The 72,089-nt window shown below is 43.4% G+C and overlaps 1 protein-coding gene across 1 annotated transcript; it reads left to right on the top strand.

Annotated features, from left to right (window-relative positions):
- The first annotated feature begins 23,151 nt into the window (after window positions 1-23,151).
- LOC121008748 (uromodulin-like) lies at window positions 23,152-48,000 on the top strand. Its single transcript, XM_040441444.1, has 14 exons — window positions 23,152-23,299; window positions 24,187-24,425; window positions 24,820-24,942; window positions 27,796-27,973; window positions 28,783-28,920; window positions 30,417-30,431; window positions 30,688-31,473; window positions 31,553-31,657; window positions 33,583-33,791; window positions 38,395-38,552; window positions 39,900-40,145; window positions 41,542-41,704; window positions 43,387-43,468; window positions 47,939-48,000. The coding sequence occupies exons 1-14, from the start codon at window positions 23,185-23,187 to the stop codon at window positions 47,998-48,000; spliced, it is 2,619 nt and encodes an 872-aa protein (XP_040297378.1). The 5' UTR covers window positions 23,152-23,184.
- Window positions 48,001-72,089: the final 24,089 nt, after the last annotated feature.

The following is a 72,089-nucleotide window of genomic DNA, read 5'->3' as shown; positions in this document are numbered from 1 at the left end:
TTTTACAACTGAAAGTGAAAAATGTAATTTTTTTGCAAAAAAAATCGTTAAATTTCGAATAACAAAAAAAGTTAAAATGTCAGCAGCAATGAAATACTACCAAATGAAAGCTCTATTAGTGAGAAGAAAAGGAGGTAAAATTCATTTGGGTGGTAAGTTGCATGACCGAGCAATAAATGGTGAAAGTAGTGTAGGTCAGAAGTGTAAAAAGTGGTCTGGTCATTAAGGGTGTTTAAGCTAGGGGAGCTGAAGTGGTTAATGAGGAGTTTGGCAAACTATGGAAACTGGCTCTTTCAGAATCTTCACTCATGAAATTGATAGTGAAATATAAATAAATACAATTAAGCTAATGGACACAGGTACAACTATCACATGTATACGGAAGACATTAAAAAAATATGCGCCATGTTATATTTAAAGGGAGTCTGTCACCACAATATGGCCATATACAGTGCTTACATTGTCCTATAGCACACCTATGCATAAATGTAATGGTACCTTTGTTATTTTCTTTAGACTTGCAGAAGCTGGAAAAACAAAGTTTAATTTCTATGCAAATGAGCACTCGCAAGTGCCCAGGGGCAGCGTTCACTGTGTTGGAGCCCAGGCTGCTCTGCCTTTTTTCATTGTTTCCCCGCCCCAGCCTCTGCCTATGCCCGCCCTGCTATTCCCTTGCGTCATCCTTCGGTCCAGCCGATATCCTGCGCCTGTGCACTGCCTCGGCGGGCTGAAGCATTGCGCACTGCGATGCCCATTGTGGGCACGGCATCGCTTTAACTACTGCGCCGGCAAACACCACATTGCCGCTGATTTTGCGCCGTTTGCCGGCGCATGCGCATTAGTTAAGGCGATGCCTTGCAAACAATGGGCATCGCAGTGTGCATGCCCCGACTCGGCGAGGAAGTGCGCAGGCGCAGGATCTCGGCTGGACGAGGTGAAGTATGACTCAAGGGAATAGGAGGGCGGGCATAGGCAGAGGCTGGGGCGGGGAAACAATGAAAATGGGCAGAGCAGCCTGGGCTCCAACACAGTGAACGCCGCCCCTGGGCACTTGCAAGTGCTCATTTGCAGTTATGGTCAGTTCGCAGTGTTCACCAGCAAACACATGCTGGCTGCCATCTTTAGTAAGGTAGACTCACCCATCCGGCGATGCACAGGTAAGCCCTTACCTATGCCGGGAGCCGGTCCGAAATCAAACGCAGTCACCGGGAGCAGGCAGTTCCCAGAACAGCCCGATGAAGGCCCCCGGCGGCTGTTCTCGGAACTGCCTGCTCCCTGTGACTGCGTTTGATTTCAGACCGGCTGACGGCACAGGCGCAGGTAAGGGTTTACCTGTACATCGCCGGACGGGTGAGTCTACTTTACTAAAGATGGCAGCCCGCATGTGTTCGCTGGCGAACAGTGCGAATTGACTATCACTGCTCATTTGCATATAAATCAAAGTTCGTTTTTCCAACTTCTGCAAGTGTAAAGAAAAAGACAAAGGTACCATTACATTCATGCATAGGTGTGCTATAGGACAATGTAAGCACTGTATATAGCCATATGGTGGTGACAGACTCAGTTTAACCCCTTAAGGACTCAGCCCTATTTCACCTTAAGGACTTGGCCATTTTTTGGTGCTCATAACTTTAAAACGCTTTGACTTACCCAGGCCGTTCTGAGATTGTTTTTTCGTCACATATTGTACTTCATGACACTGCTAAAATTGGGTCAAAAAAGTTAATTTTTTTGCATAAAAAAATACAATTTTTACCAAAATTTTTGAAAAATTAGCAAATTTCAAAGTTTCAGTTTCTCTACTTCTGTAATACATAGTAATACCCCCAAAAATTGTGATGACTTTACATTTCCCATATGTCTACTTCATGTTTGTAGCATTTTGGGAATGATATTTTATTTTTTGGGAATGTTACAAGGCTTAGAAGTTTAGAAGCAAATTTTGAAATTTCTCAGAAATCTTGAAGTCATATTGTGAGGCTTAGATAATAGAAACCTCCCAAAAATGACCCCATTCTAGAAACTACACCTCTCAAGGTATTCAAAACAGTTTTTTCAAACTGTATTAACCCTTTAGGTCTTCCACAAGAGTTAATGGCAGATTGAGAAACAATTTTGAAATTTCTATTTTTTGGAAAATTTTCCAATATAATCAATTTTTTCCAGGAGTAAAACAAGGGTTAACTGCCAAACAAAACTCAAAATGGGTTGCCCTGATTCTGCAGTTTGCAAAAACACCCCATATGTGGTCGTAAACTGCTGTTTGGCCAAACGGGAGCACGTAGAAAGAGGGGAACACCATATGGGGTTTGGAAGGCAGATTTTGCAGGACTGGTTTTGTTTATACCATGTCCCATTTGAAGCCCCCTGTTGCACCCCTAGAATAGAAATTTCAAAAAAGTGACTCCATCTAAGAAAGTACACCCCTCAAGGTATTCAAAACTGGGTTTACAAACTTTGTTAACCCTTTAGGTGTTCCACAAGAGTTATTGGCAGATGGAGAAACAATTTAGAAATTTCTATTTTTTGGAAAATTTTCCAATATAATCAATTTTTTCCAGGAGTAAAACAAGGGTTAACTGCCAAACAAAACTCAAAATGGGTTGCCCTGATTCTGTAGTTTGCAGAAACACCCCATAAGTGGTCGTAAACTACTATTTGGCTAAACGGCAGGACATAGAAGAAGGGGAACGTCATATGGTTTTTGGAAGGCAGATTTTGCTGGACTGGTTTATTTACACCATGTACCCTTTCAAGCCCCCTGATGCACCCCTAGAGTAGAAACTCCATAAAAGTGACCCCATCTAGGAAACTATGGGATAAGGTGGTTGTTGTTTTGGGACTATTTTAGGGGTAAATATGATTTTTGGTTGCTCTATATTACTCTTTTTTGAGGCAATGTAACAAAAAAATAATTCCAAAATTGTTTCTACATTCGCTATTTAGTTTTGTGGAACACCTAAAGGGTTAACATAGTTTGTAAAGTAACTTTTGAATACCTTGAGGGGTGTAGTTTCTTAGATGGGGTCACTTTTTTGGAATTTCTAGTCTAGGCTACATCAGGGGGGCTTCTAATGGGACATGGTGTCAAAAAAAAAACTGTCCAGCAAAATCTGCCTTCCAGAAACCGTATGGAGTTCCCTTCGTTCTATGCCCTGCCGTGCGGCTATATAGCCATTTACGACCACATATGGGGTGTTTCTGCAAACTACAGAATCAGGGCCATAAATATTGAGTTTTGTTTGGCTTTTAACCCTTTCTTTATTACCGGCAAAAAGGATTCAAATGGAAATTTTGCCCAAAAATGGGTGTTTTGGCACAGTTTTTATTTTATATTTTTAACACCGTTCATACGAGGCGTTTGGTCAAAAGTTATTTTTATAGCGACGACTTTTACGCACGCGTCGATGCCCAATATGTATGGCTCTCAGACTTTGGAGACACTAAGCAGGCATCCTAAAAACTGCGGCCCTCCAGATGTTGTAAAACTACAATTCCCACCATGCCCTGCTGATGGCTGTAGGTTGTCTGGGCATGCTGGGAGTTATAGTTTTACAACATCTGGAGGGCCGCAGTTTGAGGATGCCTGCTCTAAAACTAATATTTTTTTGGGGGAAAAAAATTGTTTCCGTGTCTCCAAAGTCTGAGAGCCATAGTTTTTTATGTTCTCTAGTGGACTATTGGGGATTATAAAAATGTAGTACTCCATGGAAGTGTGATACTCCCTGAAGCAATCGATAACGCAGAGGCCCGGATGATCGGGGCACGTGTCACACTGAGTGGTGGTGTCCTTCCGTATCCCCCTCTTGTGACACACTCTGCATCTTTTTTGGGTTCGTCCCTTCTTTCCAGTATGGGGGACCACACCTGGAAAGTGTTGGCCAGGGACGATCCGGGCGCCTCCAATTCCCAAGGTACTCCGGCCTGCTCTTTCCCGGTCCGAAAAGATCAGGTCTTTGAGGACTGCCTCATAGAATTGGAGGAATGTCCCTGTGCTGCCAGCGCTTCGGGATAGTACAAAAGAGTTGTACATGGCAACCTGTACCAAGTAGACCGCAACTTTTTTGTACCATGCCCGGGTTTTGCGCATGGCATTATATGGCTTGAGGACTTGATCAGAGAGATCAACTCCTCCCATATACCGATTGTAGTCGACGATACAATCGGGCTTGAGGACCGTTGCCGCGGTACCTCGCACAGGGACAGGGGTGGTGCTGTTACCGTGGATTGTGGGCAGCATAAGGACATCCCTCTTGTCCTTATACCTGGCCAGCAACAGGTTTCCACTGGTAAGTGCACGGGTCTCACCCCTGGGGATAGGTACCTGGAGGGGGTGGGCAGGGAGGCCGCGTTGATTTTTCCGCACGGTCCCACAAGCGAACGTGGATCTGGCGGCAAGGGACCTGAACAAGGGAATGCTGGTATAAAAGTTGTCCACGTACAATTGGTAACCGTTATCCAGCAGTGGGTACATAAGGTCCCACACGAGTTTCCTGCTAACACCCAGAGTGGGGGGACATTCTGGGGGTTGAATACGGGAATCTCGCCCCTCGTACACACGAAATTTGTAAGTGTACCCTGAGCTACTCTCACAAATTTTGTATAGCTTCACGCCATACCTCGCCCGCTTTGTGGGAATATATTGGCGGAAACTGAGTCTCCCCTTGAACGCAACGAGAGACTCATCAACCGCGACCTCCCTTCCAGGTACGTAGGCCTGTTCAAATTTGGCCCCAAAGTGATCGATGACCGGCCGTATCTTATACAGCCGGTCATAGGCAGGATCACCTCGGGGTGAACATGCTGCATTATCGGAATAATGCAGACATTTCTGGTTGGCCTCAAACCGGGGACGTGTCATGGCCATACTGTACAGTGGGGTCTGGTATAGGACGTCCCCACTCCAGTATTGCCTGACACTGGGTTTTTGGACTAGACCCATATGCAGCACGAGGCCCCAAAATGTCCTCATCTCGGCTGCACTGACCGGCGTCCAGCCACCGGGTCTAGCCAAAAATGAGCCCGGGTTTTGAGCGACGAACTGTTGGGCGTACAGATTCGTCTGCTCCACCATCAGATTCACCAGTGGGTTACTGAAAAAAAAACTAAAATAGTCAATTTCAGTAAACCCCACTGTGGGAATCTGGATTCCAGGATTGCCAGCAAAATCCAGAATCTCAGGCTCAAAGTCCACAAAGTCCAGCTAAGTTCATCGGCAGGGGGCTCCGGTGGACTTATTTGGTGGGCCGGGAAACCAGTACGAACCCCAGGGCGGCTCGTACTAGGGTGGGCCACAGGATCCCTAGCATGTGGGGCCCCTGGCTCCGCCTGGCGGCGTCTCCGCCGCCTTGGTGGCTCATCGTCATCCGATGATGATGAGGAGGATGCGGATGATAAAAGGAACGTGGGGTCATCCTCATCCTCACTGGGGCTCTCGGAGTCGGAGGCAATCTGGGCGTATGCCTCCTCGGCCGAGAACATCCGGCGGGCCATGGGTGTGTGTGCGTGTATGTGTGCGTGTGTGGCAAACTTTATTATATGTGCGTGTGTGGGGGGGCAACGGGTGTTCGCGTACTAAAGGAAAAAAAAGGGGCAAGTGTTAGAAAAAAAAAAAAGTTCAAAGTTGCTGATCAGCGGTACAACGCTGATCAGCTGTGGGGCGGTGGGGCGGGCGATGCGCTAACAGTGGCCGGACAAAAAAAGTGGCGGACAGTCAGCTCACGCAGAAAAAAAAAAAAAAGTGGTGGTAAGGGGGCTGGTGGTGAGGGGGGGGGGGGCTGTTGGTGGTGGGGGGCAAGTGGCAGGGGGGGGGTCTGGGGTCTGGTAGATGGATCAAAAAAAGTTTTGAAATAAAAGTACTTTTTTTTCTTTCTAACTTTTCCCTTCTTTCCCTGCCTAACGGTGCCTCTCCCTCACTGACCCTAACCTACCTGGGTGGCGATGGGTGCAGGAGGGTGATGGATGGCGATTAGGGGGACGCAGGAGCTGGTGCTGCACGGTCAGGGTGCTGGACAGGAAGAGGAGGGAAGAGAGGAGCGCAGGAAGTTTAAATCTCGCGCCTTTCTCCCCTGCACCAATCAGCACCCTGGACAGCGGCATTCAGCACCAGAGCCAGCGCCGCCTCTCCAAATCCTCGGACTGCGATAGGTGGTGTATAATTACGCCACCGATCGCAGTCTTTTTCCGGTTCATCGGGTCACAGGACACCCGAATGGACCGGAAACGCAGAAAACCGCAGGTCTGAATTGACCTGCGGTTTTCTGCGATCGTCGATACGGCGGGGTCAAATGACCCCCCCTGCATTGTTACGGGATGCCGGCTGAATGCTTTCAGCCGAAATCCCGTTCCGATTAACCCCCGCGGCGCCGGAATAGCAAATTAAAGCCATGACGTACCGGTACGTCATGGGTCCTTAAGGATTCGGAACCCATGCCGTACCGGTACGTCCTAAGTCCTTAAGGGGTTAAACCACTTATAAAATATACATAAAAAATATATATATATATAAAAATACAAAAATATGACAAAACTGGAGGACAGTAAAATACAAACCAAATTATCTAAATTCACACAAGATATGCAGGACTATGCTACTAACATGATTTACAGTCCTGATGAAAAGTTTAATACCACTTGAAAAATAGCAAAAAATCATATTTAGCATGGCTGGATCTTAACAAGGTTCCAAGTAGAGCTTCAACATGCAACAAGAAGAAATGGGAGTGAGACAAAAAAAAATTTGAGCATTCAATTTAATGAAAACAACGAATAAACTGAAACAGGCAGTTTTTCAGCTGATCAAAAGTTTAGGACCACACCTCCAAAAAAAAAAACTAAACCCCCCCAAAACAGAAATCCAACTTCCAAACATGAACTCAGTAATGAGTAGCTCCGCCGTTATTGTTTATCACTTCAAAAATTAGTTTTGGCATGCTTGATGCAAGCGTTTCCATGAGGTGTTTCTGGAACTGTTGTCCATTTTTGTAAACGTCCCTTGCCATCCATCCCCAAAGGTTCTCAATTGGATTTAGATCAGGGGAACATGCAGGATGGGCCAAAAGAGTGATGCTATTCTCCTGGAAGAAGTCCCTTGTCCTGCGGGCATTGTGTACTTTAGAGTTGTCCTGTTGAAAAACCCAGTCGTTACCACACAGACGAGGGCCCTCCGTCATGAGGAATGCTCTCTGCAACATCTGGACATAGCCAGCGGCCGTTTGACGCCCCTGCACTTCCGGAAGCTCCATTGTTCCACTGAAGGAAAAAGCACCCCAGACCATTATGGCGCCCCCTCCACTGTGGAGCGTAGAAAACATCTCAGTTGGGATCTGCTTGTCATGCTAGTAACGTTGGAAACCATCAGGACCATCAAGGTTAAACTTCTCATCAGAGAATAAAACTTTCTTCCACCTTTGAATGTCCCATGTTCGGTGCCCTCTTGCAAAGTCCAAACGAGCAGTTCTGTGGCGTTCAAGGAGACGAGGTCTTTGAAGACGTTTTTTGTTTTTGAAGCCCTTCAATCTCAGATGTCGTCTGATGGTTATTGGGCTGCAGTCAGCACCAGTAAGGGCCTTAATTTGGGTCGAGGATCGTCCAGTGTCTTGACGGACAGCCAATTGGATCCTCCGGCTCAGTGCTGAGGACATTTTTTTGGGTCTTCCACTTGACTTTTTTGTTCCATAACCCTCAGGATCATTTAAGAAATGCAGAGAAGAACGTCGTGAAGCGGGAGGCCGGTAAGAGACGACCGACTACTGGGAGGCGGGCGAGTGGCGCATCGAGAGTCTGGTAAGAGACATCCACTTTCAGCTCCGGACGGAATAATATACATTATATAGCCGTCTGGCTGATACACCTAGCGCAGCTCAACTGAGCAGCAAGGTTGAACTGATTGTATGGGGATATCGGAACACAACCGGAATAAGATACACAAAGCTGTATGGACTGCTCTCATTCATTGATTGTACTAGTGCACCTTATATGAGAATTGCATCATCACGCTATGTATTGAATAGCCCCTCCAGAGATATATAGTGCTGCAAATTTAAGGACTAACTTTCCTTGATCCTAAGGAGGAGTTGTATATAAGTGGATCATTCTATATTTTAGCATTGTATTTTATGATCATATGAAGTGTTTTATGCTTGGGTAATATTTTACTATTTTAATCATTTATTTTAGGGCACTACTATTATATATTTTTTGCAGACCACGGAAAGGAGCAACAGATGCGGACAGCACACAGAGTGCCGTCCACATCTTTTGAGGTCCCATTGAAGTGAATGGGTCCGCATCCGAGCTTCAAAAACTGTGGCTCGGATGCGGACCAAAACAATAGTCGTGAGCATGAGGCCTAACATAGTGGGTGTTGGTCATATGGTGAAGAATTGACCTGTAGGTGAATTTATATGAGACAGAAGTTGCAGCAGTGAGGATGATACTTGTAAAATAGTTTAAACTAAAGACAAAACATCGATCGCACATCCACATGCATTGATATTTTGCTTCCCAGCATAATTAATAAACTGTACATGAGTCACTTAGTATACTTTTTGATCAAAAGGCATGAGCCCACTCACCATGTCATGGTGGACTCTTTCGAGTGAGTCCCAACACTAAGTTGGCACAGCACCACATGGTGAACATTGCTGTTGCGGCATCGGACCCACAAGTGGCGCGACCCAACCACTCAAGAACACTGTTGTGTTCTGGCACTGGGCCCCACCAACCCACAGCACTAGAGCAACAAAAAAGTCATGCAACACTAACATGTGAACAGATCTCAAAAAGTTCCGCTTTTCATGTAGTCTCGAAAACTAAACTGAGACCAAGTAGGCATTATCCCTTGTGCAGTCTACAGCTAATTGTAAAATACCTAAGATGGAAGAATAACAAGGGGTAAAACAGTTGTAAAATAGAAAGTAAACTCATAAAAGACAGATTAAAGAATGGACTACTCCAAGGGTCTAATAAATAGAGCCAAAATGTGCATCATACTATGTGGGGGGCACTAAGCGGTCATAATTACTGTTAGAGGGGCACTATGGGACTGTTGTTACTGTGTGGGGTGCATTAAGGGGCTGAGGTAAATGAGCGCTTCTATTGTGGAAGCGCTCATCCCTCTATATTGAAATGTATCGCCATCCTTAGGACGACGATACATTTGAATGCTGCAGCGGGGCACAGGAGAGACGTCTCCCTGCCCTGCTGTTCCTTCTGACAGGCTTCAGGCCTACTGTGTGTAGCCTATCAGAGGCCAGTGTAGATGGTGCGATGACATCATCATGCCGCCTGAGCCGGGCAGAATACAGCGCAGGACACAGGCCGGAAGAGGCTTGCACCACATCCTGTCAGCCGCATAGAGGTAAGTTTTTTTGTTTATTATTTTTCATTTGACACCATTTTCGTTGGCCAATATGGGGAAGGGAGGAGAGGAGCACTATGGAGGCATCTACTGGGGGCACTATATACTGACACACATTATGGGGGGCACTATGGGGAAGGGAGGAGAGGAGCACTATGGAGGCACTATATACTGACACACATTATGGGGGGCACTATGGGGAAGGGAGGAGAGGAGCACTATGGAGGCACTATATACTGACACACATTATGGGGGGCACTATGGGGAAGGGGGGAGAGGAGCACTGTAGGGGCACCTACTCTATACATTTTAACAAAGTTTGGTGGTACGCATACTTCAGCACTTCGATGTCCTGCTCCATGAATTTTCATGGTTTTCTGTAGTTACAATGATAACATGTACAGCTAAGGAGAGACCTAGATCTTGTGGCAAAGGTGCCATCCTATGACATTACCCTTAAAATGACTAAGGCTTGTCAATGAAGAGTGCATGGCTGTATGCTTGATTTTATGTACCTGTTTAGCCCAATACTTAATGTGCAGTATATAATATCCTACTACTTGACTAAGGGGGTACTCAGATGGTGTGGTTAAAACGGCATCAAAACACATTGGGGAATAAAGCATTCATTTTTGTCTCTATTTTTTATATGGATTTTTTTTTAAACCATAACCACATTAAAAGTGTTGCAAAAATACAAGTGGTTTTTACCAAATGCAACTTTGACATAACCTCGGATACTTATTAGGACGGGTTCACATTTGTGTTATGGAATTCCGTTATAACAGAGTTATAACGGAATATAACGTTTGGTTCCTTTATACATGGCGAATAAAAAATACTCCTGACAGGAGTATTTAGATATTTAGGATACTAAAACTGAGATACTGATACAGATACTTGCTATATACTGCATACACAATGACGAGCAAAAGGGTAACAATGTTTGGAACTTTTGACTTTCAGGCTCCTCATCTCACCATCCACTACAGCTTCGAACGTGAGACAACCATCATTTTATCATCAATTATTATTATCAGACAATCATCTTGGCTATCTCATGCATAAATTGGACTTGCAACTATTCAGCATATGACTAGTTATGCAGATTCTTGTCATGTAACTGCATTGTTACTGTTTTGCTCCTAAAATTCTAAATTTTAATTTTTATAATTTTGTTAGTATTTTGTAAATCTAACTTTGGCTTTTAACACTGCCTGAATCCTTCTGGGCATGCTCTCAATTGGATTCAAGCATGTCTAGATCGAAATCTGTCCCCAGGTCTCTTCTACACGTTCCCAATATTGGTCTTCTACACGACCAATACTGGTCGACTCACTTGGGTACGAATACAGCTTTTTCTTCAACTCTACCCACAAGTGTATAATTGGGTTGAGGTCTCGGGACTGTGGGGGCCCCCTGTAGTTAAGCCACTGTGAGTACCCATTTGTTAACCCATCCCTTTTGATGGATTTTACTGGGGTCATGCAATGATCTTGGCGGTAACAAAAGATTGAAGTATAACAGGGCAGCCCTTGAACTGATTGGGTCGCAGCGCAACTCGCAAATTGCCATAAAAACCCTAGAATTGCAAAAATATCCAACACTGCTTTCTTTTTCCATTTTTTTGGTTGCAGCTGCAGCAACGTACTAGTCGCGCAGCGACCCCATTTAGTTCACTGATTGTGCTGCGTGTACTGCTACACAGAAATCTTTGGTCATACAAGATAACTGTGTAGCCCTAGCCTTTGGCCTCTTTCCCACATCAGGTCTCCACAGACAGCACACGTGCTCATTGACTTTACAGACCATTACACCACAGAAGCATGCCCTCTTTTGTTCTATTGTGGATTCCTCAAGCACATTATGGTCTATGGTTCTGTGAAAACAACAGAGACATCATGAATGCCATCCATGTTTGGTCTGTCGTTTTCACGGGCAATTGGTAGGAGATGCTCTGAAAACTAACGGGCACATTTATTAAGACCGGAGTTTTAAGCGCCAGTCTTAATAACCACTATAGCTGGAAGTGGTTCAGCCGAAGTTATGAAGAGGCGCAGGCCTTTTCATGACTTCGGCGTATCCTCCACCAGTTCTAAATGTAAGACAGCTTCTTTGCTATCTTACATTTAGACCATTTTCTACGCCAAAAACAGGCATAGAAAATGATAAATGAGACGGGCCTGCCCCCTCCTGCTTATTTAGGCCTGACATGAGCAGGGCGAAGTCGCATAGTGCAGCGCAACTAGCTGTTGCGCAGCAATCTGTGCCTGAAATACACCTAATATAAGCATAATTCAGCTTAATAAATGACCCCCTAATTTTCAGCCTAGCAGTGTACATGGAATATGGAAGACACAGACCAAACACAGATCCTTCATTGACATTTTCACGGATGGACTATTGACCATCTTATCACAGAAGTCATCATGGACGTGTGAATAAAGCCTTATTGCGAGACTCCCACAATAGGTCGGGTTGATTACACTGGTGTAGAAAATGGTTTGGTTAATGTATTACTGGAAAGAAATATCAGCCTGGAGTCCCATCCTCGGCTAAGTTGAGGGCACCAAACAATTATAGAAAGACCATTGACATATTTCTAATGTTTGCCTTTTTAAAATTATTTGCTTCATTTAATTAGCAAGTCATTCAGATTGTTCAAAGGTTTTGGTTCCTGGTTTAAATGGACTGGCAATCACGCTGTCATAGATACTAAGAGCTGAATACAGACAAGGTATTTGGCAGCTGTTCATAACATAGCACAAAGCTACATAAGATACGATTTACCAATATTGTATTGGTTAAATAAATAGCACTGTATGATGTGGATTAGGGTATATGCCAGGGATGGCCAACCAGAGGCTCTCCAGCTGTTGCAAAACTACAACTCCCAACATGCCCAGACAGTGGGGAAGGGGCAGCTGTGTTGGGGGGAAAGATGGCTAGAAGGTTGGAGAAGTGTTTAAACTAGGGACTGGGGGAGGGTAATTACGTTATAGGATGGGAAGATAGTGCAGATAGAGATCGGGGGCAAGGTAATGGGACTGGGGGAGGAATAGAAGGAGGGACTAGAACAGTTCAGAAGGAAAGGTGTAGGGCACAAAATATACAGACACCTCTTAATTGTGTGTATACTAATGCCAGAAGCCTGACTAATAAAACTGGGGAACTGGAATTAGTGATGTGTGAGGAGGACTATGACATAGTGGGAATAACTGAGACATGGCTGGATGATAGCTATGACTGGGCAGTTAATGTACAAGGTTACAGTCTGTTTAGAAAGGATCGTCAAAACCGGAGAGGGAGAGGGGTCTGCCTTTATGTAAAGTCCTGTCTAAAGCCCACAGTTCGAGAAGATATAAGTGAGGAACATAAACATGTGGAGTCACTGTGGGTAGAAATACATGGAGGCAAAAATAATAATAAATTACTAATAGGAGTTTATTATAAACCACCTAATATACCAGAGTCCACAGAAAATCCACTACTAAACGAGATAGATGAGGCAGCAAATCATAATGAGGTGGTTATTATGGGGGACTTCAACTACCCAGATATAGACTGGGAAACTGAAAGCTGTACATCTCATAAAGGAAACAGGTTCTTGGCAATAACCGAAGACAATTACCTTCCCAACTGGTTCAGAACCCAACTAGAGGGACAGCCATACTGGACTTAGTATTAACCTATAGACCTGACAGAACAATAGATGTGCATGTTGGGGGACACCCGGCAAATAGTGACCATAAAGTATTAACCTTCCAATTATCCTTCAAATGAGCGTTTCTACAGGGAGGAACAAAAATACCAAACTTCAAAAAAATTAAGGAACAAGAAGAAACCAATGTGGATAAATAGAACTGTAAAGAAAGTAATAAATGACAAAAAGAAAGCATTTAAATCAGTAAAACAGGAGGGTAGCGAGGAAGCAGTGAAAAACTAAGGAAAAAATTTGAATATGTAAAAAACAAATAAAAGCCGCCAAACTAGAGACCGAGAGATCAATTGCCAAAGAGAGTAAAACTAACCCTAAAATGTGACAGCCCCTTAGTGACAGCCCCTTAGTGACCGCCGTAAAAAGATGTATGGGTGGTCACTAAGGGGTTAATACACCGCAACAATTACTGTATGACAATGTAAATTCACCCCAGAATGGCTAATAACACATACTTATTTTTCCTATTAATAAACCCCAACAATGGCTGTATGACAATGTAAATTCACCGCAGAATGGCTAATAACACATACTTATTTTTCCTATTAATAAACCGCAACAATGGCTGTATAACAACGTCAATTTTCCGCAGAATGGCTAATAAGAAGTACTTATTTTTCCTATTAATACACTGCAACAATGGCTGTATGACAATGTAAATTCACCACAGAACTGCTAATAACATGTACTTATTTTTCCTATTAATATATCCCAACAATGGCTGTATAACAATGTCGGGTCACCGCAGAACGGGTAATAAGACGTATTTATTTTTCCTATTAATACACCGCAACAATGGCTGTATGACAATATAAATTCACAGCAGAACGGCCCATAAGGCGCACCTACGTTTTAGAGGACAATGAGAAAAAAATATGTTCAATTAGTCCTCAGGTCAGACCACCAATCAGAACCCCAATGTTAATCAGACGTCAGCTAACAGCCCCAATCAGACCCCCAATGTTAATTAGACCCCAACAAGACCTCAGATCAGACCTCCAATCAGACCCCCAGCAGTCCCTATTGCCTCATATCAACCCCCAGTAGCCCCCATTGCCTCAGATCATCCCCCAGCAGCCCCATATTGTCTCAAATCATCCCCCAGCAGCCCCATATTGCCCCAGATAATCCCCCAGCAGCCCCATATTGCCTCAGATTACCCCCCAGCAGCCCTATATTGCGATCCGCGATCTTCTTCTTCCTGCTGTCGGCTGTGCTGTGAACTGGTGCGCACAGCGTGAGGTCACAGAGCGCCCTCACGCTGTGCACAGCCACTGCACAGCCGACAACCGAGGACAAGGAAGCGGTGAGTACAGAGCCTTCACCGCTTCCTGGTTGTCCAGTACTAACGAGCGCTTCCATAATTTTTCCTATTAATATACCGCAACAATGGCTGTATGACAATATAAATTCACTGCAGAACGGCTAATAACACGTACATATTTTTCCTATTAATACACCCCAACAATGGCTGTATAACAATGTTGGTTCACCGCAGAACGGCTAATAAGACGTACTTAGTTTTCCTATTAATACACTGCAGCAATGGCTGTATGACAATGTCAGTTCACTGCAAAACGGCTAATAACAGGCACTTATTTTTCCTATTAATACACCGCAGCAATGGCTGTATGACAATGTAATTTTACCACAGAACGGCTGATAACATGTACTTATTTTTCCTATTAATACACCCCATAAATGGCGGTATCACACAGCACTTGCACCCCAAAAACAAGCAAGGTTTGCTGGAACTACTGAGTTATCATATAGTAAAACCTAAAAGCAGCAGTATAACAGCAATTTGGATTCCCAGTTAGTGCAGCAAGGTGTAATAGAATGGCTCCTATTACCCAGGCTGTACACTCTCCTATTGGACCCTGCTCTCTGCCTACAGTGTAGATATTGCCTCCATATCCTTTCCCTGCACTTCTAATGATCTTTCCCTGAACTTGTAAATCGTTTTTTTGCAGAATAAAGTCTTTCCTAACACTGTCCCTAGTGCCTGTCACATCTCTCCCTGCACTAAGTACACTGGAAAATGGCAGCAACCAAGATGGCTGAGGCTATTTATAGGGCTGTGACATCACAGGGGCTGGCTGGCTGCTGATTGGCTGCATGCATGGCATTGTGGTTGATCCCTCATTCCCAGAGTTCTTAGCTCCATGTTCTAACATGTGCAGCAGCCATTTTAGGGTACTTGTGGCAGAGGATTCGGCAATCTGGACGCAAACGGATGCATTTGTGAGACAGATCCGTATCCACCTCACAAATGCATTGCAATACCAGATCCATCTTTCCGGTTGTCATCGGAACTCAATACCGGAAAACAAAAACGCTAATGTGAAAGTACGCTTAGGAAATAATGCGATTCGTTACCACGAAGTGCGAGGAAATTCGACTTCGGTGCAAATCTAATTTTTGCGGAAATTTGGATCGAATTCCACTTCGTCAACTTTGATTCGCTCATCTCTATATATAATATTTAATTGCTGTTTCTCATAAACCTCTCCCACAGATCTCCTTCCTATGTCCACATCCATCTTTAAGGAATCAAACACCTGGAGCACTTCATACACATTATACTGCTCTTGGTGGGTTTGGCTAACAATACACTACTGTTTATGGGGGCCTATCTGCCATCAATTTATTAAAACTAAGCCTGTACCTTCTGTGACAGAGAGTTACTGTAACCACCACATGTGTTGCCTCAATCCAAAGTAAAAACATGTCCTTGTTGAATCTATGAGTTTGCACCATCCTCATCTTGGCCCACAAGGGCCAATAAAACGCATACGGATTGACCCCTTTACAATTATATGTAATGTCCATAACATAGAGCCCCTCAGGACAATATCCTAATGCCTGTACGTTCAGACTACCTCTTGGTGCTAGCATATGTAGGCTATAATTAATATTTATTTTAATATTTATTTATAAAAAAGCAATGAACAAGATAGACTCATCGCTGCAGCTACTGGACAATGACAGCTTGTCTATGACACTGTATGTAGAATATGTCGGATACAATCCAATAAAATCAACCAAAGAAATTCCAAACATGGGTGTGTCTGAAATCAGCATTTCAGCTCTTTAATCCTCAAAATAAAATTAGCACATGACAATAACTAGATGAGAGTTATTAGAGCAATTTTGGGATTATATTATTTTGTGTTATTAGAGAGGTCCTAGTGTTATGTAAATTTTTTATCTCACTTTTGGTTGTCATCACTGATGACTTTTATATCCAAAGTTGGAAAAATAAGAAAAGCGTTGGCTGAAAGAGAATAGCAAGACTGAAGCACTGTTCATATTTGCTTTGGGGCCTTGGTCTCAAAGTTCATCAGATTTGTGGGAACAGATCTCTATCCTGACAACTCATTGTGCACACTTTTCACTCTGGCAGGCAGGTTGGCTGGTCTTTGTGTTGTGGTCCTGGCTTCTCCACAGGTCTTTAGCTACTATTAAGGTGCAGGAGCCAGGAAGTTCAAGTTACCCCTGCTGCAGACTACACCTCGCCACTGTAGTTCTGAGATGCTCTGTGGCCCTTTGTATGTGTCATAGCGTGGGCATGGTAGTGGTGGTAGTGTCATGGCGTGGGCATGTATGACTGCCAATGGAACTGGTTCTCTTGTATTTATTGATGATGTGACTGCTGACAAAAGCAGCAGGATGAATTCTGAAGTGTTTTGGGCAATATTATCTGCTCATATTCAGCCAAATGCTTCAGAACTCATTGGACGGCGCTTCACAGTGCAGATGGACAATGACCCAAAGCATACTGCAAAAGTAACCACAGAGTTTTTTAAGGGAAAGAAGTGGAATGTTATGCAATGGCCAAGTCAATCACCTGACCTGAATCCGATTGAGCATGCATTTCACTTGCTGAAGACAAAACTGAAGGGAAAATTCCCCAAGAACAAGCAGGAACTGAAGACAGTTGCAGTAGAGGCCTGGCAGAGCATCACCAGGGATGATACCCAGCGTCTGGTGATGTCTATGCGTTCCAGACTTCAGGCTGTAATTGACTGCAAAGGATTTGCAACCAAGTATTAAAAAGTGAGAGTTTGATTTATGATTATTATTCTGTCCCATTACTTTTGGTCCCTTAACAAGTGGTAGGCACATATGCAAACTGTTGTAATTCCTACACCGTTCACCTGATTTGAATGTAAATACCCTCAAATTAAAGCTGACAGTCTGCAGGTAAAGCACATCTTGTTCGTTTCAATTTAAATCCAATGTGGTGGTGTATAGAGCCAAAAATTTTAGAATTGTGTCGATGTCCCAATATTTATGGACCTGACTGTACTTGGAATTGTGGCTGTCTCAATTTTGGTTGGGCACTCTTGAGTAATCTATTACTCCCACGGGCTGATTTTGATTAGTTTAGTATAAAGCTAAGGCTTGTTCTCCCTTTATTCATTAAAGGTCTGCTGGTGCCAGAAAAGTTAGCATACAGAGTGGGTTTAGTGAATATGTTGGAACCTGCCTTCTTTAAATTCTTAGGATGTCAGCTGACACCATAAAAGGTAGCATTTAGTTAAGGTTCCCATCCCAAAGAGGTCATCTTGCCGTGGTGGATGGTCACAATTGATTTTGATCCAAATGTTTTTGCTGCATACCTCATATTCATTTATATAGTTTATATATTTGGTGATCATGTATTTTGTGTATGCAGTGTGCTATTCCATTGTGTTTGTTATTGTACATGTTAATGTCATTCAATGGGCTAAACTGCTACTATGTATAACAAAACATACAATACTATTCATTGCCAGAACCAAACTTACTACATAGATATGATCATAGATCATAGAATCAAGCTCAGTCCTACATGGAATAATTAAAACACAAGTTGCTTGGGATTTGCAACTCTTCCAAAAAATGCCACCCATGCTGGAAATTTCTGCAACAGTTGCAAATAGCAGGCGAACTGCAAATTTTTCCCTATAGGAAATAATAAACGTTACAACCAACTGACCAAAGGCATTTAGTTGGGCTACTTTCACACCTGCGTTAGGTGCGGATCCGTCTGGTATCTGCACAGACGGATCCGCACCTATAATGCAAACGCTTAGATCCGTTCAGAACGGATCCGTTTGCATTACCATGAACAAAAAAATAAATAAAATATATATATATATATTTTTTATTTTTTTTGTTCATGATAATGCAAACGGATCAGTTTTGACTTTACATTGAAAGTCAATGGGGGACGGATCAGTTTGAAAATTGAGCCATACTGTCTCAACTTCAAACGGATCCGTCCCCATTGACTTACATTGTAAGTCTGGACGGATCCGTTTGCCTCCGCACGGCCAGGCGGACACCCGAACGCTGCAAGCTGCGTTCAGGTGTCTGCCTGCTGAGTGGAGCGGAGGACAAACGGAGCCAGACTGATGCATTCTGAGCGGATCTGCATCCACTCAGAATGCATTAGGGCTGTACGAATGCGTTCGGGCCGCTTGTGAGACCCTTCAAACGGAACTCACAAGCGGAGCCCCGAACGCTAGTGTGAAAGTAGCCTAAACTGTGTAGCCCTAGTCCAAGGTTTTGTTCAAATCATTTTTGGAATGTGCTTACAGCGTACACATCTGAAACAACCTAATATATACGGTACTTAAGTGTGCAGATAGACTTCAATAGCCACATGTACAGTATGCCAATATGGAATATGTATACATAAACCTTTTCCTGCAACACTGAAAGCTGTTGCCAATCACACTTTTCAATGAAAGTGGATCCTGCAAATAATATATACTCCAGATAAAAAAATACAATAGCTGAAATTCACTGGTATGTTAATATACAAACACATATGATCTCATCCTTCGATGGTTATTGGCTAGACTCTATGTAAAATCTATAAACTTGAAACAGTGCCGGCTTCTAGGGCAGTCCCGCGTACACCATCATCCTGCTGCACGTACCCCTTGCGGTACTTGTACCGCAGGTTGAGAAACACCGGTTTAGAGAGCAATTGTAACAAGCCTCCCACCATGAGGCTTTGTAACTCTTACACTGCTGACTCTTAAGGGCTCATGTACACAATTATATTTTTATTCAGTGCGCTATCCTTTTTTTTAAATAGGTAGCACATTGACCCATTTATTTCTATGGAGCTTTTCATGCATCCAGGGGCGTAGCTATAGGGGAAGCAGCTCAGAAGGAGCCCACCTAGAAGGAGGACTAAAAGATTTTATTGTCAGGGCCCCCTCAACCACATTATACATTATATACAATGACACTATAGGAAATGGACAGAGGGGCTGCCTGGCCTCCTCTGAGATTGCAGTATTGACTAGCCTCAGGTATAGGGTTTGCACAGGAGTCGGGAGTTGCGAAGAAGTTGCTGCGAGAGGGGGCCAGTTCAAAAATTTGCTATGGGTTAGTTACGCCACTGCATGCATACTATTTTTTAAGGATCCCTATGCCCAATCCACAAATCCCAGTGCAGATCCCATTCTTGTCTTGTATTTTCGGGATGATGATACCCCTATCTATTGATAGGAGTGAGGCAAAAAGTGAATGCACATGGTATCCATTTTTTACGGATAGCAAATTGGATACAGCCGTGTACATAAGGCCTAATAATGAGCATAGAGGTCCAAATACGACTGTATTCCTCATAGTATCCATAAAAACACTTTGCTTTCCAGCTGCAGACTGACACTAAGATGTGTTTAACAAACTTTCTTCAATGTCTTTTCTTGTTCACAATTTATACTGTTCTGCCATATCTATTTCAGAGTGAAAAAAATGTTTTAATGAGGCTTAGTGGTAATTCAACATCTTAATTTACTCACCGATCTGAAGCTACTTTAGTATGTAATGAGTAATAAACATGACCTTTCAGGACACTTGAATGAGCTGTTACATGATTAGTAAACCTACCATAAATAGGATTTGTTGTAGTTGACCAAATAATTGTTTGGCAAATTATGTGATTAGAAACAATGGGACAAGGAAGTGGGTATTCAGAAAGGTGTGCCAAATTGTCTGCTCCAATCGGTACAATGTATGGAGTAAATATTTCCTTGTACTGAATTTGCACTATATATATAGGGGGTGTTCTGGAATATGTGCATACTCCTTGCACAGACAGAAGTCAGGTATTTTCACGCATTAAGCATCTCAAATTCATTGTGGCGTGGACATCACTGAGGCTCAGGACATTTCACCATGAATCTCCAGTGTTTGATCATGTTGCTCTTGTGCAATTTGAGCTTTTCCGCTATCAAAACTTTGAGTAAGTATCATTAAAATTCATAGAAATTAATTTGACCAATTCTTGCAGTATTTAATGCCATCTTATGTGGCCATATTATTTGGGCAACTTTCATGTGCACATGCTAAGAGCAAGCCAAGACCTGGACCATGTGCATGGATCTATTTAGACCTTCATACTATCAGAATATTTATATTATTGGGTAATATTACTTTTCATAGAAATTGGGAGGATTGGACAGTTGTGGCACCAGTAGTCAAAATCAGACTGAGGATCCTTGGGCCATTGTCCATCTATATGGAGCCTTGGCATGTCCACGTTAGGCATTGAAAATATCAACAAAGTCTAAGAGTTCCTTGTCAGTCATGTCATAAGAAATCAATCTTGGTGGCAAGTATTTGGCTCAAAAGTCAGGTTCAAATTAGGTCATTTTCTGAAAGAACTTCACGGTCCTGTTGAAAGAGAGGCCATCAGAGCCTGGGCCCACCAGAAATCCTCTGTCACCAAACATAACCACATTGGCAGCTTTGTGGGCATCTGAGGGAGTCTGAGAAACATGGATGTGTTGTATGAACGATATATCTCTCAACATGTAAAGACATTTGTAAATCAGTTTTAGACATAACTTTAAAGGGGCACTTCCATCAGGAAAGTTTTTTTTTAAATCAGCATTTTTTTTAAAGACTTTGGGCTGTTTTTATTTTTCATTTTGGCAAAACTATGCCATTGAAAATTAAATACAAAATATTGTCCTTGTGTAACGGTTAACACAGAGAGCTAAGACTCCAATATAGATAGGTAATCTGTTTATGGTAGCCAGGATTTGTTTGACTGAATAGATGGTGTTCATAATTTTTGGTGAATTAAGGTACCCAACTATCAGTATGTCAATGTTAAAATCTTACAATATCTGGGCCTAAAAGGAACTCGCCATCGGTACACTAGAAACCAGATGCTAGAACATCATTTCTAGTTGACACTTTACATACAACTTCATTTGACTAATTCATGTGGCAAGCAGGAGATCAAATATCTGAACATATAAAATGTATGTTGATATCATGTTCACACGTAAACATCATGTTTTGTTTCTGCAGATTCAACCACTTTAAATAAGGAATGCATATCCCATACAGGTATGTCAAATAGGCAGATCCATATATTATCAATATAGTAACCAATCAATAACATATAGACAATGACAATGTATATTAACATATCTAGACATATGGCAGCTATGGATGTAGGGTCCTAAGTTTTTGAAGGTTTGAGTATTTCTAAATTTAAAGGCTATGTAAACTTTTGGAGGCATTTTTTTAAAATTATTACTGCATTGTACTCATTTTGAGCTAAAAATTATTTTTTCAATTGGTATTTATTAAAAATGTTGAACCCCTGTCTCTGTGCAGCCTTGAGTATCTCTAGTAGCAGGCTCTGAATGTTCACTCTGTTCCATTTACACAGCTAGACAAACCATTAACCCTTTGAGACAGAACAGCGTATTATTTTTTAATAAAGACTAATTAAAAAAAATATTTTTTGCCCAAAATGAGTAAACTGCAATCACAAAAAAATGCTCCCAGAAGGTGTACATAGCCTTTAAGTTCATTAAAAAGAATGTGGAATGCTCCACAGCAATGTCTATGAAAAGTCTATGGCCCTGATTTATCATATCTTCACTCTAGAATTCTGGCGTCCAAAAGTCATAAAAACAGGGCTTTTGCAACTTCTTGCACTTGTATGTGCAAAATTTCAGCCATTGTGCAAAATTTAGCGACTTTTTTGCACTCGCTTGCTGGAAATTTTGCGACTTTGCATTTTTACATCACTCAATCCAGTTTTGTAATGTGAGTGGTAAGGTGTTTGTGGTTAACTATGTTAATGAGTTTCACTCCAGATTTTTCATTGAGAATTTTTTTAAAAGTCGCAAAAAAAGTAGCAATCTTACTCCAGGAGGAGGGTGGAGTAGGAAAACGGGAGGAGCTTCACTAGACAAATATGTAAGGCTTCTTCCACACTGGCGTTAGGCTTTTCCGGCAGTCTGATCGGGCAGGGGAACAGCCTGCCGGACCCGCACTATAGTTTGCGCAGATGTGCTACCGGAAGTCCGCCCGGCCCCATTCACTTGTCTGGTTTTTGTCTGGCCGCCTCTCGGCGTGTTTGACGTATTGTGGCCGGATCTCCGGCCGGTCCCCATTATAGTTAATGGGGCCGGAGCGCAATTCCGGAAGCACACTTGTGCAAACGGTAGTGTGGATCCGGCAGGCTGTGTGTGGCATACAGCACAACTGCTGCAGATAAACTTCTTTAAGAAACTGAACTTTCTTGTCAATAACTGCCATGAATACCCAACTTCTCCTCTGTGATGTTCTGCAGCAGTTCATTGGTTGTTGTATATGGTACGTTGCACAGCTGCTGTAGAACATCTTTGCAGGGGGAAGGTAGGGGGTGTAAGTGTCTAATTTCTATTGATTGTTTGATATGAAAACCCTTGAGAGACATGTAAGGGATTGGCCAGGGAGGGTGATGCATGGGTGAAAATAGAATGTACTGTATATTGCCGTTCATTAAACTATCCCCAGCTTTGCCAAAAGTCTTGACTAAATCAATCTCTTACCATTCGGTGTCAACAGCTCACATGCAGATCTGTGTTTCCATGGTTACAGACTACAAACCCTGTGTAGTCTGATTCTGCAGCCATGCATTCTTATATTTGCCCCTACTTCATGCTTATGTACATTTAGTAGGTTACAAAGATGTAATAGAGAGAGGTATGACTGGATGATCTGATTAAGAGGGATTATCTCTTTTATGCTTCTTTTTTTTATCACAGAGTCCTCTTCTCTGACATATGTGGTGGACGTAAGTGGTTCTATGAGCGATGATCTGACCCAGCTAAAAATGGTCAATGGTTGGCTTCTTGATAGAGTTTCAGCACGATTTCCATGTGGAGTTTGCACGTATACAATGGTGGAGTTTAATGATCCAAGTAATATATCTGATTTTAACTATTACATTTTTTTCTTTTCTTTTACTACAGTAGCATACATACTGTATCTGTGAAGTGAAATATACAGTACCCTGATATTTACATATGTCCTAGCCATAAGATATCACTTATGTGTCACAGCGATGACATTATTACACTTCTGATAACACTCATACCTGAAACGTATGCATCAGACAGGGGCTAACAGGGGCTAAAAGACCCACAGGATTTGTCTACTATATCCCTATTAGGGCATTTGATGCAATAGGGTGCCCCAATCTGAGGATATTTATTGCCTATTGAAGTAAAAAACTTTTTTTTAAAGTTTTTCCACTACAGCTTTCCCCTTTACTGCATCTGCAATCTGTTACTTAACCCCTTCTCAGTAAATCTGCTAGAGTGCTGCTGTGAATGCTCAGTCTATAAGCCTTATCTCTGAACTCTTGACAGCTCATAAACACCCAAGCTATATTCTTATCAAACTGAATATGAGCTGATAGTAAAGTACAGATCGAGCAGTCAAAGCAGCTCTCTGTTGGATTCATCGAGAAAGGGGAAGTAACAGTTTTCAGATGCACTGAAAGTGAATGTTGTAGAGGAAAAACCGTTGAAAATCTTTAAAGGGGTTTTCTGGAACTTCTGTATTCATGGACTATCCTCAGTGATCAGCTGTTTGAAGCTGCAGAGGTGCTCCAATGAGCTCAGCGGCCTCCTCGCTGTCCTTGGTATTGCTTAGTGTTCCCCTAAGAAAGGACTTTAGGGTACTATGAAATAACAATAAAAATAATTACCCCTAAAGGTCTCCATAGCCTTTAAGATAATTAAAATATATCATATGTTAGAACTTTACATCGAAATTAAACATTGGCTATATTTCTATGTTTCAGTGATTGGACCAACCAAAAACACTAGCTCACGAAGCGAGTTTGGATATTTCTTTGATAATCTATATGCAAGTGGAGGAGGTGACTGTCCGGAACTGGCCATGGAAGGTCTTGAATTGGGCCTGGAAGCTTCACCTGACCGTTCGGTCATCATGGTCCTAACAGATGCATCTGCAAAAGACTACAACAATCAAACTTTAATAAATAACATATATTCACTTATATCATCCAAGAACTCCCAGGTAACAAGACAAACCCAAATGTAACCCGTCCGCTCTCCTAACCTGTCTGCTCTAGAAAATAATTGAATTCCACATGAAATAGCAATTTTCTTTTCTTAGAACTTTGCCTTGTGCTGTACCTATGTTATTTCTCCTAGAAATTTATTAATAAATTGACAACTGGGTGTTACCAGATTAGGGCTTGTCTTTATACATTCTGAAATAGCCCAGTCATAGCTGACTATGTAGGGACACACCCCTTTGATAAGGGGAATGGTAACAGTGGTAAATTCAATCCTAAATGTCAAGGAGGAATAACAGAGGAACACCAGAGTTCCAAGAAAACAAGCTTGAGAATTGTGTGTGCTTTCTTCCATTATATTTCTCAGTAACAACCACTATCTCTCATTTGCAGGTTTTCTTTTTGATCACTGGTCTGTGTGGAGGCTTAGATGACCCCCAGTTTTTAATCTACAGAGATATTGCCAGCAAGAGCTTTGGCCATGTGTTTAACATCAAACTTTCAGAAATGAGCAAGGTAAATAAGTACAAGACCTTTTTGGGTACGGCTCCAAGGAGCAGCTTCTGGGAGGCTGAGAAAAAGCAGCGATTAAAGGGATTATCCAACCCCTATAATGACCCCCCCCAATGCCCGGGCCCCTCGTATACATTATACTTACCTGTTCCCCTGCACCTGCATCGCTCTGGATCCCTGCACGGCCGCCGCTGCATCTGCTTGTCGCTCAGATAAAAACATCTGGCGACGGGGGAGCAGCCAATACCAGGCCACGACGGGGACAAGCCTCCCTAGGGTCACCCGCGATGCTAGGTAGGCTTGTCCCCTTTGTGGCCTGCTATTGGCTGCTCCCCCTGTCGCTCGGATCAAAACAGCGGCGGCCGTGCAGGGATCTGGAGCGTTGCGGGTGCCAGGGAGCAGGTAAGTATATTTTGTACGAGGGGCCCGGGCATTGGGGTGGTCCTTATAGGGGTTGGATAAGCCTTTTAAGTCAGCCATTAATTATGATTTTGAAAACTACAATGAAAATCATATTGGCACGTTGTGGCTGCCCGGAAACCGCTCTGTGAGCCCTTACCCTTATTAACATTTACAAAGTATATAAATTAAAAGGGTTGTCCCACAAACGTAAAACTTTTTTTTATACTTGCATACCTAGAGGTCTTTCTTCCCTTTCTGTGTGTGGGAAGCAGCTCATCAAGCACCTGCATCTCCCAGGATGCACTGCAATAAGCTCTTGTGAACACCATCCTCCCCTGCGTAGCAGGGGGTGCTACCAGAGAGAAAAATGTAATCCACCTAAAAATTTTTTTTTTATTGAATATATATTGCAATAATACTTAATTAAAAAAGCATCTGTCAGCATGAACAACCCTATTAAACTAGGCATATTGTCGGATGGGGTTGATCCTGCTGATTAAAACAATACCTTATTTATTTTTGTAGGTTGCAACATTGTAGAGATACACAGATTTTTACCTTTAGCAAAGCAGGCAGTTGGAGCACCAAGGGACAGGCTGTAGTGCTTTGAGCACTGCTACAACTTTGTCCCTAGTGTTCATTATACTCCCACCTCCTCTTTAAATGACAGGGCTTATAACCCTATCTAATGGTGCCTGCACTGTGTGTGAAGCTGCTGGTTTGTCAGTCCAACTGGAAGCGGATGTCCTGGCTGGAAAGGTAAGTATTCTCCCTGCACAGTGCTCGCTCCCAGCTGCAGAGGCTTCACTGCCACATTGCTAGGGGAATTCATGATTTTGATAAAACTCACTTATACCAATGAATCCCTATAATATATTAACGCTGGACCAGCAGTGATTATTTGTGAGTCACCGTGCAGACACAAGAAGACAGAGTTATTAGCCCTGTCAATCAAAGAGGAGGGAGGTGGGAGTGTAATGAGCACTAGGGGCAAAGTTGTAGCAGTGCTCAAAGCGCTACAGCCTGTACTTTGGTGCTCCAACTGCCTCATTTGCTAAAAATAAAAATCTTTAGATCTACATTGTTTAATCACCAGGATCAACCCTACCAGGCAATATGCTTAGTTTAATAGGATTAAAAATTCTCACTGCTATAACTACTTTTTTCATATTTATTTCATGTTTATTTTAATAATAAAACTTGTATACATAATTGAATAGGCGACAATTTCAATATCTCTCCTGTATGTAATAAGGAGCTACACTAAGATCCATTAATTTCCCTAGTTCATATCCTTCAGTATATTACTCATTAAAACATTACACCTCATTGTCAGGTAGTGAGAGTGCCAGCTTGGATTTAGACAGCCACCAGCTAGAGCACTCGCTTAGTCCCGGTTTTGATATCTGGTGAGATACTACTGCTTTATATTTTTTTAAAGTGTATTTTTTGTGTTCAATTATTGGTATGTGGTAAAGAAGAGAACTGGGTGATATAGTACATAACATACACATAATGCTAAGCTTCATGTCAATTTAAAGATTTAGCAAATGATTTAAGTCTTACACCACTATGCCAAATTAGCCATCATAATGACACATTTGCATCCTGATCTTTGCAGTATAACAATACTGTAATTTACTCTAACAAATTATGAGGGCATACTCTCTTTTGAGGTGTGTCATTCACAGTGTACTCATACTGGATCATACTGTAGGAACAGGGGTGTAGCTAAAGGCTCATGGGCCCTGGTGCAAGAGTTCAGCTTGCCCCCCCCCCCCTTCACTCAGCGCTGGTGCACCTAGCTTTTCTGCTACCCAAGGCAAATATTGAAATGGCCGCCCCCCCCCCCCCCTTCCCTACAGTCCTACTGTTAAAGGGGTTTTTCTCTTTTTACTACTGATGACCTATCCTCAGGATAGGTCATCAATATCAGATCAGCCGGTGTCCTCCGGCACCCCCGACGATCAGCTATTTGAAGAGAGGGCAGCGCTCATATGAGAGCTGCTTTCTCTGTTCTGTTCACCTGCTCGCCGTAGCATCTGCAGTGATGAGCAGGTAAACAGAGCAGAGAAGGCAGCGCTCATAAGCTGGCCATACACTTTAGATTAATTTCCACCAGAACCACAAATTTAAGCAGGATTTGATGACCAGTCAAATGCGTATAAGGTCCTTCTAAATTTTCTCCAATGGCAAATGTCAGGGGGAAGGATGTGGCAGTTGGAAATGTCCAATCCTTTTGTTCTTACGGGATATAAGCCGCCACCGGTGGAGAAATAGCTGTTGGCTAAACAAGGGTCCAACGTGTGCTTCAATCACTGTAAATAAGGACGATCTCAATGCGTTCTCCTAGGGATCATTTTGCTGTTTCCTTATATTTTTGACACCCTGCAGACAGCATATAGTACAGATACAACTTAACTATTCTCTTACTGATTCTCCTGTTGTTCACAGGTATTTAATTACTTGGACTTTACGCTTTCAAGGCCGATAAATACTTCAGTGCGACTCTTCTCCGCAGAATACATTAATGGCAGTAATTCTGGCAAATTTATAGTTGCTGCTGTAGTCACTAAAATCATAGTGATGACCGATGGAGTCCTTTCTACACTCTCAATACTTGGTCCAAATGGTAAGTGCTTATATTAACAGATGATTAGTATATCCCAAAAACCAACAATACAGTATGGAGCGCAAATGCTCTACTGCTGCTCACATCAAATCAGGACTTGGGATCGATCTCATGATCGATGGAGGTCTTGGTGATCAGACCCTTTCTCCTATCCAAAGGAAAGGTGATATGTGTTGACTGTACAAAAGCCCCTTTAAAGGGGTTGTCTGTCTTCATGATATTGATGACCTATCCTAAAGATAGGTCATCAATATCAGATTGATGGGGTTGTTTGAAGGGTCAGCAGCGCTTGTGTGTCCTCTTAAATGTTTGCCTACATACCATCTCCTTGTAGTAGCAGTTCAGTGTAATTATTATGTAATTATTAGCTGTTTGTTTGTCACATTCACTTGAATGCGAGAAGAATCTGTAATTACACTGCAGCATTGCTACAATGATGATGGGGAGCAGGTAATCATTAAAGAGGACCTAGCTCTTACATGAGCACCGCAGGCCCTTCAAATAGCTGATTGCTGATTGCCAGACCTCCACCAATCTGATATTAATGACCTATCCTGAGGAAAAGTCATCAGTAACATAAAACTGGACAACCCCTAAAGGATATCCTTAGAATAAGCCATTAAGTGATGAGCAGTGGGGTCTGACCCCATGGACCCCTCAGAAGTGGGACCCACATCTATCTGACATTGATAGTATATCCAAGTGATATGACATCAATGTCGTAGATGGAAATACCTCTTTAAGGTTTATAAACCTCCTTCATGTGCAAAATCCAAAGTTATTAAAGTCAAATATAATTTTTTTTCTAGCTAAGTTGGTGGCAATGGAAACAATTGTGACTGAAAGTTGGGGATCTGTGTATGTTGTAAAGAACCCCCGTAGAGGAACATGGAAAATAAATTGTGTCGGTGAAGGAAGATACTCTTTGACGGTGGAAGGACTAATAGGTATAAGTCATGGCAGACTTCTGATCATAAACCTTTTTTATGATATTTATAATATATAGCCGATGCTCAAAGGGGTTGTCTTATCATAACAACTGTTTTACATTGGAGGGGGATCCAGAACTGGGAATCATCTTCTATAATGTTCAAATATCCTAATAGGTTTGTAGTAATGTTTTTTATGTAATTTAAAGTGACCCTCTGGTTCAAGAAAAAAATTTCAATAACACATTTTTACTGTAGCTACAGATCCACAAATTCCCAGGGTCCTCTTCTGTCATCCAAGACTCTAATCTGATGTATGCTGTGCATTTGGTAGTCCAAGATACTTCCTGTTGACTTTGGATTGACCAGCACTGCTCATGTGAACAGTGCTGGCCAATCCAAGAGCAGGGGTGGACAAGCAGGAAGTGTATTCGACCAACAAATCTGCAGTGTGAATCAGGTGGTCTGAGAAGTAGTGTGGTCATCATGGATAGCACAAGAGGAGCTCAAGGATTTAAAGATCTGCAGCTGAAAAGCAGGGCACCAGGAACGTTTTTGATTTGTTTCCCCGGTTATTGTAAATTTTGGTTTCTTGAACCGGAGGGTTAATTTTTTTTTCTTAAAAATAACATACATTACTTGGATAGGTGGTGGACTGACCAATAGATCCATCACTGAGTACTTCAACGCTTTTTCCATATAATATGGTCAACTGCTAATTGGAGGACGTATATTAAGCACTTAGCTGTGTCCATATCTCCTATGGACTTGTACAGAATGTGCCAGGTGCATGCTTGCTTAGGAATCAGGCTCCCCACATGTCCACCATTCTTAGGGTATGGTCAGGTTTCTTGATGCAGTTGTGGAAGTGAAAATCAGGAGTGGATCATAAAAGGAGAGAAAGTATAAAGGACAGATACAACTTCTCCCCTTTTTTGAATTCACTGCTGGTTTTGGCATCTAAAACTGCATGCATAAACCTGACCATGTGGCTGTACCCTAATAATTGGTGAGATCCCCAGTAGTTGATTCCTACAGATGGGTTATTTGTAAAAAAACAACTTTAAATTACATGAGTAGAAATAAGCTGACGATTTTAAAGGCATCCATCTACATGGTGCCCTCTTTTATACCATTGCCCCTTATAATTTTTCAAAAAAGCTTTGCTCACACATGTGCTACAGGGTTGTCTCAAAGTTCTCTTCAGACTTTCCAGTATTTTTGACACTAAGAATACCATAGTCCAAAGTACTAGTCTTGCCGTAAAAATACTAGAACTCCCTACAGACCCATAAGTTAAAAGGGTCAGTCTGGATCCATTTAGATCCTAAAGAGAATTGATTCATTTGCGTGGTCATGGCTCCATTATAAAATGAAGCCATGACTCTAGTGTGAACAGGTCTAATGTGATTCCAATGAGGTTATCCATCACCCTCACATCTTTTTGATTATAAATCATAATCACATTATTGTATGGACAGATATCTAATTTTATTGTCTCACTTTTCTTTCAGCAACAAATATCTCTGGTAAGTCAACTTCAAGTTCTGGATTGAAACAGACCTGACCATTATGGTGCCTGTACAGTTTTGCCACAAAGTACCACATTATTTTTTTTTATGTGAATCTTAAACAGGTGGAATAATATTTTTTATTTAAAAATTGTGTAAATGCCCTTTAAATTTTTAACTAAGCAACTATGATTTTTACATTATGCATTACAATTAGAACCATGTCAGGAAAATATTTTGCTTTATGACATTGATGCCTTTTTTTGTCCCCTAGCTACCACTAGCTGCTCTAAGTGTCACCCTAATGCTACCTGTGAAGGTTCCTCAAGAATAAAAGAATGCCAATGTAAAAATGGGTTGATCGGCGATGGATTCAAATGCTCCGACATTGATGAATGTGCCTATTCTTGGACCAACAACTGCTCTGGTGTCTGTATAAACACGTATGGGTCATACAGATGTGAATGCCCCCCGGGATTCACCAAAAACCGTTCCGAGATCTGTGTTGATATTGATGAATGTTCTGACCGAAATCTCACTTCGTGTCATCCTCTAGCGCAATGCACAAACACTTATGGCAGCTACTCTTGTGCATGTCCATATGGCTACTACGGAAATGGCTTTGAGTGTGAAGTGGATGAATGTATGGCAGGTCTTTGTCGGCAAGGGATGGACTGTAAAAAGTTTAAAGGATATTTTACCTGTTTCGACCCTTGTTCTAATTATACCTTGCTCAATGACCCTTGGAGAAGTATTGATAGTGGTCATGGTTCTAAATGTGATAGTCTCTTATCTGGATGGTACAGATTTACAAGCCCTGGAGGAATTCGGATGCCAGAAACCTGTGTGCCTGAAAAGCAGTGCAATACAGATGCCCCAATGTGGATAAATGGGAAACATCCTTTAGAAGGAGAAGGAATTGTAAATTATACAGCTTGTGCTCACTGGGGTGGAGAATGCTGTCACTGGTCAACTGGTGTCCAAATCAAGGCTTGTCCAGGTGGATACCACGTGTATAATATAAATCGAGTGCCGTTCTGCATCTCAGCTTATTGCACAGGTACATTGATATATTGACATAGGATATCATTGTTGTAAAATATTCAATTAATATAATACTATTCTATACAATATTTTAGACCCTGCTACAATGACAGACATATGCCCCTGTACAGAAGATGAAGAATGCAAACTGGATTCTGGGAAATACACATGTGTCTGTAAAAATGGCCGTCAAGTCAATGGTATGTGAAACTGAATTTCAAGCTTTTGTTAAATTGCATTTATTTAGAGTAACTGTTACATCATTTTTCATACATGAATAGTAGAGGCAATTGTATAAGAAACTTTGTAATATATCTATATCAGAAGAAGATGCTTCCTTTTCCTCATATCAGACTCCTTTCCTGCTCCCCTTTCTTTTCTCTATCTATCAAGTCACTGCTCATATCCGTCTTCAGTGAAGATGGGCTGCCTGCTCACTGAAGTATCAGATTACATAAAGTCTTAGAAGATGGGAGGGGAGAAGGAAGTTAGGAAGGGAGGGGCTGCAAGAGACAAGGCAGAGGCAGAGAAACTATACAGAGAGACTGCTGCTTGTTTGTAGGTGATTTACTGTCTAACTTGACTGCTGGATTTACATCTAAACTGCTCAGTGCTGCTGTTTTTTGTTCTCCATTACTAATGTTGCTGCTTCTGAGCTACAGAATGTGCTGCTTCTGAGCTTCTGAGCTACAGAGAGTTCAGGAGCAGGATCTCCTATTTCTCCACGTGTAGTCCGTGAGCATACATTAATTTAGCTTGTCTCGGCTTACCAGCTCAGAAAAAACATAGAAAACACACTGAACAGGAGCAAATTATTATGAATCGATTTGTCTTATCAACAAGAGTTCTTCACCTGCTAGAGGCTGTCCCTGCTGCTGAAGAAGCTCCCCCTGCTGCTTGATTGACAGGGCTGAACATTTCACCTGGTCCGAGTAGCGGCACAACTGCAGAGGCTCTGCTTCTGGAGCAGCGGCTGTTCGTGCGCCACTGCCTAGAAATGTAGAGACAAAAACTGCCAAAAATGCAAATAAAATGCAGATACAAGCTATATAATAGGCAGAACCTGTGTTATTCCTCATGTAGACACACATGTACACCCTTAGGATCCATTCACATGACTGTATTTTCGGTCTGCATCCGATCTTAATTTTTTGCAGATGAGATGCAGATGCATTTGTTTCAACGGGGCCGTAAAAGATACTACAGGTGCAAAAAATAAAGAAAATAGAACATGTCCTAGTATGGCCTGTTTTGTGGACAAGAATAGGAGTTTCTAACAAGGGGCAAGATGTAATGATCGGCAAAATGCAGAACGGACACGGCTGGTAGCCTTGTTTTGCGGTTCTGCAATTTACGAACAACAAAACGGATACCAGAAGTTAACTGAAACGAGTTACGCTTGAAGGTCTCATGCACATTGCAAAGTCACAGAGCCTACGGTACCAAGCAAAGTCCTTATGATTTTGTATCATAGGAATGTGTAGTAATATGTCGGAATGCAGATGGCCTAAAGTCCACAGAGCCCGTATGAGAGCAGCATATGGAAGTACAGTATGACTCTATATTTTTCTAATGGTGCCGTATGATGGATCCTTAATATGGCAATGTGAATAGACCCTTAAGAGACAATGATAGAAATTTATCATGGGCATAGTGATAGCAGTCCTCTGCATTTATTGTGAAGGTTTACAATGGGTATAGCAATATCTACATGAGACAGAAGTCCTGAAAGACACTCAATGTCCAGGAGGATGTCTCATCATGATCAGTACCTATACGTGCATAAAGACTGTCATTGTGATCTCTGCCACAGCGTTTAATGATGGATGTAATAATTATGAGCTTACAATGACTGCGGGGGGACATGAAAGATACTGTATGTCTATGGTATAGAAAAGGACATACTGGCATTTGCTAAGGCTGAGAACACATCTGCATTGAAGGCTGCATTGAGGAGCTTCTGTTGCAGATTCTATTAAAAATGACACCATGATGGCAACCTCCCAAACTTCATTATAGTCAGTAGGGTCAATTGGTTGCTTTTTGTGATGGATCCAGTTGTTCTTGCATTTAGTTTTTCTGCTCCTGTGACGGAACCCACATTATTAAAATTTTCTTTGTATAGATATGGAAGACGTGGGCCTTGATCTAGAGTGTGGTACACAGGAGATTACAGCTTCTTTCCACAGCTGCCAACTGAGAAAACTTAACCTTAATGTCACCAATATCCACCTCCGAGATAGCAACTGTGTTGGTTATAAAGAGTGGAAGAACCATGGTGTCTTTTCAGCTTCTACTCCACTTCAAGAAGGAGCATGTGGAAATTATCTGACAGTAAGTACCGTATGCTCATACAGTGCTATTGCCAACCACAGAGAAACACTTGGCAGTCAGAAGACAGCCGCATCCTTCTGATGGGCCATCCTGCGACAGAGATTCGGAGAATATAATGTGGCGTGTCTTTCTTGGATAAGTGTTGCTAGTATTTTTGGTGGCAAGGGCATTGTGTTTCTTACTAATGGTAGCAGGAAAACAGTGCTGATAATGTCATTATTATGAAGTGGATGTGGATATGCAGTGTCAGTTGAACAGATTTGGCTTTGGAATTCTCTTAAGGGTGTTGTCAAAGTAGTCCCCCTGGTTTTCACCCTTTACCCCTATACAGGGATCTAGACTCTGCTGCAGGGGAATCACCAGGCCTCATTCTTGGAGTATTCTCTGTTCAAGTGACTGCTGACCAACAGGGGTCAAGAGACCTTGGTGAGGTACACAGAGGGATCAGGCAAAACTGTAGTTAGGGCCAGGCCTAGGTCAGGGTAGTCAGGGTTTGTGTGCTCTTATAAACAGTCTGCGGTCAGGGCAGGCAGCTAAGGTCAAAATGGCAATCAGGCAGAGGTCAGGTCAGGCAGCAAAAGGTCTAATCTGAGAAACAGGCAGAAGTTGGTACGGGGCAAATGAACAAAGAAACAGCACACCTTTGCAAGATACTAGAGAACTAGAACCTATTGCTCAGGTACTTTTTCATAGGGGAAGTTGTCTTAAGTACCACAGGGTAGTCAGCCACTGGCTGGGGAAAAATAGGGTGTATGCACAGTTTTTTTAAGAGCTGGAGAGAGGGGGGAACACTCCCTATGGGCAAAGAGAGGCCTAGCTGGCAAGAAGGCCGCAACTTGCACGGAGGGGCAGAACTACTCTTGTGGCTGGGACCGCTGAGAAGGTGAAGAGAGGTCAGAAAGGTTGAAACGCCAGAACCAGGGAGCACTGGAGCAGGTACAGTAAACTGAGCGGCAATGGTCACTAAAACAATCGTAGGGGAAACTACTGTTTCTGTCACTGTTATGAGAAGCTGTGTTTGTCACTGTTATGGGTGCACTATGGCTGATAGTGTTAGCGGGAGGGACTATTTTTTGGTCATCAAATGAGCTCTGAACATACAAAGATCATATTGGAGATGCCTCTGCTTTATATCCACCCCTAATTTTAAGAATGAATGGGCTTTTTATCCCCTTTGGCATTGCTCAGAAATATCTGTCATTGAAAATCTGATGTGACATTCTGAGCACACCCAGATTCATATCAATTTTAGCATTTGCATAGAATATTGTACGAGACAGTAACAGAAATCTCTAAGTGCCAAAGCAAAGAGGTTCAAAAAAGAGACTTCACCAATGTCATCTTCTCCCATGTACAGAAGTAACAAGAAGACCATTCATATGCTGTGACAAACCTTTGCCCCTGTTGACAATCATAGACATGAACATCAGCTCTGAACCCGAACAACCCCTTTAAAGTGACCCATCTTGTTACAGATGTTAGGAGTATAGTAGTAATCCCTTTTAGGTTCACACCAGCTTGAGAGAGAGAGAGAGAGACACCACAGTGGAGTATGATAGAACTGGATATTTTTACTCAAGAACTTCTTCAGCAAGTGGTTCAGTACAGATATCTAGTATAGCCTCTTTATGAACAGGAACACAGGCAAACTAGTAGCTCAAACAGTTATCAATGGTGACCGTCTCTCTCTAGATTGTTTCAATGTTCTTTATCCACCACCAAGGCACTCCTAGTCACCACCAGTGCACAATGTATATGTATTTATAGTCCCCTAACATGCCAAGTAACACAACACTTAATTTTATGGTTTCTCTCTGGTTCTTCCTGGGCAGAGAATGTATCTCCTGCAGTGATGATGTTTCAGGTGTATAGCATTAAATTAGGCCCACGTGCGGCCTGCTTTGGATAAAGTCTCTGTGTGTAGTCTGCACTTGTTGGAGGAGGCTTCTCTTCTCAAAGCAGATGATCAACTTATATTATACTGATTTGTAGCTTGCAGGACTTTAGGCACCCTTATTCTCTGAGCTCTCTCTCCTTCTCAGCCAGAACTTTCCTGTTCCTTCCAGGAAGTGACATCATCCAGAATCTTCCTACAATTAATGTCAGAAATAGATGCAAGATCTTGCCCCTAGATGGCAGCAGAGCACCAGTACCAACATTGGAATGCACAAGTCAATATTGATTTGAAGGGGGTTTGCCACTATCGAACTTGTACCCCATACACAGATCCTAATAGATTTCATTCACTTAAAAGATTCAGTAAAACTTGTATTTTAGTAATTTATATCCATGTTTATTCTGTGCTTTGAAGTCAAGGAGGCGGTCCTATCAGTGATTGACAGCTCTCTCTGTGTACACAGTCATAGCGGAAAGGCTGTCAACCACTGATAGGACCGCCTCCTGGACTTCAAAGCTCAGAATTAATAAAATATAAATTATACTAAATCTTTTCCCATACAACTATATACCAATCTTCCCAGCTCCTCCTGCTCTACAACATGTTGGTTTCAGATTACACTGCATTTTCATGGTGACAGGTTCCCTTTAAAGGGACATTTCTGTCAGAAGGGGGTATTTTATTGTAAACTCATTGTTCATAGAAAACTGTTTGTGTAAGAATTTTTAACTATTTTTTCTTTTTTTTAGTACCATACCATAGAAAATGAAATACAAAATATAGTCAATCTGTAGCACTCAGCACAGACAGATAACTTTCTTGTATATACAGGGGACTTATTGTCAGTTTACTGCTGCTGAAAGGGAAAGATGTTACCTGTTAGTAACATAGTACAGTAGATTACTAGAATTAGGATAACAGCATGACATTCTGTTTATAAGCTAAGATAAAGATGTCCACAGAAGAAATGGTATCTGTTAGATTAGTAGAATTAAGCTGCATTTACACGAGCCAATAATCGGCCAGATTATTGGGAACGACCGTTCCGGCCAACGGTTGTTTCCGACAATCTGCCCATGGAAAATGTGCCGCTGATCACCTAATGAATGAGCAAAATGCTCGTTCATCGGGTGATCCTGTCGTTCATGCAGGCACCACCGATCATAGTTTCTGGGCAGCAGATCGTGTGGTCTCAACATAAGGATAGCAATTATAACGATTCCTAGTCCTCATACAGTAAAGGAGATTCCTGCATGTAAATACAGTGGTCTCCTTCACTGAGCAAGCAGCTGACTGTTGTGAAGGAACGCTTTCTTCCCAACAATCGGCTGCAGAATCGGTCCAAGTAAATCCACCTTTAGGGCAAGGGCGTTGCTAGGGTCTGAAAACAAACCCACCATGTTGAAATTGCACATTAAAGGCATGCTTAAAGGGGTGTTCTGGTTTACGCAAATGAAGTGCGGTACTGCAGACTGCAGTCATTATATAATACAACATTCGGTAACTTTCCAATATCTGTTAGGTTTTATTTCCTTACCACTGCAGAAATCTTTGCTTGGGCCCTTTAATATTGATGGGAGTGGACCCTGGGCAACCCCACGTGACCTCCCGCAGCGGGTCTCGCAGGATCACGCGCTGCAGGACGGGATTGCGCACCGAAGTGACTGAACTCATGCCCGCGCAGCCCGCAAGTAGCGGATCAGCGGAACAAGTACAAGGAGGTTGGGGGGATGATCTGTAGTGGGTTGCCCAGGTCCAATTAATATTATAGGGCTCTGGAATAGCCAAATGAAAGAATAAATAAATTCTACCAGGCCAGCATAACATTCGGGGGACTGGACAAAACATCCGGGGCTCAAGCACCGAATGTTTTGACCTAACGAAGCCCCTGCTTTAGGGTAAGGGTACTTTCACCCTTGTGGCAGAGTGATCCGGCAAGCAGTTCCCTCGCCAACTGATGGCATTTGCAAGACTGATGAGGATCCTGATCAGTCTTAAAAATGCCTGATTAGTCAGAAAAATGCATTGAAATGCCGGATCCGTCGTTCCGGTGTCATCCGTCAAAACGGATCCGGCATTTATTTATTTTCACCTTTTTTTCGATCTGCGCATCTGGATCCGGCATTCAGGCAAGTCTTCAGTTTTTTTGGCCGGAGATAAAACCGTAGCATGCTGCGGTTTTATCTTTTGCCTGATCAGTCAAAAAGACTGAACTGAAGACATCCTGATGCATCCAGAACGGATTACTCTCCATTCAGAATGCATGGGGAGATGCCTGATCAGTTCTTTTCCGGTATAGAGCCCCTAGGACGGAACTCTATGCCGGAAAAGAATAACGCTAGTGTGAAAGTACCCTAACAGTATAACAGCTCTATTGTTCTCCGGACAGATGTCCACAGAAGAGCACTGCACTTATCAGTGTAATATCTGATGCTCTCATCCGCCTTCCCTCTCTGACCGCAGTGAATGGTCTGACTGAGAAAGTCAAGCGAGGCTGCTCACCCAGCAAGAAGTCTATGGAAAGGAGGAAATTATGGAGCCAGGACTGAAAGTATAATTCAAAAAATTATATCCAGAAAACTATCCACCCGTTTTTTGTAAAAAAAAGAAAAAGAAAAAAGTGACAGAATATTCACAGAGAGACTGTTAATATGTGATAAGAATGCTGATGGTGGTGTCCCTTAATGTAACTTTGATTCTTTTTAGACTAATGAAACACACGCAACTTACAGAAACACAATGTTTGTGCAAATGAGTACAGACGAGCTCATCATAAGAAGTTACGAAGTTCAACTGGAATTTTCTTGCTCGTATCCGCTGGATTTACAGCTGACTCTGGATAATTCACTAAAACCAATTGTAAGGTAATGCGATCTCAAGCTCTGTTATATTTTAATACCTCGGCAGGTAAGAGTAACACTAAAGCACACTGTATGTCTGAAAATAATGGCTACACTACTTTAATGGCAGCTTCCCTGAATGAATGATTGTGGCCCCTGAGATATTCCAGGTTTGTTTTTCAGTTTTTTTAAATTCTAATAATCACACATTTTAATGTGTTCTCATTACTATCAGGATCCACTGTAATCTTACTATATTGAAGGGCGTCTGTCAGCAGATCTGTACCTACTGTATGACACTGGCTGACCTGTTACATGTGTACTTGGCAGCTGAAGACATCCGTGTTGGTGCCATGTTCATATGTGCCCGCATTGCTGAGAAACATGATGTTATAATATATGCAAATGAGCCTCTAGGAGCAACGGGGGCGTTACCATTACACCTAGAGGCTCTGTTCTCTCTGCAACTGCTGTGCCCTCCGCACTTTGATAGACGGGGCCAGGTAGTGTTAAAGTCATCAGTTTCAGCTGTTTGAAGGGGCTGCGGCACTAAGGTGGGAGCTGCGTTCTCTTCGCTGTTTACCTGCACGCTCTTTACAGCTGTAATTACACTGCACCACTGCTACAATGGAGACGACATGCAGGTAAATCCCCTTTAGGTGTGCTAAAGTATATTGTGTTGGTTTATAGTAAGCTAAATGGAGGTGACAGACTCCCTTAAACCAAGTCCTCAAGACTACACGTGAATCAAGAGACATTAACTAGACTCTAGTGACAAGTGATTGGCTCCAATGTCACCACCAAAATGGGTTGTCTTCTTCTGGACCTTCAGGGCCCATTATTGTATCACAGCCAGGGACCAGCATAGGATCCTCTGGTACTCTGGTGGGCCAGTCTGCCTCTGCATATTTTATATCCATGTCCTACTATGTTCTATACACAAGACGCATAGTTGCCAACTTTCCCCGAATTTGGCTGGACTGTGCCTGATTTTCAGAGACAGTCTCTGCAAATTTGTGCTGTACTGGGTCGAAAATGGGTGGAGCTAAGACAAACACCGGCCACAAGAGGGCGTTCCTGAGTGGGGGTTGGGGTTTCCTCAGGGGCGGAGGTTAAATGCCCCAATTTTACCAACGGAAACGTTGGTAAGTATAAAGATGTACATTCTAATGTGCCACAGATTTTAAGAACTAAGGGGGAGATTTATCAAACTGGAAAACTCACTTAGATGCCCATTGTGCTCAACAGATGACTTTTAATGGATTCCAGGGCTCAGATACATCTACGGCTGTTTCGATGATTAGTATACGAATGCTTCAGCCAATGTACCTCTAGTAACGTTCAGTATTAGTAACTTTCCTATTTTTACAGTTCACTGACCTTGAACATTGAAGGCACTGGGCAATTCAGGGCACAAATGGTCCTCTACAGAGATGAGAATTACGTGTCCCCATATGAAGATGACCAGATTATGCTGTCCACACAAGCCACCCTGTATGCTGCCATCAATCTCGAAGGTGAAAACTCGTATCAGTATGTTGTGCTGATGAAGAACTGCTTTGCTACTCCAACAAGGAACTTCTACGATCCGGTCAAATACTATATAATAAAAAATAGGTACGTCTAAAAAATGTAGGATTATGACCTGAACTATGTTATGAAGCTGTTACCATCATCAACCTAATCCCTGGTTTATGTAGTGTATGTGTGTTAAGATTATGGATTCTCCTGGCTGATACTTTATTAAGGCCCTGTCTCTGGCACCGTGTGGGTTCTCTGTGACTGGCACTGTATGTGGGCTGTTTTGCTGTCACTATTTGGGGTTTCAATGCCTGCCACTGAATGGATTGCCTGTAGCTGTCATTGTGGTTTTGTGGCTGGCGCTATAGGGATCCTTCTGGCGAGCCCGTATGGGACTGACTCTATGGCTGACTCTGTAAGAGACCTCTGTGCCTGCCTCTGATTGGCCTCTCTGTGACTGGTGCTGTGTGCGTCTTTCTTTATCTTCCCTTTTGGTTGGAGACATCCCAGAATGAATGGAGCAAGATAACTAGCTTGAAGAAGAAAAAAATAAATAAAATATATATATATTTAATAAATAACAACATTCTGCATTACTCACAATGGCCAACAGTGTAAAGTAAAAGAGGTCATTGCGTCTCACAAAAGGAAAGGTAAGGAAGGGCACACTTATATTATGGGGATGTTATGGCTGACAATATATTGGTTCTCTAATAATTTATATAGTGGTTCTGTGGCTGGCAGAACGTAGGGGCTTTGTGGCTGCCACTATACAATGACTTGTAGCTGGCTCTATACAGTGACTTGTAGCTGGCACTATAAAATGACTTGTGGCTGGCTCTATACAGTTAATTGTGGCTGGCACTATACAACGACTTGTGGCTGGCACTATACAGTGACTTGTGACTGGCACTATATATTGACTTGTGGCTGGCACTATACAGTGACTTGTAGCTGGCACTATGAATTGGCTTGTGGCTGGCATTATACAGTGACTTGTGGCAGGCACTATGAGGGTGTTTTGGCTGGCACTACACGATAACTTATGGTTGGCACTACATGGTGACTTGTGGCTGGTCCTATATGGGGGCTTTGTGGATGGCACTATACAGTGTCTTGTTGCTTGCACTATATGGGAGCCTTATGGCTGGCACTATACCATGACTTGTGGCTGGCACTATACAGTGACTTGTGGCTGGCACTATATGGGGGCTCTGTTGGTGACCATGTTATAACGGCACTGTGATACATTTCTAGAGGCATGGTTGCCGGAGGTGGTTTGGGGCACTGGCTGCACTGTAGTTGGCACCATTGACTAGCATTCTTAGGATCTGTCATTGATTATGACTGTTATGGAGGCACTGACTTATCTGACAGTGTTACCTGGTGTGTGAATGTTAATATTAAGACACTGATTGTGGCAGCCTAACCCTCTTACTACTAAGATACCCTAGATTGCCAGCAGGTGATCTGATTACTATCTTTCATACAGATGTCCTAACAGGCGGGATGGAACTGTGAATGTCAAGGAGAATGGAGTCTCCACCAAAGGACGCTTCTCTGTTCAGATGTTCAGATTTGTTGGGGAATACGACTCAGTATTTCTGCACTGTGAAGCAAACATCTGCGATACCACGAGACACACGTGTAAACCTGTAAGTGAGGTTCTCTATTGTAAGGATTTTCAATAACCGTCAGGTTATTACTAACTAAACTGTATAGCTCAATAATTCATTATAGGGTTGGAGCTCAAGCTTTCTGATTCAGAGCTGCAAATCCTTTACTTCTCTTCAATGATCCATAGATTATAGAATGTAGCCTAGAAATGTATACAGCTATCATTAAAGGGGTATTCCTATGTCAGACGTCGATGGCAAATCGCTAGATATGCGATCAATGTCAGAACAGGTCCCCCAAGTGAAGGTGAGCACACTGCACATGTGGCCTCATGTAAACGATCTGCAACACACGGAAGGCGGCTGTGTGCGTTCCGCATTTTGCAGAACGGAACCTCCGGCTCTCAGTAGAGCAGTTTTATCCTTGATACGGACAAGAATAGGACATGTTCTATATTATTTTTTTTTTTTTTGCAGGGCCGCAAAACGGATGTGCGGATGCAGACAGCACAAAAAGTGCTGTCTGCATCTTTTGCAGCCCCACTGAAGTGAATGGGTCGGCATCCGACCTGCAATAAATGCGGCTCAGATGCTGACCCAAACCACGATCGTGTGCATGAGGCCTTAATCTCTATTGGAGTAAAATAAAGGAGTGAACGCACTCAGCTGTTTTTTGGAAGTTCCATACAGGTGAATGGAGAGTGCACCGTCCAAGTGCAGTCACTGCTCCATTCCCACTATGGGACTGTCAGAAATAGGCAAGCCGACACCTGTCTATTTTTGAAACGCCTATAATAGAGAACATAGAGTGGACATGCATGCTCAGCTTCTCTCCTTCCACTCTGGGGACCCTGTTCTGGAGACCTGCACCTATCTAAAACTGATGCCATACCCTAGCAATATGCCATCAATGTCTGAAATGGGCCAACTCCTTTAAATTCAATAATAAATTAATACTGTGAGCCCCCCTTAAAGGGGTTATCCAAATTATAAAACTTGCCCCCCAATTCCCGGGACCCTCATTATACCTACCCCGCTCCCTGACACCCGCGTCGCTCCTGATCCCCGCACGGCCGCAGCTGCATCTCCCCATCTCGCGGATCAAAACATCCGGCGACGGGGGAGCAGCCAACAGCAGGCTGTGATGGGGATGAGTCTCCCTAGTGTCACCCATGATGAGATGCAGCAGCGGCCGTGAGGGGATCAGGAGCGACGCGGGTGCTGGGGACCGGGTAAGTATAATATATATGAGGGGCCCAGGCATTGGGGAGCAGGTTTTATAGTTTGGATAACTCCTTTTAATGGTGACAGAAAGAATTTTAGAAGTTAAAACCATGTTTTCTTCTAAATTGCTTCCCTTTAAGTGCACTTTTGGAAGGTGGCTGAATTTGACCAAACACAATATAGGAATAATGGGAAGTTATGAAGAGGCCTCCTTCGGCGTATCCAGCGCCACTTCTAAGTGTAAGAAGCTTCCGAGCTACCTTACATTTAGACCTTTTTCGACCCTCGAACAGGCATAGAAAATGGTAAATGAGACGGGCCTAGCGGCCCTTCCCCACCCAGACCTGCCGTGAGCGGGGAGAAGTTGCAGATTTTTAGGCGTATTTCAGCTTGATATATGACCCCAAATATTTCTACCAGAAAAGTGTTATTCATTACGATATTTCAATTTGATTTATATAATTTTAATAGGTAATTATAACATGTTTTCTTTGTAGTCATGTTCTGGTTTCCGCTCAAGTTTTCCTCAAAGTGATGAAAATACTTTTGTTTTGGCCTATGGTCCCATAGGTGTATCAAGTGAGTATTAAACTGTTACCGGAAAGTGCCAGGCTGGTTCACCTCCCACCTCAGAAAATCACAGAAAATATGTTTAAAAGGTTTCTGACATCAGAAATAACGTTATGTAGCTGACTGTTATTAGCGATGTGCTAATGTCAGCAGTACATCACCGTGTGCTTTATAACTGCCTGCCTGCCGCCGTTCTCTTAAAAAAAAGACTTTTAAAATATGCTAATGAGCCTCTAGGTGCTATGAGGGCGTTGCTTCATCTCTTAGAGGCTCGGTCTACGCACCCTTTGGCACGCCCAGGTCCAGTTGATTGACTGGCGAGTTCTCCTCTTCGTCCAGTAAATCCCGCGCCTGCGCCGTCCCGTTTAGTATTCAGTGCAGGCGCAGTGAGCGAAGGACGCGCTCCTGCTGCCGGCCTCACTCACTGCACAGGCGCCGTCCCGTTAAGTATTCGGCGCAGGGGCAGTGAGTGAAGGAAGCGCTCCGAGCGCTTCCTTCACTCACTGTGCCTGCGCCGAATACCAAACTGGACGGCGCCTGCGCAGTGAGTGAGGCCAGCAGCAGGAGCGCGTCCTTCGCTCACTGCGCCTGCGCCGAATACTAAACGGGACGGCGCAGGCGCGGGATTTACTGGACGAAGAGGAGAACTCGCCAGTCAATCAACTGGACCTGGGCGTGCCAAAGGGTGCGTAGACCGAGCCTCTAAGAGATGAAGCAACGCCCTCATAGCACCTAGAGGCTCATTAGCATATTTTAAAAGTCTTTATTTTAAGAGAACGGCGGCAGGCAGGCGGTTATAAAGCACACTGTGATGTACTGCTGACATTAGCACATCGCTAATAACAGTCAGCTACATAACGTTATTTCTCATGACAGAAACCCTTTAAGGCAGGCATGCCCAACCTGCGGCCCTCCTGCTTTAAGTGGTATTCCCATCTTAGATATTTATGATATAGCCACAGAATATATGATAAAAGTGTGATAGATGCGGGTCCCACCTCTGGAACCCACACCTATCTCCAGAATGGGGGTCCTCCAACCCCTGCCCTCCCTGGTGTAGTGGCTGATGTGAATGCACGGCTCTCTCCATTGACTTCTAGTTTGGAAAACAGCAGAGAAAGTGTGGGACCCGTATCTATCAGAGATTTGTGGCAAACCATCTGGATATGTCATAAATATCTCAGATGTGAATACCCCTTTAGGTCTAGTAATATGGAAGTGAAAAAAATTCCAAAACTAAACCTTTATAAATGTTAAATTGAACTTCAAAGCCATAAATAACAATTATAATGCATTTATTTATTTTTACAATAAAATACAAATAATTTTAACATTTATTTTGCTATTATTATATTTATTTATTTGCATGTTTTACAAAAGACTGGAGAATTTATTTTATAGAATTATATATAAAATGAATAGCTTTACTACTTCTAATATAGATGTATTAATAAATCTGCTATTTTACCTGCCTGTTTCTCTTCAACTGAGATTCATGACAAACTAGATTAGTGATACCAGGGGAAAAGCTATAGGTCTTGCAAATAAATAATAGCGTATTTATTAAAGTCTTTATTCATTAATTTATGCATTCATTAGTATATTCGCTATGCTAACTAGACTGGTGCATCCACTTACTGGGCCCATAACATTTTCATTTTCCAGTTACAATAAATACACCGGTAAATAAATGTATTACTTCCGTTTGCATTGTGTTATTAAAAGACAAAGTAACGCCTTTAAAAATAGATTTTTTTTTCTTGTTTTATTAATTTTTTCACATCCCTCTGTCCCTTCTAAAATCCCCTTCGCCCACCTCCCACAGAACAATGAAGAACGGTAACGTAGTGAGGTATAGTAAAGCATATGGACAAGGTAAGACACAGGAGCCCAATGAGAGCAGTCACTTTCTAATTAAGTTGCTTCCAAACAAGTGAAGAAGAATGAAAGAATAAAAAAGTCAGAAAATTCGTTTTATATTCAATTTACTTTCATTCCCAGTTTGGACAGTAAAATTACATTGATCACAACCAGCTGTTACATTTATTAGGGGCGTAACTACCATAGCGGCAGACCAGGCGACTGCTGCGGGGCCCAGGGCAAGAGGGGGCCCAGTCTTAGTTGGGATTATCTCCTCCTCTACTGGAGGTGGAAACTTGGTCAGGACTCTACCCTCTAAACTACTTTTAGCAAATGAGGCAGTGGAAAAATGGATCATTGAAAAGGCTTTAGGCAGGAACCCTTCTGTCCTGTGTGGGGGGCCTGGTTTGATCCTTGCGATGGGGCCCTTATTTCTCTATGTACACCACTGTTAGGGTCTGAAAAAAAATATATACAAATACACAAAGTTCTACAAAATCAGCATTTAACCCCTTAATGACTACCCGCGCTTTCTTTTGTTGAGCTGCTTCTGGGAGCACTCCTGCTGTAGGAACGAACTGTAACTAGCAGCATGGGTTCTTAGAGCAGCCTATAGCTCTCCAGCCAGGATTGGGGGTAGCTCCAATGGCAACTGTTACCCCTTTGATAACATGATGATCAAAAGAGAATTTCCCCTCTGGCTTTTAGTGATCAGTTCAGAGGCTGGGTAAGTCGTCTGCAGTCAGCTGTGGGGGCCTTAAAGGGAAGGTGTCCTCGGAAAATGATCTATTGTTTAAATCATGTTTTTATGTAAACATATTTTTAAACAATAATATCTATATCAATATCTATATAAAAAAAAAGCATACAATCCTGCAGTTTTTGCACTGGCCACATACTTCTTGGTCTGTACAGATCACTTTAATCCAGTTACCAGCTTATCTGTCATTCTAATCCGGCCTGTACAGATATCACCTCTGTGTATAGATAAGACAGGATCCACCATTCACAATAGCCAATTGTCACATCTTATCTATTCTTTCCTTGTACAATGACATCTGCACAGGTCACAGAGCATGTCTAGAAAACTCTCCCATAGAAGTCAATGAGGTCCCCTCCTGACCATTGTGTCTATGACCCATGGGGCTGCCGTAAAGCAGTTTTCTTAATGCTTTCTAAATGCTGTTAAGAACAGCTCAGGCAAGATGGTCGCCCCCAGAATCAGGTTCAGAAATTAATTCAAAAATCTGCAATCAAAAATAAAATCAGATTAGAAAAAAAGGATGTGTGTTACAATCTGGTTTTAACTGGCAGATAACATTTTTAGTGACACATTTCCTTTACAAAGGGCTCCATGACTGTAAGTTCAGTAATACTGATGTCGGATACGGACCCATTCACTACCGTGTACTGTCCGCATCTGTATGCCCATTCCGCAGCACCAGCAAAAAAATAGAACATGTCCTATACTTGTCCGTTTCACTGTTCTATTATAGCCTGGACGTTCCATTCTGCAAAATCCAGAATGCCCACGGTTGGTATCCGTATTTGTGATGTTAATTAGGAGGGTTGGTGTGGAGCCCTAAACCAGGCTATGCTGTGGACAGTAAGGGTATGTTCCTAAAACACTGCTGACTTGTTGGCACAGAATTGTGTTTGGCACGGGCAAAATGGATGTGATTTTAAAGGGAATTTGTCACCACAATTTTGGACTATTACCCGCTGTATATGAGTAGTACTGCAGATAAGGAGTCCAGGTCAAAAAAAATAATAATTTACCTGCCATTCTTCTGCTGAAATACATTGTCAGGACTGCTGTGCATGCTCACGTGAGTCCTCTCCATTATGTTAGCACAGCACAGCAGTCCGGACTGTGCATTTCAGCGCAGCTTTGAGTGCTGACAGCGGGGGAACAGTGGGCAGTAGAAAAATAAGAAATGGCGTTTTGGACTCCTTATCTGCAGCACTACCCATCTGTGAATACTAGTGATGAGCGAATAGAATAGAGTCCACAAAGTGGATCCGAATTTCAGGATAAATTCGATTTGTTGTGAAGCTAAATTTCCTAATGCTTTGTGGTAGCGAATCGATTTATCCTGAAACAGTGCAAAAAAAATATATACTTACCTGATCCATTGGCTTGCGACGGGCCCGCCGCCATCTTGATTGAAGATCTCGGCCGAAATCTCGCGCGGCGACGTATGATGTCACCACGCGCCTTTGCGAATATATGACGAATATTCTACAAAATATTTGTGAAATATCGCAAATTTGAATATTGCCCCTGCCGCTCATCACTAGTAAATTGACTTGTTCAGCGCATGCTACAGATTTCCACCATGGATAGATGTATATCATGCAGCTTTTGCTGTGGATTTGTTGCTGAAGTTACATCCTATGTGGAAAGAAACACTACAAAGGTTGCATGTGCGACTTCATGTAATTATAGGATTTTTGTTACATATATTAAGACTTTTTTATTTTATTTAATTTTTTTTAACTAAAGTCTAAACTCAGTTTGGGGCCTGACTCGGATTATCCAATATCCATACAATCCATTATAACAAATATTTTAGAACAGGGTGATAATTATTTCTTTATATGCTTTGTCATTTTCAGATGATGATTCAACCTCTGATGATCCTGGTAAGTTCTTGGCATACTTCACATCATGGGCGTAGCTAGAACTGACTGGGCCCCCTCTTCATGACCATCCTGGCATTGCATGTGTGCATATGTAAGAGTGGGTTCACATCACCTTTTTACCATCTGTTTGACGTATGCGTTGGAAAAAAAGGGATACAAAAACGCTGCACACCACGCTTCTGAGTCCAGCAAAAAAGTGTACTTTCTTTTTCAATGGAATCCTATATATGCCACTGTATGACATCAATCTGAGTCATCTGCTAAGGTATACATTTTTGTAAATGTTAAACGCATGGCGAAAAGGTGATGTGAACCCAGCTTAAGTGTGCCAAAATAAGCATTAGTACACAGCGGAGCAACATGGCAGAGAAGGCTGGCATGTACTGTAGGCTATATTACAAAAGGCTGGTCCTGGTGGTCAGTGGTGTGGACTGTGTTCTACAAAGCTCATTTACTTTACTGGGAAATACAGGCCACACTACAGCATAATATACTGGAATCTACAGTACACACTGTAAATATTTGAGCTCTTCGACCAAATAATAACACCACTATACAATGACCTGATAACGCCTACATACAGGGATCGGATAACACCTACATACAGTGACTGGATGACACCGCCATACAGTGACTGGATGACGCCGCCATACAGTGACTGGATGACGCCGCCATATAGTGACTGGATGATGCTGCCATACAATGACTGGATAACGCCTAAATACAGTGACTAGATAACACCACCATATTGGATCGAATGACGCCTCTATACAGTGACCGAATGACGCCTCTATACAGTGACTGGATAATACCGCCATACAGTGATTGGATAATGCCGCCATACAGTGACCAGATGACACCTTCATACAGTGACTGGATAACTCGCCATACAGTGACTGGACAACACTGCCATACAGTGACTGAATAACGCCTACATACAGTGACCGAATGACACCACCATACAGTGACCGAATGACGCCTCTATACAGTGACTGGATAATACCGCCATACAGTGATTGGATAATGCCGCCATACAGTGACCAGATGACACCTCCATACAGTGACTGGATAACTCGCCATACAGTGACTGGACAACACCGCCATACAGTGACTGAATAACGCCTACATACAGTGACCGAATGACACCACCATACAGTGACCGAATGACGCCTCTATACAGTGACTGGATAATACCGCCATACAGTGATTGGATAATGCCGCCATACAGTGACCAGATGACACCTCCATACAGTGACTGGATAACTCGCCATACAGTGACTGGACAACACCGCCATACAGTGACTGAATAGCGCCTCCATACATCGACTGGACAACACTGTGTAGCATTCACTGTGTAGCTCTGGAGCAACTCCCAAACAGCTGATTACGGTGGTGTGGGGTGTTGGACCTCCAAGTATCTGATATTAATGGCCTATCCTGAGAATAGGTCGCGTATCAACTGACTGGACACCCCCTTTAGGTTTCTGGTTCTTAGGACTGCAAACACAATATGTAAAATAAAGTAGTCATCTATCATTCAGTCAGACTCTCCCCAACCTGCAGTGGTTGATACCAGAGAATGATAAATTAACAGAAGAGTAAAGGCGAATCAAGAGCAACATTTATCATCTATCCACAGGATAGGTAATAAATGTACGATCGCATGGGGTCCAACTGCTGGGAACTCAATTCTTTCGGGTCCTAGTGGTTGGACCCCTAGCAATCACAAATTTATCTCTTATCAGTAGTGGTGTACCATAGAGGAGGCTAAGGGCACAAAACTGCAGTGGGTACAGATATATGCTAACACAAGACCATCATGTTATGTCACACCTTCCTTTACCCACTCCATTCTAGTTTTTACCAGACTAGAATAGAGTAGTTAAAAGTATGTCCTCCCTCTGGAGTTAGTACTCTAAGCTGGACCCTAAACCCACTAACCCTAACTCACTGACTCTAACAAATCCCTAACCCCTAACCTTAAAGGGGTTTTCTGGGATTTTATTATTGATGACCTATCCTCGGGTTAGGTCATCAATATCAGAAGAGTGGGGTCATCAATAATAAAATCCTGGAAAACCCCTTTAACCCACACAACCATATTCAGGCTAAAGGAAGAGCTTATGTGCTTTACCTATATAGCCTAAAGCTGCGTGATCATCTGCAACATATGAACAGTGATGCAACACTTACTTTTACCCACTACATTTTAGCTTCTATTAGAACTCCAGGAAAAGGTCTTTCCTTCCAACTCGAGCTTTACTGCTCCTGTCCTGGAAGTCCCCAAGAAAAGTGAGACATATGGGGACTATACTGCTGCCAGAGGGATGGGTGGTCAGGGGAGAATGCTGCTGCCAGGAGGAAAGGGGTTGTCATTGGACAATAGTGTTGGCAGAGGGATCTAGCAGATGGGGTCTGTAGCTGTCAGGGACCCTGAGGAGAAGACAGAAGCAGTTTAATATCACTTCTGCCTTCTCCTTTGCTCTGTGCATAGCACTCAATGAACACTATGTCTTGACCTAGCAATCACATGTCAAAGTTGGGGGGGGGGGGGGAGTATTTGGCTTGCCCCAGGCACTGGCAATCCATGCTACGCCACTGTTCATTAACCAACAGCTTTAAGAGAAAATGAGGAAATAGGAGCAAAAATGAATTTCTTGGGAAAGACCTTCTAATACTTTTTAATGGAGGAACCACTTTATCATATAAGGGAGTTGTATGTTCAATGATTCTTTAAAGTAATTTACTCCTTCCTGTTTTTCTATAATTTTTTTGTATTTTTTATTTTTTATAGGGATACACGCATCTTGGACAACACTAATTCTTGTTCTGCTCTGTCTCAAAAACTGCTCCAATTTTCTATGTTGATGTTATAAGGGGTATGAACCAATTCTGTACTCCGGCCGCCCCTTCTCTGTCTTTCGCTGTATGATGTTAAGCGTGTTCATCTGTCACATGTTTGTGTAATAACCTAAAGCTACACTGTATTGTATTTTTTCCCTTATATTGAAGTACAGCCTCAAAAGATACATCAATACATATGATCATACAAAATCAATAAGATATTGCAAAATCAATAAAATATTGCTGTGACCACTGTCTCACTGTTTTAACTGTTTGGTGACTGGTTTACAAATATCATCTAGTACAGTACCTTATGATATGTATACCACATGTATTAGAGGAGTATAGCATTGCATTCTGTAACTTTCAAGTAGGTTCCTATGGGGAAAACAGGGATGGACTGGCAATTTAGATTGGCCCTGGAAAACACTTAAAAGTGGCCCAACCAAATTGACAGAAGGTAGGAGAATTAGGCAGGGTCAGCTATATCATCTGCAGTGCAGGCCACAGGCCTCTTCCAGCCTGAGGCCTCAGATGCCTGCACCCCTATGTCATCTGTACACTGCCTCATCAGCTTTAGGTCTAGTGGTCTGTTTCCTATGAGGATAAACAGCAGGTCAGAAGCTATGGACTCTTTTGCCCACCACAGTATTCAACTGTATCACTGTCCTGATAATGGTGATACAGTTTATTTGGGGAGGGCACCTGTGGTACCCGCCCTTTTACATAAGTACCTGATGCTCCCATAGTTAACGCTGGGAGTCTCAGATAGTTACGCACCCTGAGTCTTGAGGAGGGCTCAGGTGGTCCCCTGGACATCAGAGCAAAAACGACATGGGACACTTTCAGTTTCATATGTATTTCCGTTCATTGCTTGCAAAATACAGTGCTGCCCATAATTATTCATACCCCTGGCAAATTTTTACTTAAAGTTACTTTTATTCAACCAGCAAGTAATTTTTTGATGGGAAATGACATAGGTGTCTCCCAAAAGATAATAAGACGATGTACAAGAGGCATTATTGTGGAAAAAAATACATTTCTCAGCTTTTATTTACATTTGAGCAAAAAGTGTCCAGTCCAAAATTATTCGTACCCTTCTCAATAATCAATAGAAAAGCCTTTATTGGCTATTACAGCAATCAAACGCTTCCTATAATTCAGACCAGCTTTTTGCATGTCTCCACAGGTATTTTTGCCCATTCATCTTTAGCAATGAGCTCCAAATCTTTCAGGTTGGAGGGTCTTCTTGCCATCACCCTGATCTTTAGCTCCCTCCACAGATTCTCAATTGGATTCAAGTCTGGACTCTGGCTCGGCCACTCCAAAATGTTAATGTTGTTGTCTGCTAACCGTTTCTTCAACACTTTTGCTGTGTGTTTTGGGTCATTGTCATGCTGAAATGTCCACTGGTGCCCAAGGCCAAGTTTCTCTGCAGACTGCCTGATGTTGTCGTTGTGAATCCTCATGTATTGCTCTTTTTTCATGATTTACTGTGATTAGGTTCCCTGGTCCATTGGCTGAAAAACACCGCCAAAGCATTAGGTTCCCACCACCATGTTTGACAGTGGGGATGGGGTTCTTTGGGTTGAAGGCTTCTCCTTCTTTATGCCAAATGAACGAAACATCATTGTGACCAAACAATAAAATTTTTGTTTCATCTGACCATAACACAGAAGACTAGAAGTCTTCTTCTTTGTCCAGATGAGCTTTTGCAAAGGCCAAATGAGCTTTTGTGTGCCTTATCTGGAGAAGTGACGTCCTCCTTGGTCTGCATCCGTGGAACCCAGCAGTGTGCAGTGTCCGTTGGATTGTCTGCCTTGAGACATTGCCACCAGCAGAGCCTAGATTCACCAGAATGGCCTTGGTGGTGATCCTTGGATTCTTTTTCACCTCTCTAACTATCCTTCTGGCCAGCACAGGTGTCACTTTTGGCTTCCAACCATGTCCTCTGAGATTTTCCACAGTGCGGAACATCTTGTATTTTTTTATAATACTTTGCACTGTAGCCACTGGAACTTGAAAACATTTAGAAATGACCTCGTTGCACTTTCCTGACTTGTGAGCAGCCACAATGCGCAGCCGCAGGTCCTCACTGAGCTCCTTTGTCTTAGCCATGACTGTCCACAAACCAACTGCAGAGAGCTGCTGTTTTTCACCTGTTGAGTTTATTAAAACAGCTGTTCCTAATTAATCAGGGTAATTAGGATGCTTTAGAACAGCTTGGACTATTTGGAATGGTATAGAACTTTTGATTTTCCCACAGACTGTGACAGTTTGTGAAGGGTATGAATAATTTTGGACAGGACACTTTTTGCTCAAATGTAAATAAAAGCTGAGAAATGTTTTTTTTTTTCCCACAATAATGCCTCTTGTACATCGTCTTATTATCTTTTGGGAGACACCTATGTCATTTCCTGTCAAAAAATTACTTGTTGGTTGAATAAAAGTAACTTTAAAGGGCTTCTGTCACCCCACTAAACCTTTTTTTTTTTTTTTGCTTACTTATAATCCCCACACTGCGATTTATGCCTACATAATCAAATTAATCATTTTGGTCCTGTAGATTTTGTTTAAAACATGCTTTTAAAATATGCAAATTACCTTGCTACCAGCAAGTAGGGCGGCTACTTGCTGGTAGCAGCCGCATCCTCCGATCCTAAAGACGCCCCCTCCGCATTGTGATTGACAGGGCCAGGGAACGGAATCGTTCTCTGCTGGCCCTGTCTGTTAGCATTCAAAATCTGGCGCCTGCGCCATACCTGTCGCAGGCCGTACCTGTCTTCAATCGGCGCAGGCGCACTGAGAGGCGGTCGCTCGCTCGGCCGCTCCATCCTCAATGCGCCTGCGCCGATGACGTCACATCTACACCCGGCGCAGGCGCATTGAGGATGGAGCGGCCACCTCTCAGTGCGCATGCGCAGATTGAAGACAGGTACGGCCGCGGCGCAGGCGCCAGATTTTGAATGCTGACAGACAGGTTCCCTGGCCTTGTCAATCACAATGCGGAGGGGGCGTCTTTAGGATCGGAGGATGCAGCTGCTACCAGCAAGTAGCCGCCCTACTTGCTGGTAGCAAGGTAATTTGCATATTTTAAAAGCATGTTTTAAACAAAATCTACAGGACCAAAATGATTAATTTGATTATGTAGGCATAAATCGCAGTGTGGGGATTATAAGTAAGCAAAAAAAAAAAAAAAAAGGTTTAGTGGGGTGACAGAAGCCCTTTAAGTCAAAATTTGCCAGGGGTATGAATAATTATGGGCAGCACTGTACATCTGAAAACCAATATTCCACAGAAGTTCATAGAAAGTGCATGGACAAAATAGTGCTGTGCTGTTGCCATATACTTATCAGTTCAGATGGTCCATCCCTGAAAGCGAGGCCACATGAGAGTCAGCGTGCCAAGACGCTTGACAGCATCGGCTCACCTGCAAATTTTCCTGTAGGATCTATGGTCAGTCCTCCCCTGAGGGAAAACAACCTTCTCAATAAGTTTGATCTAAACCTATACATAAAGTATACCACTTCCAGGAGTTTTCAGCAGACCCATGTGTTCCTTATTTTTGGCAATATTCCCTCTTATTGTTGTAGCCTATGACCATTGCATGGTACCCCACTCAAAGATGACACAATGACCCACACGAACTTTGCAAGGTTTCTCTTGAACATTGGTTCACTCAGTTTCAGTCAGCGAGCATAAGGTTGCACTCTATCAGAGAGGGCACAAACTTGATAGTTACACACAATATTGGGTTTCTACCTCTAGCTCCAATCTCAGATCCTACTGACTTTTCTTTAACCCCTGAACACAACTGTATGTCATTTGGCGCATGGGGAATGTATTGTCACGAAGGTGTCACGACCTAGTAGCAAGGAAAGTGTATGTGTATTAATACGCATGAGCGCTTTTTTAGAAAGTAAACTATTGGACAGCCACTCCAAAATTCTGCCGAAAACCTTCCCATGGCCAAATCCTTTCTGCCTCCCATTAATCTCAATGGCCGCGCCAAGAATGGACATGTCAGTTCTCAGCACGGCATCGGCTTTAGGCCACGCTCTGCAATCCTCACTCAGCCATGCCTCCCATTAAAATAAATGGAAGGCAGCTGTCCTTACCAAAATTACACTGTAATACCTGCCATGTGAACAGGCCTTAGGGGTGCTAACACATGTTCACGTTTTTGAAGAAGGATAACAAGGTTAGGGTACCAGGAGGGGGAGCATGATGGGAAAGTTAGGAACCTAAGATGTCTGTGTGATAAACTCCGCAGAAACAAGACAAGGCTGAAAGAATTTGTCAAGGTGGTCTGATCTCCTAATGGAGAAGATGAGGAAAGAGAACGTCTAAATCAGAGGAGACATCACTGAATGTAAGAGGTATGTGCTGCTGTATTACCCTGTAGGTTTCACGTCCATCCACATATGTCTTTGACAGGAGGGCTGGGGGGAGAAGTTAGATTGAGAATTTGGCATTTGGCTTGAGGTGGGGGGGGGGGGATTTCAATTTTCAACTCAAGCAGCAGAAAGGCTAGGTGCACCATCAAGGTAATTGCACGTATATGGCAATAAACTTTTCTGCATGTGCAAAGGGTTACTTGCTTCTGGCACCTGCCACACTTCTGAGAAGGACTGGCCATCTGATCTAGGACTGCAGCCTGCAATTGGGAACTGCAGAAAGTATATTGAGAGGGATTGCACGTCTGTGGTCATTTGGGAAGATTGCATAGTGAGAGAGAGAATCAGGGAGAACTACTACCATCATTGACACCTCCTATAGACAACCATTGGGAAAATTTGGCCCTGTTAAATACCTCCTAACTGTGCCTATTGCTTGTGATTGTACTGCAACACCCTCATCCTCAGTAAAGAGAATGTTATCTGTTCTAACAAAATGGGCCTGGTCATTTCCTCCATCATCTGTTGGGCCTCTACCTGGCTGTCCCGCCCTACAGCTTGTTACCCATCCAAGCAGGAGACCCCAAAAAGTCCAGGGTGTGTCCCTAGGGAAAGACGGGTTGCGCCCCTCCAACCACTGCACATGCAACCCAGGGAGCACTAGAGGGAGAAGGACTTGACACCATGAGGACTAAAACCATCCTCATTGCTACTGCCACTGTCAACACACAGCCAGCCGCCATGCCTCTCCTGTGGTCCAGTGCGCTGCTCATGCTCCTCATCACAGGTCAATTTTGTGGAGAAAATGTCTGCACTGAGTAGATGAGAATTGTGAAATCTCCTCCACTCAGCTGGTTATGGATTACACTGCGAACCTGCTACATAAAATCCACCTGGAAAACCTGTGTGTAACCCCCACCGTGTGCAGGTGTCCTAATAGACAGGACTGGTCAGACTCTCCTTCTTCTGTCCCTCTCAGCGCTGATGACTACATCTATAGCTTGTATACGGTCATCTATAGTGACGGATTGCAGGATGGTCCTAACTAGGGATGAGTGAATCGACTTTGGATGAAGCATGTGAAGTCGGTTCGCATAAAACTTCGTTAGAACACTGTACGGAGCGGGCGCTCCGTACGGTATTAGAATGTATTGGCTCCGATGAGCCAAAATTATTACTTTGTAAAGTCTCAAGAGACTTTGTGTAATAACTTTATAAATTAATTATTACTGTAAAAAACCTTGATACCGAACTCAGGTTTGATTCGAAGGCACCACTTGGAACCGAACCCGAGTTCGGTACCAAGGTTTTTTACAGTAATATATAATTTTCAAAGTTATTACACAAATTATCGTGAGACTTCGTGAAGTAATAACTTCGGCTCTCCGGAGCCAATACATTCTAATACTTTACAGAGCTCCTGCTTCGTACAGTTATGGAACAAAGTTTTGCGAATCGACTTCGTGTGAAGCATCCGAAATCGATTCGCTTATCCTTAGTCATAACCATGGATACGAGCAGTGTATAATATAATGGAAAAATGAATCCAGCCAGAAAAGGTGGCAATATGTACAATAACAATACATTAGTAAGTGCCTTGTATTAACTTTCTCTACATGATAAATGCTATTTGCTGAAGTGACAAAACCCCTTTAAGCTGCATTTACACGAGCCATTAATCGCCCAGATTATTGGGAACGACAGTTCCCGAGAAAAGTAGAATTGGCTTAGTTGCCCATAGCAACCAATCAGATTCCACCTTTCATTTTTGACAGCTCCTTTGTAAAATGAAAGGTGGAATCTGATTGGTTGCTATGGGCAACTAAGCCAGTTTTCCTTTACACCAGTTTTTTATAACTCTCCCCCAATGTCATCTTTAACTCTTTATGATCTGGAAATTATGGTACTTTGGGATGGCGATTATACATAGGTAATTTGTAGTATGCTATGCACAAAGATCCACATAGTACCACCTATGTATATACTGTATAGAAGTAATGAGTGCATGTATGTACTGCATGTACTGAAGTCGCAGGTATGATGCATGTATGTATATGTAGTTATAATGATAGCATGAAACTCGATTTTAATATACTGGGCAGGAGGGGGCCCCCCTTCCCATACAGCCCAGGGTCCCTGCCCCTGAGCACACGGATGACAGATGAGAGTGAGTGTGCATGAGGCCTTATAGTAAGGTATTAGGGAATCAGTGGAAATGCAGTCATCCAGGATGTTACTGCAGGCACTGATAACCTGGAGGACAATACGCTGAAGACCTGTCCTACACCTAGGAGCCTATCGCACACTAGATCTGGTAGTTCTCCTTTAATGCAGATGAGGGCAGCGTGTCACATACAGTAGAACTCGTGATGTCACTGGCTCTTGTGACATCATCGCCTGCATTCTTCTCAGTCTCTTGAGACGAGCAGACACTGGGGGTGCTTTCTTGCATTTTTTGTGTTAATTTTAATAAAAATATTTCATTTTTCACCAGGTATAGAGTCCATGTGACATCAGGTCCAGGGGCGGAATGGAAACTTAAAGAGGCCCTGGAAAAAAAAAACCATTTTGTAGGCAGGTCCAAATTAACAGAAGGCGGGGCGGGGACACAAGTAGGCGGGGTCAAAAATACCATCCAAGCAGAACCAAATAACACAGTGTAGGACAATATACTGCCCCAAAAGCTGGCCCTCTGTAGTTCCCATCAATAGCTGCCATCTTCTGTCCTCCTCCTCCAGTTGTCTATGGAGCAGGGGGCTTAGGAGGTGATGTGTGGGCCACAGCAGTTGAATTCAGAAGCTGGCTGGTTACATGAGTACCTGATTCTCACAGCTTTAATTACCGCTGAGAGCTCATTATGTACCGGCAGCGGCAGAGAGGAGGGCTTGGTTGGCCTCCTTGGGCATCGGCCCACCAGGAAATTTCCCTGTAGGGTCTATGGCCTATCCGCCCCTGATCAGGTCAGTATAATATCAGAAATGGAGAAGAAGAATCTCATGTATTTTATTAATACCCTTTGGGGAAATCGGCCAAATATATAAGAAAATGTGTAATTCCACTAAATGTAAAATGCCATGAAATTTAAAGCATCTGCAGTGAACCCTCTGTGAGACCACTACCCATATCTGTACTCAGTGGGGTCTTTTATATGGAAGGGGGGTCTTCTCAAACATTATGGCCAGTGTCGGACTGGGGTGCCTAGGACCCACCAGTGGAATTGATTTTGGGGGCCCAACCTAGAGCTTGTTCATTTTTCAGTCTCACGCACATGAATGTATGTCTGTTTTTTACAGTCAGTAGTTTGGACAGCAGTCACACATGGACCTTCCATGTCCTAGATGAACCACCCAGTCCCCCAGCCAGCCTAAACAATATCCAAAGTAAAGGAAATGTTTCCTGGCATATTCAAAAGGATAAGTTTATTGAAGTGATCGCAGTAGCACCACAGCCTCCTGTCAGACCCCCACCGATCAGATACTGATGACCTATCCACAGGATAGGTCATCAGTTATAATATCTCAGAAAAACCCTTTAAATATACATTGTGAGTTGGATATTTTAAGATGGCGCCCACTCGCAAGCGCAGCAGGTGCTGTAGCCGCTAAGTGCTTGTTGTTTTAAACAGCAGACACCGAGGGCTAATGTATGCAATTGACAATAAGGTCAGTCACACACTTTTAACTCCTCAGATGCCATGGTCAAATGTGACTACAACATCTAGGAGCTCAAAAACCTAGTGGGGATCAGGGTACCCAGATGGTGCTCGGTTCTTCTGAATGATCCGAGGATGCAGCAGCTATGTTCCCAAGAAGACCCTGCCTGAAACTCTGATAGACTCCAATGCTAATGAATTGGAGTCTATGTCAGAAGCAATCTAATAATTTATTGTTCAAGTTCCCTAGGGGAATTATTAAAGAGTGTAAAAAAAAAAAAAAAGTTTAAAGAAAATTGAATAAAAAGTGAGCAAACACTCCAACATGGTATCAATAAAAACTAGATTATCCTGCAAAAAATGAGCCCTAACACAGCTTCATCAACTTAAAAACAAAAAGGTTATTGGTGCCAACATGGCAATGCAAAGAAAAAAATAGTTTTTTCAAAAAAAAATTTTTTTTCAGTATTAAATCTAAGCATATGTGGTATAGATGTAATCAGTAATAGAATGAAAGTAACAAGTCAATTTTACCGCATATAAAACGCTGTGAAAACAAAACTCGTAAAACTGTAACAGAACTTTTTTTTTTTTTTTATAATTCTACGCCATTTAAATTTTTTTTTTCCCCTTTCCTACTAAATTGTATGCAACCGTAAATGGTGCTGTTAAAAAGTACAACTAATCCCGCAAAAAAACAAGCTGTCATACAGCTATATGAATGGAAAAATAAAAAGTTATGGCTCTGGGAGGGCTGGGAGTAATAAAACTAAGGAAAAAACTGAAAATGGAACTGTCCTGAAGAGGTTAAACCCACAACTGTCCCAAGAACAGACATGTCCACTTTTGATGCAGTGTCCTTTCATGGCTTAGCTCCATTCAATGCAGCGTATATAGCAGAAGCCACAGCCAGCAGCTTCGATCATGGCATACATGCTGTGAATAGGCCTAGGAGTATGGCATTTTGCAGTGCAGTGAGGAAAACTACACCTCTCAGCAAGTCCTGAAGGTCTGCATCTGACAAGACATGTTGGGAGTAGTATTTTCAGAGAGGGGAACAGTAAAAACATGAGTATTTTTTATTTATTATCAGTAAATACCTTTTCTTCCATTATTTTAGGGACTTGGGGGACTGGCCTGGCTGGACACACTTTTATAACTTTATTTGAAAAAGAGCCTCGTGCTTCTCTTCTCCTGCCCTGTCATCACATTCTCCCACACTGAACTCCCGCGCTCTGCTCAGCCTCTGGAACACAGGCGGGTGGCAGGAGAGCTCTCTCTCTCACTGTGCAGCGACAGCCGGATGACGGATGCAGGTAGTGAGAGCAGAGGTCAGGAGGCGGGGGCCCACAGTTGAGTAAGATGGGCTCCGCAACACTGTGCCAGCTATACAAGAGGACAAGCAGCTGGATGACAGTCCAGATCATCTGGCTGCTTGCTACATACACACTCTGCCTATGGTAAATGCTGGGCTGTTTATTACAACAGCGCTTGTCAGCAGGCAGCTGGGGTTGCCGCTGACTAGTATAAGCAGACAGGCAAAGGGCCCACCGGGGATTTCTCCGGTGGGCCAGTCCGAGCCTGATTATGGCTAGTATGTATAATACATGAGCAGCGACCCGGCCGCAGGGGCAATATGTGAGTGTTGGTGGGCCGATGGGGGTAGTAGTTGTTTACTCACTGTTCTGTAGAGCTCCCTGGGCCGGTGTGCAGTGAATGAAAGGAAAGCACCAGTTCCTTCTGGGCACAACCAGTTGTCCAAGGACTCCCGCCAGATGGTGGTTGAGGTGCCCTTGGTGGAATGGTTTAAGGTGCCGTGGAGGCAGGGTCCCTGGTGTCCGTGACGCCAGCACCGTTAGGTGCAAAGGAAGGTGGTAGAAAGGATGAAGAGTCAATGGTTGTAAACAACGGAACTTTTTACTTAATCAGTTGCCTTAAGGTAGTTAGCGCAGTATATTTACATGGCAAGGGTGACAACCCATATGATGCATACACGATTGGCATAGCTGCAATCCTAGTAACAGGCTTGACAATAGGTGCATTGAGATTTTCCTTTGGCTGGTATGAGAGAGTTCATTTCTAACTGTCATTGTCACGGCGCAGTCTAGGAGGCGGGCACGTCCAGAGCGCGCGCGCATCATCCGTGTGTTTAGCGTCGCCCGTGCTCCTGATAATACTATGCGCACCCCTCGTGCATCTATGCGCATTCATGAGAATGGTTTTAGGGCTGAGCACCGAACTGATCGCTCGGCTGTGTAGTCTGTGTGGAGTCATGTGACGCTGGCCACGCCACATGACCCCTCTGGCTCCCTATTTAAACAGGCAATTTGCTGGCCACAGGTTGCCTGTTATTTAGGTTCCACCTGCGATTTTGTCTTTCCTGGCGTACTTACCTCCTGCTGAATTCCTGACGATCCTCTGCCTGCTCCTTGTGTACTTTGCTGCTCTCCTGGTATTCTGACCCCGGCTTCCTCCTGACGATCCTCTGCTGACTCCTTTGGTACTTCACGACTCTCCTGGTATTTATGACCCCAGCTTCTCCTGACTATTCTCTGCATGCTCCATTTGTACTTCGTAGCTTTCCTGGTATTGACTCGGTCCGTTCACGTTCTGTTGTTTGTCTGTCTGTCGTCCCTGCACTTATTCCTAGCTAGGGATTGCCGTCTAGTTGTTCCCTGTCATTAGGACTTGCGAGGCAAGTAGGCAGGGCCAGGGGTGAGGGTGGAGCGCAGTGGTCACTTCCCTCCCCCCTGTGTGTGTGTGTGTGTGTGTGTACGCAACTCATACAGTTATGGGACGCAGGCGGTGGGCTCCTGTTCCCTTGCACCGCCGGCGTTCCCCGATTTCACTGCAGCACGGACGCCCGCTGCGTCCGGCTGCTCTTCCTGTTTCCCGGCGTCTCCATTGTCATGGTGACGAGGACGCGGCGCGCCCGGCCGCACTCCTCCTGCAGGAGCAGTGGGCGTTACCTGTCACCATGGGAATCAAGAGGGGCTGAGCGCTGAGCTGGGCACTAGGCGCTCGGCTACAGGCAGGGAGGATGTCATGTGATGCTGGCCACGTCACATGATCCTATTCCTCCACTATTTAAACAGGCAACCTGCTGGCCACAGGTTGCCTGTGATTGCGTCACTTAGGCCTCATGCACACGACCGTTGTGTGCATCCGCATCCGTTCTGTCATTTTTCACAGTTTAGCGGAGGTCCCATTTATTTCTATGGAGCTGTGAAAAAAAGCTGATAGTCCTCCGTTTTTTCTCCGCATCCGTGATCCGTGATTCCAGTCCGTCAAAAAAATATAACCTGTCCTATTTTTGTCAGTGGAAAACGGAGGACAGACCCATTCAAGTCAATGGGTCCGTCAAAAAAAACGGATGCACAACTGGTATGTCATCCGTGTCCGCGTCCGTTTTTTTTCTACAAGACCTTGGTGCAATAAAATGACACTTTTCATTAACCTTCCTTTTTTCTCCCCTGTCAGCCAAAAAAAAAGGAAGACACAAGGAAACACAACTGAAGCAAAATCGGACATGGACCACTTAAGCCAAATTACTAACAGTGAAAAAACACTGTCGTGTGCATGAGGCCTTATGCTGAGTACATACCTGCGTTACTGCATTGTTTGACCTCTTGGATTTGACCTTTCTGCCTACTGCCTGCTCCCTTAGTATTGTCGCTACCTCCTTATCTACGCCCCTGCACCAGGGGGTACCTCCGCCTTTGTTTACCTCCCTGTCCCACTGTCTGGATTCGGCACTCGTTTGCCGTTCTCTGCCTCAGCTGTTCGTTTCCTTCTCTGTCGTAGGTCAGCGACCGCCCCCCAGTTGCGCCCCGTCGCCTAGGGCGGGTAGTGCAAGTAGGCAGGGACAGAGTTGGGGGTGGCAGTCAGGGGGCGCACTTCCTCTCTAATTTTTCCCAGCCTGACACTAACTGTCCTCACTTGGTCCACACTCTAGCCGCCAGATACTGTATATAATAATGACTCTCACTTGTGTTTGGCAACCCACAGGGTGGTCTCCCTAACGGCAGGCATGAGTCCTCTGCTCCATTGTTTGCACTGGTTGCTTTCAAAAACACTGGTCCACAATATCAATAGAGGTATGTGGTAATGGACAACCTTGCGCCTAGTCGTCTGGCTGTGTCCAGGTGCTTTTAGGCTTCTCCCGGTCACTGGTGCTGTGGTGTCCATAAGCTAATGCTGCTTCTATCTCCACTAGACTTTATCTATATCCACAGTTTACTCTGGTCTGTGCTAGGTAGCTGTAAGGATGTTCTCCCTACTCCCTCAGCTTGACCACGGTCAAGGGGATAAAATGGCAGCTACATATTGGACTTTGCTTCTCCTGCTCCTCACACATCACTACCTCTCTCCTTACTCCTCAGCTAACTTCCTTCCTTGTACACAGAACTGACAAATCCCTAAGGTATATATATATATATATATATGGTGCCAGCACCACCTAGGGGCGAATGGTTGTAATGCAACTACCAGCCTGTTGTAGGGAATTTGCAGCTTAATACATAGAAAATACAATGGCATAAAATGACATACATAAAATGACATACGGAGTGGGACATTGCACATGGTGAACTGAAAATGTCAGAGGAAATGTGGTCTGGATAGGGACACTTTCACATGGTCAGTATTTGATCAGTATTTGTAAGCCTTAACCAGGAGTGGGTCTAAATCACAAAAGAGACAAATAATTCCATTCTTATTTTTTCTGTAGGATCCGCTTGCTTGTTCCTAAGAGGGTGCGATGGAGCCAGACCCCAGCGGTGGGGATTAGATAGGAATGACTGCCACCTCAGGTCCCGCCACGCTGCAGGGTCTGCAGAAAAAGGTTCACAGCAGTTGTACTTCACACACAAGAACCTGCACAACTTTAGATCTTTCAGTAAACATCTGCATTTCGCACACCTCACCCTCTCCGATAGTGTGCCACTGCCATTAGGGGTGCTCACTTCCTTCAGACAATAAGGTGAGAGCTGTATTAACGGCTTGCTGACCATTTAAAGGGGTTGTGCCAAAAATGCAGTGTCCACTATCTACGGGATAGAGACAAACTAACTAATCTGTGGGGGTCCAACCACCGGGATCACCATCCACCCTAAGAACAGTTACCCTTGTTCTTATACTGATGGAGCAACAGGGTGATCCGCTCCATTTATGCTATAAGGATCTGCCAAAAATAGCCAGGTGCTGTACTTGGTTATGTCCGGCAGTTCCATAGAGAACGAATGGACCAGCAGGGCAACGCCTCATCAGGACGGCAGCATGTTCCCAGTTTTCAGGATTAGAAGGGGTCCCAGTGATCAGATGCCCACCGATCTATTAGTTATCCTCTGTCCTGTGGATAAGGGTTAATTTGCATATTTAGCACGGCCAGGGCTGGATTAAGATTCATGGAGGTTCCTGGGCAAAAAATCTGGTGTATCTAACCTACACCAAGTACCAAACAAAATGTCCATCAAAGACACACATATATATAGCAGATACATTATCTGTATTCATATACACGATGATTGAGCTGGTTTGGGCAGCTCCTGGATGCCCTGAGGAGCACGTTATGTAGAGCGGGCAGTATGTGGCAGGTATTATCTTGTTGGAACAATACATCTCCTGAGTCTGAAAATGCAGTAGGACTGGAACCACGATGTTCTGGACATACTGAAGGCTGTAGGCAGGAAGACTGGAGAGCGTCAACTGCCATCATGTGTAGTGCGGAAACACACAGGACCAACACCAGGTGTGAGGTTTGGGGCACCATTAGTTACCATGCCCATTCCCATCTGATATTTACAGAGGAAACATGGCCAGCTCGATCTACTGATCTCTCCCCCCATCAAGAATGCCTGGGACTCGATGGGGCGATGGTTCTCCCAGGCACAGCAGCCAACAACCACCTTGGTTGAACTAAAGCTCCAGGTAGAAAGATCTTGTAATGACATACCACAGGAGGATATCCATGGCCGCCTGTATCACAGTAAGAGTCCATTCACACGTCCGCAAAATGGGTCCGCATCCGTTCCGAAATTTTAATTTTCAATGGGGCTGGAATGTGCTGTCTGCATTCGCATTTGCGGATCCGCACTTCCGCATCCGTGCTTCCGTTTCCGCAAAATAATAGAACATGTCCTATTCTTGTCCGGACAAGATTAGGCATTTTCTATTATAGTGCCGGCGATGTGTGGTCCGCAAATTGCAGAATGCATATTGCCGGTGTCCGTGTTTTGCGGATCCGCAAAACACACACGGACGTCTGAATGGAGCCTAAGGTGAGTCTCTACCCAATAGTAACATGAACCTGCCTCATTATATACCCTGCTGCAGAACCCAAAATAAAGGGGACACCACCTCGTGTGATCATTGACCAAGCACAGCTAGTAGTTTATACTTTGTCAGTCTCAGCTCAATCACATTATATTTTCGAGATTTTACTTATTTTCCGCGAGTATAGAAACTATATTGCAAGAGGCGGCACAGAGCCTTCACTATGTCCAGTAAGAGAAGACATCCAGACACCATGAAAGGTGTTGTGGAAAAATTATTGTTCGCTGTATGGTCGCCATCTATCCTATGGAGATGCGCAGATTCGTTCGCATCGCGCAGAAACTTTCGCACAATGGTCTGTAGCTAATTTGTGCCCAGCCTGGTATTACTGCAGGATACCAGTGTCATGGTGCCGGCTGAGGCAGGAGGGATTGGGACCGTCAAACAAAGGTTTCTTCATCCACGAGGATAAGTGTGGCAACGAAAAGGGCGCGAATAAGTGTGCGAACGCGCGAACATAAGTTTGCGCGATCATTCACATCTTTGCCAGGTAATCACTTCATACCATAACCTGTCTCCCCATTGGTCATGATTGTAAGACCGCCTTCCAGCCAATCACTTCATACCATAACCTGTCTCCCCATTAGTCATGATTGTAAGACCGCCTTCCAGCCAATCACCTGTCTCCCGATTGGTCATGATTGTAAGACCGCTTTCCATCTTCTGGTATAAATAAACCTCGCCTAGCTGTTGGAGGCAGGCACATTATTGGATCCTACTTGAGAACGTCTCTGTGATGTTATTTTGGAGGAATTGCGCACACATCGATGCACACTACACCAGGGATTTTCCGATTGTACTTCTGGCGGTCGTTTTCGGTTGTGAGAACGAGACAAAGGAGCAAACGGCGATATAAAAGGGGAGATCCTCCATTGTAACTGGGATTTCCCTGTAAAGTTTAGAGAAAGAGAGAGAGAACAGTAAAGTACCGTAGATTTTATCTCTAGAACTTCATCTTTTCAGGCTGCTTTTTCTTACTATAATGATGAGAAAATGCTTATCCAGCAATTCCTTCACCTTCTCTTCCATCACTAGGACTTAGCTGCAGATCCTTCTCTCTTTGGTACAGTAACCCACTTTTAATTCTTTTGACATGTGGCAGTTAATTTTACAGCAGCAAGGTTGCCCTCACCTTCCCAGTTAGGCGAAGGGGGGCAGCTACCCTTGTACAAGCCAGCAGCATGGCACATGGCCATAGCAAACAGAGCGAGCGTCCCCTGGAGAGGGTGGTGGCAACTGACGCTGACCTGGACCCAGAGGTAATGACTCCCATCCTACAGCATATATATGTAACACATTTATTCCTAGAGCTTTCTTCTTCCTCCTGTATTATCAGTGATCTTCCATTACTTTCTTCTCTACTGTCCGATCAGTACTCTGATCAGTACTCTGGATTTGAATCCCATAATGAAGTTCTTTGATGTCCCATTGACTGTAAGTCTCTGTACATTTGCCTCTTCTTATGATTTTTAGGGAGCCTTTCACACACTGTGGAATTTGTTTCAGAATTTTCCACAACTGAAAATCTGTTCCATTCACCTGAATGCGGCTTGTAGAAATCCATGTGCTTGCCGCCCCATTGAAATGAATGGAGCAGATTTTTTTTTTCCAGTCTTGGAAAATTCTGCAACCAAATCTGCAGCGTGTAAAGGCGCCCTTATTGTAACCTACAGTACTATCTGTAATACCACCAACAACCACTTGGGGACAGCAGAACCTAGACTATGGACAGGACATTGGTCCTTATGTCCCTTTTTATTCTAGTTATTGATCATCTGTTCTTCTTGATGTGTGCAACGTTGATCGGGTCCCAGTGTTCAGGAATGCCAAGTGGTATGTTGTGACCATAACAATTTGTGTCAAGGTGCTCCTACCTAGCTGGATCTTCACTGTAGACCACTGGCACTTCATTCATAAACTTTTAGTAGGACTAATGGAGGGATCACACAACATAAGGTCATAAGAAGGAATGTTACAGAATTGTTATTACATATATAGCATTATATATACTGGGGGCACCATTACTAATGAGGGTTCTTTGGGAGAAGATTAGATACACAGTTCAGCAGACAGTACCACATATGATAGGATTAGATACACAGCACACCTGCTTGACAATTTTTGGAAGTTTCAAACCAGTGAATAAGAAGGACACTGTGCATGTGCAATGTGTTCTCCGTTCACTTTTAGACCTGTCCCACCTATCTGACATTTATGGCATATCTTAGCAGTATGCTATAAATGTCCCAGATGGGAATATCCCTTTAATAAATTTCCTCTTTGGAGTTCATTGGTTACATATCCTTCAGGGGTTCAGCCGTGTACCCATTCAATACACCCCTAGGATACCTATAGAAAACAGGGTCACAGGAGAAATGGCACAATTTAAAGGGGTTGCCTCATCTCAGACAATGGTAGCATATCGCTAGGATATGCCATCATTGTCTGATAGGTGCAGGTCCCACCGCTGGGACCCACACCTATATCGAGAACTTAGCCTCGAAAGTGGTGGAGGGTGCACTGCGCATGTGCAGCTGCCCCTCATTCATTTTGTATGGGGCCGCCAAAAATAACTATTTCCGTCAGGCCCATAGAAGCAAATGGCAGCGGTGGGCGGTCATGCGCGCCACTCTCACATTCATTTCTATGGGAAGAGCGCTTGGTGGTGGCCGGAGCAGAGTCCCCCAGCCACCACTTTTCCTGCTACATTCCCGAAATAGGTGCAAGAGGGGCATATCCTAGCGATATGCCCCCATTGTCTGAAATTAAACAACACCTTTAATATTTAAGAAAAAAAACACAACAATCTTTTTAAAGAAACACACACCAAAAACTTTATTTATTATAAAATGTTCTTGAATGTCTGTGGCTGTGGACCTTTAAAGTAGATGGGGGCTCCTTCTTCACTTTCTCCTGGGATTCTTCCATTGGAGGAGGTTAAGTGTCGCACCTGTGGCAGATTTTCGGGTGCCGCAGAGGGTCACACACAGCTCTCACATTGTATTGAAAAGAAAAAAAACTAAAGATCAGCAAAACAATTCCCAAATACGAGGAGCCAAACTTACCTGAACTGGTCCTGCGATGTTCATCAAAGGCACCTAATGGTAAGAGTCAGCACTGGAGACTAAGGTTGGGGTCAGTGCGTCATCTCCATTTATACCCACTGCAGATTATGACGTCATATGTTAATGACCCTCATTATAATGCAACAAGTAAGTGAGTCATCCACCAAGATTCTAATGATGACATCACAAGCAGGGTCTCAACATGGCAGCGGCCATTTTGAATGTAATAAGGTAAAGACTACAGATAATGGGTTAGTACTTTGTTCTTGCAATACTCCAGAGCAGAGAGTATCTGCAAATGGTTTGTTCTTTAATCTAATGTTATTTAATGTTATGTTAAGTATTGTTTTGCCATGTATTGGACCCAGCATAGCCATGTATGGATGGCACTGCCAAGGGTTAATAATACTGGCTCACTCCTTTGCAGCAGGTTGGGTGGGTAACCAGGATCCGCCCCCAGGAAATTTAGGGGGTGATTAGTGAGAGTTTAGAGAGGAAGAAATGTGTGCCATATGCCCCCTTTTCTTAGGCCCAGGAAACCTACTGAGAATAACAGATTTCTGCAAGGTCCACAGAAGGGGGAAAAGACAGAGAGAAAAGCAGAATTTAGAGTCTGCACAGCAAAGCATAGGAATTGCAATGAGCCGGACCGTGGTACGGTTACACGGACACCAATTATGAAGTGGGTCAGGATATGGGTATAATAGTCTATGGTTTTTGTTCGTGACGCCAATTGCAGCGTGCGCAGGGTACTAATACAGGGCCCTTTAAGATGTTGTAACTCACGTACCAGGCTAGGAATGCCAGAGTGGTGTAATGTCTCTGGGTGATAGTGGCAATAGGGTCAACGGTGTCTCCTACCTTGGTACGGCTGGACTCCTGGATCCTGGCTCACTTGCAATAAAATCAGTGTGCTGCTAGTAGGAGTAATTGATGGATTTGCAGCAATAATTGAGATCCAGACTAGGAATAAAGTTCAAACTTGTCTTTACTATATGCAGCTTTCATCCAAGTGAGATACAGCAATTGTCTTGGGTCCCAGCAGGTATTGGCAATATGTGGCAGGGATCTGTCTTCTGCTTTTATCATGTGCCTGGAGCTCTCTACAGGATAAGTCGTCTGCTTGTGGCTCTGTAATATGGCAGGAATTACTATCTTCTGCACTATCTTCTGCTGTATTGGGGACTGACTAGCTGGGGTGGAATTTAGCTTCTCCTTGTCTCTGGACGTTACTCACAGTTGTGCTCACAGGGTATGGTTCTTCCTAGAGTTCTGGAGGTGGCTGCTTGCTTTCTACCAGCTGAGGCTGAAGGCTCAGACTGGGAATGATGATCTTTTGTCACAGCCGAGACGAGATCCTGGTCTGGGATCCCTAGAACTGGGAGCTCCTACAAGCACAGCCTGGCTGTGGGTGGCTGGCACACTAACTGAACTTCCTTCCCCACCCATGACGCAGGATGTGGGAACATTCCACACCTCCTCAAAGAGGGGGGAGCTAAACTGGAATAAACTATTCCAGTCTAGAAACACTAAACTGGCTCTAAGTCTCTGCTGAACACATTGCTGCCACCTGCTGGTGAACATGAAAATTACAGCAATATACATTTACAAGGCTTAGAATGCACATTAGTGAGGATGTGATGTTAAATTACACAGGATGACAATGAAGATACACTTAACAGGTTGTAGCGGGGTAAAAGAGTTTCGTAACATAACTCTGGGATGTTACATTCCCAAGATAGAAAAAAGGCTCCAGCACCAGAAATGGACGTAGTGAAAAATCCCGGTCTTTATTCATCACCAAAATTCTGATGGATACAGCAAACAGTGACACTGGCTCCCACTTATTCCCAAAGATGTACACGTTTCGAACGATAGTGTTCTTAGTCATGATCTCATGATGATGATGATGATGTTACATTCCCCCTTACTTTGAATCAAGCAGTCCTCGGCTTGTGCTTGGGATAAGAGAAATGAGCTCTGGGGTTACCCAAATTAATACAAAGGGCTGCCTGAAATACACATAAGACAAACAAAGACAAAACATAAAATGGCTACCCTGAGGTTCCTGCCCGCATGAGTAGGGTGTCCTATTTAACAGTTTCCCTCTCGGTATAACCAGCGAACAAAGGTCTGCACTAAGCAATCACTACTGACTAACTTTTGGAGTATCGTCCACCGATGCCAAAGAAAGCATGGGGGTGTCTTTACTCTGTAATCCCACCATGGTGTAATGAAATACTGACAAATGGAAGGGTGGCTTTATCCTGTATTCCCTTTCCTGCACCAAAGTCTGAAAAATATGGCTTATAGCACGATCACTATGGTGACTATGGGTAGCTAAATGTGGCTCTAAGGCTTGAGGTACCACACCTTAGGCAAAGGCTCAGAAGGGGAGGTATTTAGCGTCTTCATGCACTTCTGGCAATGTCACAGGAGGAGGGTAGGAGGAGCCCATGAAACACCTCAGGATGGGAGCAATCCTGAACATATAACTAACGGGAAGGAGGGGTACCTTATTCCCCTAGCCGTTCCCGAAACAGCGGGGTTACCCTTGCTGGACCTTCCTGGGACTTACCACTTGGTCCTACCCTGGGTACCCGGGATATATAACTCCAGCTGTAGGCCATTAGTATTAAGCGTCCAGATAGGCAGTCAGTGTAAAGAGAACAGAGCTGTAAGGCAAGACACACAAAAGTAAGGTGCTACTGCTCTGGCTAAAGGCAAAAGTTAGTGCAGTTTCACAATAAATGCATAAATTCACATTGCAGCATCTGTAAAAGAGTCCATACAATGGGCACGAGTACTTGAACGTTGCACAACCTGTAGACATTTAAGCAAAATGAATGCAAGATTAGAACAGTATAAGTCACAAAGAGCTCAGGTACACGTTTGAGTCCTTTCTTTGGGTGCAAGCTTGTAATGTTGCATAACTTGTAACAAGTAGGAAAAAAAACACAAAAATAAAAAATAATTTGTAATACAATATGAAGCATGGTTTGGCTGATAGATGGAGTCCATTAAGTCCAGGCACAAAAAAGGTGAGATGAAAAAGGCCAAAAAGGTCAACAATCAATAGTAGGCAATGTTTCTTACCAGTCAAAATGTGTCCATGGCTTGGCTCCTGTAGCTGAATACTGGTTTCAAAGAATTCCCGATAACGGGCAGGTGGTTTACCTTTATTGGTCCGTTGGGATCTCCGCAAGAGCAGTTCTGAGTCTCCAGGGGTAGAAGTAGAGTCTTGGACTTGTGCAGGAGGATCAGCTGTCTGACTTGGAGTAATCTCAGGAACTGGCATCAGGACTCAAATTTGAGGCTGGAGTAACCACTGAAGGGGGTCAAGCATGGAAGGCAACTCTGTTTGAGTCTTACTTTCTGAAGACAATGGCAGCTCAGGTATTGTATCCTCTTCTCTTGGCTGTTCTTAAACAGGTTCCTGTAGGCATTTCTTGAACCTGTTACGATGGACTCGCTGAGTACCTTTATCCTCTCTCTGGATTTCGTAGACCTCTGATAAGGGAATGGCACTATTGTATATGGCTCACGCTCCCAGCGACTATCCAGTTTGCTTACAGGGTGATTATTTTTTAGCCAGACCTGGTCTCCAGGCTGTAAGGGCTCAGCATGTGCATGCATATCAAAGTCCTGTTTTTGTTTTTGTTGAGCCTTCTCTATTTTAGAGTCCACTATTTCTTTGGCGTCCTCTAGGCGCCTCTGATGCTCTTTGACCCACTCAGATTGGGGAGGGAGTGGTTCAGCGTCCGGTACAGGGATTTCAAGGGCAAGATCTGCGGGTAGACGGCCATGTCTTCCGAACATGAGGTAGTATGGAG

The sequence above is a fragment of the Bufo bufo genome, chromosome 7 (genome assembly GCF_905171765.1).
Source record: "Bufo bufo chromosome 7, aBufBuf1.1, whole genome shotgun sequence".
Taxonomy (NCBI): Eukaryota; Metazoa; Chordata; class Amphibia; order Anura; family Bufonidae; genus Bufo; species Bufo bufo.
Note: the sequence above shows the minus strand (reverse complement) of the source record. Positions and strands in the feature narration are given on the sequence as shown.

Excerpts from the sequence above, each read along its gene's own strand:
- LOC121008748 (XM_040441444.1), top strand. The coding sequence starts at position 23,185 with ATGAGCGATGATCTGACCCAGCTAAAAATGGTCAATGGTTGGCTTCTT. Across the intron at positions 24,943-27,795 it reads AACTTTCAGAAATGAGCAAG|GTATTTAATTACTTGGACTT; the intron begins GTAAATAAGTAC and ends TGTTGTTCACAG. Across the intron at positions 41,705-43,386 it reads CGAGACACACGTGTAAACCT|TCATGTTCTGGTTTCCGCTC; the intron begins GTAAGTGAGGTT and ends TTTTCTTTGTAG.